General features: G+C 43.4%; 2 protein-coding genes across 2 annotated transcripts; one reads left to right on the forward strand and one right to left on the reverse strand.

The window, feature by feature from the left end:
- Positions 1 to 1,326: 1,326 nt before the first annotated feature.
- Positions 1,327 to 16,449, forward strand: LOC128068827 (organic anion transporter 7-like). Its single transcript, XM_052662052.1, has 11 exons — positions 1,327 to 1,728; positions 2,350 to 2,453; positions 3,382 to 3,536; positions 3,635 to 3,803; positions 5,208 to 5,331; positions 9,215 to 9,330; positions 10,543 to 10,757; positions 14,813 to 14,921; positions 15,375 to 15,578; positions 15,993 to 16,001; positions 16,398 to 16,449. The coding sequence occupies exons 1-11, from the start codon at positions 1,327 to 1,329 to the stop codon at positions 16,447 to 16,449; spliced, it is 1,659 nt and encodes a 552-aa protein (XP_052518012.1).
- Positions 16,450 to 37,467: 21,018 nt separating this feature from the next.
- LOC128069037 (phospholipase A and acyltransferase 5-like) lies at positions 37,468 to 63,145 on the reverse strand. Its single transcript, XM_052662330.1, has 6 exons — positions 62,893 to 63,145; positions 61,327 to 61,420; positions 59,901 to 60,009; positions 40,879 to 40,987; positions 38,096 to 38,358; positions 37,468 to 37,560 (listed from the first exon to the last, which is right to left on the reverse strand). The coding sequence occupies exons 1-6, from the start codon at positions 63,143 to 63,145 to the stop codon at positions 37,468 to 37,470; spliced, it is 921 nt and encodes a 306-aa protein (XP_052518290.1).
- Positions 63,146 to 64,122: the final 977 nt, after the last annotated feature.

A 64,122-nucleotide genomic window follows, 5' to 3' on the forward strand; every position in this document is an offset into this window, starting at 1 on the left:
TTTTAGTTGGTAGCTTCTATTAATTTGCTAGAGTGGCTTACTTAACATAAAAAAGAGAGCTTTGTTGCTCTCAACACAGGAAATTCCAAGGTTTTAAGAGCTCTGTGCCAGGAACTAAGATGAAGACCAGATATATATTTCTAATCATATCACAATATTACAGTGAAGGAAAAAATAAGCACACTAGATAAAACTGAGATTTCTATCACCTTTAGCTACAGTTGGGCTTTTGTGGTGGTGATAGAGATGTTCTATAGAGATAATAGTGATGGTTGCACAAATTCTGTGATAACTATAACTCAGTGAGATGTACACTTTAAATAGATGATTTAGATGGCATGTAAAAGCTATCTCAATAAAACCATAAACAGAGAAATTTTAACAGATAATTTAGTGCTAATCAATAGTGTTATGACATTTTATCCTGTATTTTCTCTGCAATTCTTCCCCAGAACATTGTTCATGTGCCATATGAATTTTATGATATCAGAGTATAATTATTTATTTCTCCTTTACTCACCAGACTTTAAGAGCTGTGACGATGTTGTTTGACATAATGTTGTATTTCTAAAACTAGAACAGAAAAAGATCCTCACAAATGTTATCTGAAATGATCAATAAACCAGTAAAAATAAGCCTCCATATGAGCTGACACAAACTAACCTCTCTGGCCTCCATTACTGCCCACTCTGCCTCGATTTTGAGTAACTTATTTTCAGAGTGAATTTATGGTATGATTTGAACTGAAACAGAATGCCACTTACCAAAATGGGAAGGGTTGCATCATATTTCACTTGTTTAACTTGATAGAGTTTTAATTAACACTTTAATTAAAGTTCAATACTAAACAAGTAATACACTTTCTGTTCTTTTAAAAACAATCAAAAGCATTTCACTCTTGTGTCTCACAAATTACATTTTCTGGGAAGAACTGTAAATCGTTTAGCAGATTTATTACAGTTCTTTTAGCAAAGTCCAAAGCCCAATATTGTAATTCAGAGTCCAACACGGACTTCGTGGTATTGCTCAGTACAAAACTTTCACAAAGTACACTTTTAACAGATTTAACTGTCAACTGCTAAAGTTACCTCAGCAAAATATTTCCCTCCATGAGTTAATGAAACCAGCTACCTTCCTGACCCTCCAACAACTTGGAGAAGCAGCTTCTATGGCCCAGCTTTAGAGGTGAGACAGAGCCAATTGAGGAGAAAGTGTAGTCAGGATCAACACACACTTAGTGTGACATTGCAGCTGGAAATATTTTTCCTTTTGAACTTTTCTGGATAGTCATTTTGCCTCTTCTTAGGGGTCACCTGCTCAGCCTTGATGGCCTTTCAGGACCTCCTGGATCAAGTTGGAGGCCTGGGGAGATTCCAGATCCTTCAGATGGTTTTCCTCTGTATCTCCAGCCTCATAGTCAGCCCTCACATCCTACTGGAGAACTTCACTGCAGCCATCCCTGGTCATCGCTGCTGGGTCCACATCTTGGACAATGACACTGGCTCTGCTAATGACACTGGGACCCTCAGTCAAGATGCCCTCCTGAGAATCTCCATCCCACTGGACTCAAACCTAAGGCCAGAGAAGTGTCGTCGCTTCAGCCACCCCCAGTGGCAGCTCCTCCACCTCAATGGGACCTTCACCAACATGAGTGAGCTGGACACAGAACCCTGTGTGGATGGCTGGGTATATGACCGAAGTACCTTCTCCTCCACCATCGTGACTGAGGTAAAAGTCTTCATTTACCTCCTGTGAGTACATGGTCTGAGTGTTTAGTGGTAACAGAGGAATGAACATGCTTCTCTCCTTTAGTCACTAGGTAGGAGTTCGTTCTTTGTTGTTCTGGCAAACATTACTTACATCTCTATTAAATGATGGATTCAGAAATAGCCATGAACCCTGCTTTCACAGTGCTTTTATTCTTAGGAAGATCAGGTTTAAGCAAGTATTACACGATATTTGGTAGTGAGTTAGAAACATCTGGAAGTTTAACAAAAATCTCTATACCCAAGACTACCTCAGAACTATCATATAAGAACATCTGTGGCAAAATTCAGGCATCGATAAATTCTTAAAACTCAAATCGCTGCACTCTGTGGCCAACATTTAGAACCAATTAGTATGCAGTGAAACAGGGCATTAATAGAACTTACAGATTGAGAGGAAGCTTCCCCAAAAAATTAATGTTTAAACTGAAGTCTGAATGAGAAGATCAGCTAATGCAGAAAGGGAAGATTAAGAGGAAGGTAGAGGCCTGATATTAAATTTGCAAGTAATATTAAGGTGTTTCCACTGAGGACTTATAAGATGCTATAGAGCTCTCCTCTACTGGTTCTCCTTCTCTTCCAGTGGGACCTGGTTTGTGATTATCAGTCACTGAACTCAGTGGCTAAATTCCTACTCATGGCTGGAATGCTTGTTGGAAGTGTCATATATAACTATTTATCAGACAAGTGAGTATCTCTAGATAATAGCTCTTTTTATTCCTGGGTGTTTTCATCAATTCAAGAATCATTCTTTCATTAATGAATAAATATAGCAAATTTCACCATCCTAGAGCTACCCCGGTCTCCAATCTTTTAGAAACACAGAGAATTAATCAGTGTGGTGAATGCTATTTTTTCAACATTAAGTTTTGTACCCTAAACACAATAATGATATTTCCATCAGATCCGGAAGCACAGCAGGACAGGATGTGGAAAGGAGGTGCTGTAACATGCAGTTTAGGAGCATGAGAAAGAGTTATCTATGGAAACAGAGAAGAAGATGCTTCATGGCATGAGACTCAGCCTGTTTGAAGACACAGATATGGAAAATGACTTTGTTGGGCCTTGGTTAGGGCTGCCACGTTCAGTCCTTCCTGGACTCTATGGGATGAATGACTGTGGCTTCTTAGAAAATAAGTCTTAGAAAATTTAGAACATTAAAATCATAACAAGAATCTTTTCTGACCACAGTATGAAACTAGAAATTAAAAAACAGGAGGAGATCTTTCACATCAGGCTAGCCTTAGCCTGCAGAGTCTTAGAGTCCCTAAATCCACTGTTCTAGACGCTAAAAAAACTTCTTACTATGCTAAATATATCTGTTGGCACAAGAAATATTTATGGTGTGTGAAAATTTCTAATATTGCAGCCTGTCTTATTTGGTTTCAATTGGTGTTGAAGATTCACTGGTAACAGAGTAGAGAAGACACTTTGTCATGCTCAGGTTATGAACAAGAAGGCTGCTTCTGAGATCTGTTGTTGATTCTTTTAGGTTTCAAGTGTGAAGTTTCACTTGTTAAAACATTCCCTAAGGTTTCACAATGTGCCCTTTCTTCACGTATGATTATAATATATTGCTATCGGTTCCATATTCTGACCTGTACTTGTTTCTCAGGTTTGGGCGAAAGATGACTCTCGGGTGGTGTTTGCTCCAGCTCACCATTGCTGACACCTGTGCAGCCATTGCTCCCACCTTCCTCGTTTACTGCTCACTGCGCTTCTTGGCTGGGCTTCCTGTCCCAGCCATAATAGCAAACACTACTATACTTGGCAAGTCAACACTTTGGATATTGTACATTTTGACTTGACTGTGATGGTGACATTCCACCTTGGCTGGAGGTCAAAGTTCTGTTTGTATTTTCTTTCAGTTTTAGAGTGGACGGTGCCCCAATTCCAAACCGTGGGAACGGCACTAGTAATCTGTGCCAGTGGTGCTGCGCAAATGCTCTTAGGAGGTCTGGCTTTTGCCATTCGAGACTGGTGCACCCTTCAACTGGTGTTCTCTGTGCCATTATTTGTCAGCTTTCTGTTTTCAAGGTATAAGCTCTCCCTGAGTATTAGAAGGTCCTAGAATGAAAGAAGCATGGGAATTCCCCAGCAGTCTAGTAGTTAAGACCCCCACCTTCCAATGCAGGGAGTGCAGGTTCAATCCCTGGTCAGGGAACTAAGATACCACATGCTGCAGGGTGTGGCCAAACATTAAAATAAATAAATAAAACTTGTGAAAAGTAAAAGAAAGAAAGAAGCATGGAATCAGGACAGTTGAATTCTGTTTGGTCTTTGCTCAACCCTTGAGCATGTACTCTACTAATCTGTACAATTCAATAGGCTAAATAGACAGAGTTGCCAAATAATATTATGGACATTAAATTTGAATTTCAAATAGGCAACAAATATTGTTGTATAATAATATGCCAAATGTTACATGACATATAGTTACAATGAAAAGTATTCATTGTTTGTGTGAAATTTCCATTTATCTGAGAGTTCTGTATTTTTACGTGCTAACTGGGTGAAATGTAGGCTATCTCATCAAATTCAAACTTCAGATAAATAACAAATAAAATTCTAGTATAAGTATGTCCAAAATATTTCTTGGAGTTATTCAGTTTGTTTGATTAAAAATTTAACTAAGCACAGTATACTTTTATTTGGTAAAATTGCCACATCTCCTGAATAAGAGGGGAGCCAATAAACCTCCTGTCTGTGTCATCCTTACACTTTCTTTGTTATGGTACAAGAGGAATAATTTTATATTTTCTGGTATAATCTATCAATGATGAGTATTAGATGGAAGGAAAAAGGTATCTACAGGGGAGGAAAAACTTCCTTCTACCTTCTTACATTCTGTGGGTAGCCTTGGACACAAGAGAGATTAGCAGGAGAAATGCACACAAATGTATTTAATATTTTTACATGTATAAATGAGTCTCCAGAAGGAAAATTAAAACCCAAAGAAGCCATTAAGCCCTAAAGCTTATATGCCTTTTTGCATTAAAAGCAATCAACTGTGAGTATGTGACAAGACAAAGAGGAAAGGGCAGTAATTTATGGAATAGTGACTAGAAAGCTTATGGAAAAACTAAGGAAAAGGAAGAGTGGTTTCAGCAAGTTTGTTTGTACAGGTCTGTTTTGGCGTCACTTCCCAGTCTTTGGTGATAAGACTGTTCTTCCCTTCCCGACACAGAAAGGGCATCTTTCTCAGGGGAAAGTTTATGACCTACTTTTAGGTAGAAAGGGGAGGTCAGAGAGTTCTCTTCCTGGATCTTCCACTTCTCAAGTGCAGTGCCTTCAGCTCAAAATTATCAATATAACAAAGCATCTTTTTTTTTTTTTTTTTTTTTTTTTGTATAGCACATTCCAAACCCCTTCATGTTTCTGGACAAAAGTTATGAAAAACAGGAAAATGTGAGTTAGTTGTACTCTGTCCTCTTTGATTAGGTGGCTGGCAGAGTCTGCTCGGTGGCTGATTATCACCAACAGACCCGAGGAGGGCTTAAAGGAGCTTAAAAAAGTTGCGCACAGGAATGGAAGGAAGAATGCTGGAGATACCCTAACCATGGAGGTGAGGAGGCTGAGAGGTGGTTATGGAATATAGGGAAGATATAACCTAACATCTATAGGTAGTTAGTATCTATAAGAATGGCAGGTAAGATCACAGGTGTGGTTGTAGGTCTTCTGACCTTATCATCCTGGTTTTCGAAGAGTGTTAACATCATCTGAGCTAAAATTAGAGAATGATATGCAGTTGCTAAAGGACTGGACACACATCTTAGTCAACGGAAGCAGAAAGCACTGAGCAATAATAATCATGAAGATTGTGTATTGGTCTCACTCTGCGTATGAGAAAGTAATTTTTTTTATTTTTTTATTTTTTTTTTACTTTATTTTACTTTACAATACTGTATTGGTTTTGCCATACATCAACATAAATCCGCCATGGGTGTACACGTGTTCCCAATCCTGAACCCCCCTCCCACCTCCCACCCAACACCATCTCTCTGGGTCATCCCAGTGCACCACCCCCAAGCATCCCATATCCTGCATCAAACCTAGACTGGTGATTCGTTTCTTATATGATATTATACATGTTTCAATGCCATTCTCCCAAATCATCCCACCCTCCCCTTCTCCCACAGAGTCCAAAAGACTGTTCTATACATCTGTGTCTCTTTTGCTGTCTCGCATAGAGGGTTATCGTTACCATCTTTCTAAATTCCATATATATGTGTTAGTATACTGTATTGGTGTTTTTCTTTCTGGCTTACTTCACTCTGTATAATAGGCTCCAGTTTCATCCACCTCATTAGAACTGATTCAAATGTATTCTTTTTAATGGCCGAGTAATACTCCATTGTGTATATGTACCACTGCTTTCTTATCCATTCATCTGCTGATGGACATCTAGGTTGCTTCCATGTCCTGGCTATTATAAACAGTGCTGCGATAAACATTGGAGTACATGTGTCTCTTTCAATTCTGGTTTCCTTGGTGTGTATGCCCAGCAGTGGGATTGCTGGGTCATAAGGCAGTTCTATTTCCAGTTTTCTAAGGAATCTCCACACTGTTCTCCATAGTGGCTGTACTAGTTTGCATTCCCACCAACAGGGTAAGAGGGTTCCCTTTTCTCCACACCCTCTCCAGCATTTATTGCTTGTAGACTTTTGGATTGCAGCCATTCTGACTGGTGTGAAATGGTACCTCATTGTGGTTTTGATTTGCATTTCTCTGATAATGAGTGATGTTGAGCATCTTTTCATGTGTTTGTTAGCCATCCATATGTCTTCTTTGGAGAAATGTCTGTTTAGTTCTTTGGCCCATTTTTTGATTGGGTCATTTATTTTTCTGGACTTGATCTGCAGGAATTGCTTGTATATTTTTGAGATGAGTTGTTTGTCAGTTGCTTCATTTGCTATTATTTTCTCCCATTCTGAAGGCTGTCTTTTCACCTTGCTTATAGTTTCCTTTGTTGTGCAGAAGCTTTTAATTTTAATTAGATCCCATTTGTTTATTATTGCTTTTATTTCCAGTATTCCGGGAGGTGGGTCATAGAAGATCCTGCTGTGATTTATGTCGGAGAGTGTTTTGCCTATTTTCCTCTAGGAGTTTTATAGTTTCTGGTCTTACATTTAGATCTTTAATCCATTTTGAGTTTCCTTTTGTGTATGGTGTTAGAAAGTGTTCTAGTTTCATTCTTTTGCAAGTGGTTGACCAGTTTTCCCAGCACCGCTTGTTAAAGAGACTATCTTTAATCCATTGTATATTCTTGCCTTCTTTGTTGAAGATAACGTGTCCATAGGTGTGTGGATTTATCTCTGGGCTTTCTATTTTGTTCCATTGATCTATATTTCTGTCTTTGTACCAGTACCATACTGTCTTGATGACTGTGGCTTTGTAGTAGAGCCTGAAGTCAGGCAGGTTGATGCCTCCAGTTCCATTCTTCTTTCTCAGGATTGCTTGGGCTATTTGAGGTTTTTTGTCTTTCCATACAAATTGTGAAATTATTTGTTCTAGCTCTGTGAAAAAATGCTGCTGGTAGCTTGATAGGGATTGCATTGAATCTGTAGATTGCTTTGGGTAGTATGCTCATGTTCACTATATTGATTCTTCTGATCCATGAACACAGTATATTTTTCCATCTATTAGTGTCCTCTTTGATTTCTTTCACCAGTGTTTTCTAGTTTTCTATATATAGGTCTTTATTTTCTTTAGGTAGATATATTCCTAAGTATTTTATTCTTTTCATTGTAATGGTGAATGGAATTGTTTCCTTAATTTCTCTTTCTACTTTCTCATTATTAGTGTATAGGGAATTTTGGCCACAGCAATCAGAGCAGAAAAAGAAATAAAAGGAATCCAAATTGGAAAAGAAGAAGCAAAACTCTCCCTGTTTGCAGATGACATGATCCTCTACATAGAAAACCCTAAAGACTCCACCAGAATATTCCTAGAGCTAATCAATGAATATAGTAAGGTAGTTCTCTTTTTAATTTTTTATGAACCTCTACACTAATTTACATTCCGACCAATAGTATTTAAGAGTTCCCTTTTCTCCACATTCTTGCCAATACGTGACATTTCTTATCTTTTAGATGATAGCCATTACAACAGAATATATATCACTGTTATTTTTATTTTCATTTCCCTAATGATTAGGGAGGGGCTTCCCTGGGAGCTCAGCTGGTAGAAAATCTGCCTGCAATGTGGGAGACCTGGGTTCCATCCCTGGGTTGGGAAGATCGCCTGGAGAAGGGAACAGCTACCCACTCCACTATTCTGGCCTGGAGAATTCATGGACTGTATAGAGTCGGACGTGACTAACTTTTCACTTTCACTTTCAGTGATTAGGGATGTTGGACACTTTTTCACGAATCTATTAGCCATCTGTATATCTTCCTTGAAAAAAAAAATGTCTATTCAGACACTCTTCTCATTTTTTAATTGGATTGTTTGGCTTTTTGCTATTGAGTTGAATGAGTCCTTTACATCTTTCAGATTTTAATCCTTTATCAGATACATAATTTGCAAATATTTTTTCACATTGTGTAGGTTGTCACATTTTGGGGGGTTTTCCTGGTGACTCAGTGGTAAAGAATTCACCTGCAGTGCAGGAGATGCAGCAGTAGCAGCAGGTTCAATCCCTGGGTGGGGAAGATCCCCTGGAAAAGGAAATGGAAACCCACTCCAGTATTCTTACCTAGGAAATCCTATGGACAGAGGAGCCTGATGGGCTAAGTCCATGGAATTGCAAAGAGTCAGACACAACTCAGCAACTAAGTGCACACATTTTTTTATTCCTAGTCATCTTTTTAATGAGAAAGAAATCGAGGCTTAGAGATGACCTATTACCTTCATTAAAGTGTATATTTAGCATTTAGCAAAGCCATTGCATAATGACAGGTAATAAAGTCTGGGTGTAAATCATACTACTCCAATATCGCCCCTGATTTTTGTCCTCAGATTTAATTCTAGGCATCTCATTCATGGAGGCAAAACATGCTAGGGTTTCCCTGAAAGAGGTTGACCCAAGAGCCAAAATTAAGTCTCTCAAGGAAATTATTCTCCTCCTCCCTGGAAAAAAAATTCTGCCAACAGTCACCTGAGAAGCAAGCTTAGTGCCAGACCTTCATGCCCCTCTGGTACAAGTGAAGCTTTGGGCCTAAATCTAATAACTATTCCTTTAGTCCCTTCCTGACCTAAATCTATAACCTCGACTTCCCTTTTGATGCCCAGTAGGCAATTTGAGTCTCTTATTGAAATTTCCTTGTCACTGCACAATTTCCCTTTATCTCCCTGATTCTCCGTTCACAGCACTTTACATCTTCATTACTCATCATTACATCTTCAGTGGCTATATTTTCTAGTAGAAACAAAGGGGAGTCATCTGTTGGGGGCCTCATACTGCCTACCATTGCATGACAACTGAATAGCTTGTTGCTGTTTCAAAGGTCCTGAGATCTGCCATGCAGGAGGAGCTGGAGGCAGCACAGACCAAACTTTCTGTGTTTGACTTGTTCCGCACACCCAACCTGCGTAAAAGGATCTGTCTCCTGTCCTTTGTGAGGTGGGCTTCACACACTGCATGAGGGATGTTAAAATAGCGGAGACATGATTGTATTTGTTATTTCAGCATCTATAACATGCTAGAGAGACAGATTTGAGATAAAGCATGAGGAAGTCAAGAACATGGTTGCTATGTTTGGAGAAAGTAAAAGGGTTTTGAAAAGACAAACACAGAACCAATTATACAATGAGGAGTTCTATTTATCACATCACCCTAAAGGCTTATCACTAGAGATGTTGCAGAGAATGTCAATCATGGCACAGATCTTGGCTATAAGTTTCTTCACTTGTTTTCATGTTAATTGAAGTAAAAATATAAACAAAAGTAAAGTGCTCAGATGCATGCAGTTCAATGAATAGTTCCATATGTAAATATATAACCATCACCCAGATCAAGGTTTAGAAAAAAAGCTAAAATTCTGGAAGGCCCCATTATGTCTCCTCCATAACAAAACTCCCTGCATTCCCCCCAAAAGTGTAATAAGAATTATGACTTCCATCATTATATAATTATTTTGTGATAATTTCTAAACTGTCACCTCACAAGGAAATGGTTTTTATAAAGTCCTCAAGATTTGTTTTAACAAGATATGTTAACACAGGCAAACTTGGAAATGACCGTCATGAAGGAACTTTTATTCACAAATCCCTAGAAAGAGGAAGTATGTGACAAGCCAGATGGGGCCATGCAGGGAAGCACCTGGCTGGGTCAATCAGAAGATGGCCCCAAACCTTTATTGGGGTTTTGTGGGAGGGAATGAGAGGAGATTATATGCTGAGGGTTGGACTGTTTGAATAATTTCAGCAGAATCTGTGATATAGAGATGGCTCTGAGTTGTTCAATGCCTGACCCTGGAGTTATTTAGGACAATGAGAATATTGGCTTGGTGTGAGAGTTTGATAAAGGGGATGCTAGGGGGTATGGGCCCTGGATTGGTGGTTTGTATATCAAAGGTGCACTCACAGGGGAGCAGTTTGCCAACTTATCAGTGAGCGCTGGAAGAGGCAGACTCTCCACGATCAAGGCCCCATCTGCCAGAGAATCAAAAATACAGAAAATTTTACAGCATAATCAAAATTGAAATATTCTACAAATCAGACCATGTCTGAATACTCTAAAACCAAGCCTTAGCTTCCTGGCAAAATATCACTATTTGTATGATTGGAGAATCTAAACTCATGACATCTGTCTTTCCTTTTTGTCCACCCACAGACTTCTAACCACCACAACAGTTTTTGGCCTGTCCCTCCACCTCCAGTTTGTGGGGGAAAACATTTTCCTACTCCAAATTCTCTTTGGCGTAGTCCAACTTCCAGGCAATTATGCTGCAGTTTTAGCACTGAATCACCTGGGTCGCAGAGTAAGCCAGATGGTCTTCATATTTCTGCTGGCTGCTTCCATTCTCTTCCTGATCTTCATACCCCAAGGTGAGAAAATAGCTCAGCATGAAAAATAGGTTTCTCAGCATCCTCCCCTCAGGGACTATATGGATCACACCTAACTAAAGCCGGAAGGAAAGGCAGCATTGTGTTCTAAGGATTCCCTGAAACCAATCTAGGGGGTTAGTAAAGCTTCTGCACTTATGTTGCTGGGAAAAGAAGTATCAGAAGGAAGTAATTTTCCTCTGCCCTTTTAAGTTCTTCTGTCTGGACTAAGAATTAAATTGACATGAGATGAACTAACAGGAGAAAATCAAAAGTTTAATAATGTGTATAAACATGGGAAAGTGAAAGTGTTAATCACGCGGGAGGATCTGCGACCCCACGGACTGAAGCCTCTGTCCCTGGAATTCTCCAGGCAAGAATACTGGAGTGAGTAGCCATTCCCTTCTCCAGGGGATCTTCCCGACCTAGGGATCGAACCCAGGTCTCCCATATTGGTGGCAGATTCTTTACTGACTGAGTCACGAGGGAAGCATAGACCCAGGCAAAACTGAGTAACCTATGAAAATAGCCAAAGCCCCACCTTCAATACCATCTTCAGCTAAAAGCAAAAGAGAAAAATAGCATATTGAAGGGTAGTGGTTTGGAACTTCAAAGGGGAGGAAGGTGATTCGCCTGGAGATGGAAAAGATGTCTGGTAAACAAATGTTCGTTTGGCCATGTAGAAACAGTGGGACATAGAGTGGATGCAGGTCTCTAGGCCCCACCGAGTTTCCCCCACCATACCTAGCCCATGTTGTCTGCAGACATTTCTAGTGTTAGGTCTATTCCAAGACTAAGCCCTTTGCCTAAATTCTTTCATCAGCTAAGGAGGAGGTAAAAAAAAAGACTTCCTGAGTCTTCTATTTCTCAAAACTAACCAACCTAAATTAACCTTCAGGCCAAAGACATGCATTTTGGGGTGGTGAGTTTTGCTCCCTTACAGAATCAAACATAATTAAAGTCAGCACAGACATGCGATTGTATTCATAACATCTGAGAAATATCTGGAAACTGGTGCCATCTGTGACTGGCAGTTTCTCTAGGACAGCAATTAATCACTTAGTGGTGGTGGTTTACTGACTAAGTTGTGTCCAACTGTTTACGACTTCATGGACTGTAGCCCCATAGACTGCAGCCCACCAGGTTCCTCTGTCCATGGGATATCCCAGGCAAGAATACTGGAGTAGGTTGCCATTTCCTTCTCCACGGGATCTTCCCATCCCAGGGATTGAACCTGTGTCTTCTGCATGGCAGGCAAATCCTTTATCCCTGAGCCACCTTTGGCCAATCATACTTTACACAGTAAGCAAGGAGGGTCTAGACCTTGTAATAGTCTCTCATGTGAAGACATAGTACTGTCACTTCCTCTGGCTGGGCTCTTTCTTGGTTCTATCGCTTCACTGAATAGAGATCAGTATCCTCTGATCTCTATGTAACTACTTATATGTCTCAAGTCTGGTCACCATTAGGGCAACTCTAGTTTAGGGGTGTCATCTTAACGTCAAGAAAATAAAATTCCCTGTCTTCAAGCAGTGAAGAGAACAGTAGGAACAAGGCAGAAAGCACTCAAGAGCCTGTCTTATGATCTATTTTACTAAACTGAACGATCACATGTAATGAAGAGGGAAACCCAGGTGTTCACATGCTTCACCTGACTCCCAGTGCAGGGATGCACTTTATGGGATCCCAGATTGTTGGGGTTCCACTGCTCACCTTGAATATTAGCAGTGATGCAAGTTTGCTACCTAATGACAGAGCCCACTCCCAGTATTGTAGCACTCATAATGGAGCACTACTCATAATGGAGGACAGGTAGGCATAGAAAACAGACTCTCTGAAATTTCCCTTCTGTTGTTTCCAAAATCAGGCTATTTTTCCCAATAGAGATTCTTATATTTGATTAGTGAAACATTCCTAGATAAAGACACTCTCCAGATTATCCATTAATACAGGAATCCTGTCCTTGTATTGAAGGACCTAAGCTACTCCATTTTGTTAACAGAAAAACTCCATTTTGTAAGGTTCCAGGAAAAGAGCCTTTGAAAATCCAAGAGCCTTTGGAAATCCCCTGACCTCTCCCCACCACCCTCGAGCCAATCAGACCCCAGACCAAAATCTCCTGACCTAATGTAGTCTACCTAGGTAATGGGAACCAATCAGAACCCGTGGCCAGCCTGGGAAAATAAAAACCAATCAGAAACCAACACCTAACCCTTCCACAGAAGGTAACCAATTAGATGTCTCCAAACCCGGAAACTCCCGTTTTTCAAATTTCTCATGGGAGAATACCCTATATAAGCAATGTAACCCAGAACGCATCGGGTGGGAGCCCCAGCTCGAGCTTGGTAATAAAAACTCTCTTGCTTTTGCATTGGATATCGGCTCCCTGGTGGTCACTGGGAGATTTCGCGACTTGGGCACAACAGTATTCATCTCTTTTGCCAATACTAGTCCATGTCAATATTGTGAAAGCTCCTAGGTTTTAATCTGTTGAGAGATGGATGAATCCTACACCCCTCAGTTATTGCTCACATGACCATCCTGAAAGGTTGTTGTTGAATTACGACGACGGGATTCTTGGCCTCTGGAGGAGAAGAATTCAATCTGGGGCCAGAGATGAGGCTTGATTGCTCAGAGCTTTTGTGTAACAAAGTTTAAAATATAAAGGAGATCGAGAAAGCTTCTGACATAGGCATCAGAAGGGGGCAGAAAGAGTACCCCCCTGCTAGTCTTCAGCTGGATGTTATATAGTCACCAGCAGTCTGTTAATGAAAGAAAGGAATGTCTCAAAACTTAGAATGGCACCAGACCCCTCACCCATAGGATGTATTTTGGGATAATCTTTGCTCCAAATGGTTCATCTTGGGCCAGAAAAGGATTAACTTGAATCTTGAAGAAGGGTAGAGCACCATACAAATAGTGTTATTTACATAGATTAGAGGAACAATATCAGAGTATAACATACTGGTTTATCAAGGAGGTTCTGAGCCCAAAAGGCAAACAGACTTGAAGACAGAGTTTGTGGTAAATGCATAGTACATTAGCATAGCTTAAGATAAACATTTCCGTAAGAAAAAGGCAATGGTTAACTTCAAGTGAAACCAGGTGTCATTATGGCAACACAGAATTTTAAGAGAAACCTCCTTTTAAATTTGTATAGAAAAGGAAAAATTATCTCGAGTTTGTTTCCTCCAGCCTCTTACGAGAGATAAAATGTCTGACACTTGCAGGCTATTTCCTCCGTTTGGAGACCCCTGGCCTTCCTGCCTGTTACCCTCTCAATCCTACATTCTGCCTGAAGGGCAGAGGAGACACTGGAGAAAATAAATGAAATCAAGTTCTGCTGGTCTCACCTTCCCTCTCCTTTTCTGGCAAATCTCAGAGAGGCAGGGACAGTTGATAAAATAATTCAGAGCCTTTTATTGACCAGAAGCCATACATTTCTCAGCCTATTAGACACCGCACATTTTCAGCCTCTGTGTAGTTTCTCTTCTATGTATTTTACACTTGAGAACAGCTCCAATAGGGTTCCCTGGTGGCTCAGAGGTTAAAGCATCTGCTTGGAATGAGGGAGACCCGGGTTCAGTCCCCCGGGTTGGGAAGATCCCTTGGAGAAAGAAATGGCAACCCACTCCAGTACTCTTGCCTGGAGAATCCCATGGAGGGAGGAGCCTGGTAGGCTACAGTCCATGGGTTCGCAAAGAGTCAGACACCACTGAGCGACTTCACTCTCACTTTCACTTTCATTTGATCGGGCTTCCCAGTTGTGCAGTGGTAAAGTCTCTGCCCGCCAAGGCAGGAGACCCAGTTTCCATCCCTGGGCTGGGAAGATCCCATAGAGTAGGAAACATCAACCCACTCCAATGTTCTTTGTCTGGAAAACTCCACGGATAGAGGAGCCTGACAGGCTACAGCCCATGGGGTTGCAAAGAGTCAGACATGATTGATCACAGATGAACAGTGTGTTACAGGCTCTATCTCTATCTCATTTGTAATTATGGGGATGCTGATTCCTTCAGCTCAGATTGCCTGAGCCTCACTGGTTTTCTTCTCTCCAGAAATGCAGACCCTGCGTGTGGTCACAGCAACTTTGGCAGTAGGAGTTTCTTGTGCCGCATTGTCCAGTTGTCTTTCTCATGCATTTGAACTGACTCCTACTGTACTCAGGTATGAAAATTCATAGATACCCTTTCAAAAACAGACCTCTGCCAGCTAACTGACACTTACTGGAGGAGGAAAACTAAGATTGGTTAGTTATGAGAAGTAACCAAGTGTAATAACAAAAACCTAACAATTTTTACCCAAAGTTTATTTAAAGTTTTTGCCAGACACTGGGTGAAGTCCTTATGTGTGACATCTCATGTGATCTTCTGAACTACAGGAAGGGAAGATGTCATGAGTAACGGTAATTCTTAATAATCAAACTGGGTGCACTTAATTGCACTTGAACTTGAAAAAAAAATTGCTAGCAAAGTAAAGAGAAAATTTCAAAAGGAAGCATATGTGGTCAACCTTCTGCACTGCTATGCTGTCTCCCATAATCAGAGTAAAGTAATACATCACAAAATTACATGTGTAGGTTTTTCCCTGACTTTCTTGGATTATTGTTTACACCCCAAGGGTAACAGCTCTGGGAATCATAGGATTTGCTTCTGCTACCGGGACGGCCCTGGCTCCCCTCTTGATGATCCTAAGTGTGTATTCCCCACACCTGCCCTGGATCATCTACGGAGTCTGCTCCATCCTCGGTGGCTTTGTTGTCCGACTCCTTCCTGAAACCAGGAATAAGCCTCTGCCCGACTCCATCCAGGATGTGGAAAATGAGTGAGTAAACCCTCAGGGTCTGTGACGAGGAGGGCAAAACATGAGTTGAGACACTGTCCCCCACACAAGCTAAGATCTAAGCTATTTCCAGGTGATCCGTGCCTTTGGTTTTGCTACAGTTTCATCCCTCCCCACAGTGACCTCAGACTCCCCCAAGCGTCCCTGGATCACCCAGACCAACATCAGTGTGCACCAGTAGGTTTAGTGCTGAAGAAGCCAAAATCAGATGCCCTGGTGTGACATACACACCCCTGAAGGTGTTTCACAAACAGGCACTGATCCAAACACCAGATTCTCATCCCTCAGACCCTGGCAGACCTCAGCCCAGTGAGGGCAGTAAGCTCTCTGAGACTGTTGGTGTCTGGAGGTCTGTGACCTGCCCAGGTCACTGAAGACCTGAGGGAGACCAAGGAGAAGAAAAGAGCCTCCCCTCCCCCCTCGACCCCCCCCCCCCACCCTCCCCACACACACAGTATATCTCGGGGAAAGAGTCTTATTGTGCTGCCTATGAGATTTGGACCATCTGACTTTCCCTGGAAATGAAATGTTACAAAAAGAGAGAAGAGTAGTAAATATTGGAATTTTAAGTGATGAAGATTGGGAAATGATTCTATGACTTTCTGTGTACCATTTGCCTTTACCAAAAACTCCTTTGACCAATGCAAAGATGTCCAAACTCCAACACTTGGGGCAGGGCTCATGGTTTATAACCAAAACTGTATGGCAAAGGATAAGCTTGCTCTAAAGAATACAAGACATATATGTTTATTTGATATTTTTCCGTTGTTGGTTTCATTGTACTTTTTCCATGGGAAAATGTTCAAGGGAAGCAAAGCAGGAAGAAACCTTCATGCAAGTGACACAGTTTTAAGGAATTCCATTAACTAATTGCTGATTCTAGAGCATAATAAAAGGGGAAAATGAGGTAATGTTTACATGCTGGAAATTTTTGTAAAATAAATAAATATGTAATAGAAAAAATTGATTTTTACAATTATGGAACTAAATTATGAAATATAAAATACCTCTGATTAACCACAATAAGAAATGTGGAGAAAACCATAATATTTTTAAAAGATTTTGCATATTTGTATGATTGTAGATAATTAGCATGTCTCTGAATAAGAAGGCAGAATGGAACTGAAAATAACTTAGTCTTCCCCTAATTAATCAGTAGAATAATTGATGTAGTAATTACAATGATGAAAGTGAAAGAGGAGAGTGAAAAAGTTGGCTTAAAGCTCAACATTCAGAAAACGAAGATCATGGCATCCAGTACCATCACTCACATGGGAAATAGATGGGGAAACAGTGGAAACCGTGTCAGACTTTATTTTGGGGGGCTTCAAAATCACTGCAGATGGTGACTGCAGCCATGAAATTAAAAGACGCTTACTCTTTGGAAGGAAAGTTATGACCAACCTAGATAGCATATTCAAAAGCAGAGACATTACTTTGCCAACAGAAGTCCATCTAGTCAAGACTATGGTTTTTCCAATGGTCATGTATGGATGTGAGAGTTGGACTGTGAAGAAAGCTTGCACCAAAGAACTGATGCTTTTGAACTGTGGTGTTGGAGAAGACTCTTGAGAGTCCCTTGGACTGCAAGGAGATCCAACCAGTCCATCCTAAAAGAGATCAGTCCTGGGTGTTCATTGGAAGGACTGATCCTGAGACTGAAACTCCAATACTTTGGCCACCTCATGCAAAGAGTTGACTCATTGGAAAAGACCCTGATGCTGGGAGGGATTGGTGGCAGGAGGAGAAGGGGACGACAGAGGATGAGATGGCTGGATGGCATTACCGACTTGATGGACATGAGTTTGAGTGAACTCTGGGAGTTGGTGATGGACAGGGAGGCCTGACATGCTGTGATTCATGGGGTCGCAAAGAGTCGGACATGACTAAGCAACTGAACTGAACTGGTCTGGGGGCTGCCTGAAATATTGGTCTCTGATTCACCAAAGATCTTGAGGCAGGAAAAGGAGTATAACTCAGATCTCAGACAGAGAAAAAAAGAAACTAAAAGTGATGGGCAATGGTTATAGAAGCTCAGGGGGCCTATAGATCTATAGATGCATGAGGCAGAGATCACTGGTGGAGAAATACAATAAGCCAGCCCAAAGTTCTGAGGGGAAGCTGCGGTGAGACTCTTGGCAAAATTAAATAATTTAAAAGCAGCAGTGTATAGGGGAGATTGATAAAGCCATATGAAGACCCACACAGGATACATTCTCAGGAATGACCTGAACTTAAGCTTAAGCTTCCCCTTGAGCTGGTTTTAAGGCTCAAAACACACACTCTGCTAACTAGTGAAGAACATCCCAAGCAGAAAGCCAGTGCATAAAGATTTAGAGAGGTGGCTGTTTCTTCAAATGCCCAATTATCAACAAAACAAGTTCTACAAAGTAACAGAAAAACATGGCACAATCAAAGGAAGAAAATGGTAGCAGAAATTACCCCCTGTAAACACAGGCATCAGACATACCAGACAAGGACTTTTAAACGACTGCCTTAAAAATGCTAAAAGAGCTAAAGGAAAACATGGAGAAAGAGCTAAACGCTATCAGGAAAACTGCATATGAACAAGTTAAGGACAGGAGATCAGTTCAGTTCAGTTCAGTCGCTCAGTCGTGTCCAACTCTTTGCGACCCCCTGAATCGCAGCATGCCAGGCCTGCCTGTCCATCACCAACTCCCGGAGTTCACTCAGACACGCGTCCATCAAGTCAGTGATGCCATCCAGCCATCTCATCCTCTGTCGTCCCCTTCTCCTCCTGCCCCCAATCCCTCCCAGCATGAGAGTCTTTTCCAATGAGTCAACTCTTCACATGAGGCGGCCAAAGTACTGGAGTTTCAGCTTTAGCATCATTCCTTCCAAAGAAATCCCAGGGTTGATCTCCTTCAGAATGGACTGGTTGGATCTCCTTGCAGTCCAAGGGACTCTCAAGAGTGTTCCCCAACACCACAGTTCCAAAGCATCAATTCTTCGGCGCTCAGCCTTCTTCACAGTCCAACTCTCACATCCATACATGACTACTGGAAAAACCATAGCCTTGACTAGCCGGACCTTAGTCGGCAAAGTAATGTCTCTGCTTTTGAATATGCTATCTAGGTTGGTCATAACTTTCCTTCCAAGGAGTAAGCATCTTTTAATTTCATGGCTGCAATTACCATCTGCAGTGATTTTGGAGCCCAAAAAATGAAGTCTGACACTGTTTCCACTGTTTCCCCATCTATTTCCCATGGAGTGATGGGACCGGATGCCATGATCTTCGCTTTCTGAATGTTGAGCTTTAAGCCAACTTTTTCACTCTTCTCTTTCACTTTCATCAAGAGGTTTTTTAGTTCCTCTTCACTTTCTGCCACAAGGGTGGTGTCATCTACATATCTGAGGTGATTGATATTTCTCCCGCCAATCTTGATTCCAGCTTGTGTTTCTTCCAGCCCAGTGTTTCTCATGATGTACTCTGCATATAAGTTAAATAAGCAGGGCGACAATATACAGCCTTGATGTACTCCTTTTCCTATTTGGAACCAGTCTGTTGTTCCATGTCCAGTTCTAACTGTTGCTTCCTGACCTGCATACAGGTTTCTCAAGAGGCAGGTCAGGTGCTCTGGTATTCCCATCTCTCTCAGAATTTTCCAGTTTATTGTGATCCACACAGTCAAAGGCTTTGGCATAGTCAATGAGCAGAAATAGATGTTTTTCTGGAACTCTCTTGCTTTTTCCATGATCCAGCAGATGTTGGCAATTTGATCTCTGGTTCCTCTGCCTTTTCTAAAACCAGCTTGAACATCAGGAAGTTCACGGTTCACGTATTGCTGAAGCCTGGCTTGGAGAATTTTGAGCATTACATAGAAATTATGAAAGGGAACCAAGCATAAAATCTGGAGCTGAAAAATACAGCAACCACATTGAAAATGTGAGGATTTTGTGCAACCAATAATATTTAAAACAAAAAAAAATCCAAATTAAAAATGTGCAAAGGGGGTTTTCCTAGTGGTCCAGTCGTTAAGAATCTGCCTGCCAACGCAGGGGTCACAGGTTCACTCCGTGGTCCAGGAGGATTCCACTTGCCATGGGGCAACTAAGCCTGTGCACCACAACCACTAAAGCCCACTTGCTGTAGAGTCCATGTACCACAACCACTATCGTGCTCTAAGCCTGAGTACCACAACCACCAAGCCTGTGTGCCCTAGAACCCATGCCCTGCAACAAGAGAAGCCACAGTGATGAAAAGCTCTTGCTCAGCTAGATAGTAACCCCTGCTCACCAAAATTAGAGAAAGCCCACGTGCAGCAATGAAGATCCAGTGCTGCCAAAAGTAAAATAATTTAAAATGTGCAAACGATCTGAAAAGACATTCTTCCAAAGAAGGCACACAAATGGCTAGTAGGCACACATATGAAAACATGCTCAACATCACTAATCATCAGGGAGCTGCAAATAGAAATCACACCTGTTAGGGTGACTGTTACCAAAAAGAAAAAGGATGTATTGGTAGAGATGTGAAGTTATCTATTGCTGCAAAACTATCACTCCAGTATTTAGCAGCTTAAAACAAGAAACATTTGTCTTACACAGTTTCTGAGGATCAAGAATTCTGAAGAAAAGGACAAGCACAGAGACAGAGGACACATATAAGTTATGTTAGAAGTGTGGTTCAAAGCCCCAGTCATCTACCAATTATTACACTTCATTTCCCTTCACACCAGGCACCCCAAGCCCACCCCCACCCCAGGTATCTGTCATGACTGGAAGACAGTGGAAGAAGATTATTGGGCTAGGTTCACATGAGGAATGACTCAAATATGTGTACAAACCACAGACTGTTACTGAACTATTGGCCCACACTGGGTGACCTCAAGGAAATTCTCTAAATGGGCAGAGATTCAGGCATGACATCTGATCATCCACTTTGTGTGGAAAGAAAAGTAGCCTGCGTAAGATATATTGTATACGAAATACAGAGGTTTTCAAATGGCTTAGCTTGTTGGTGATTTAGTCAGTAAGTCATGTCCGACTCTTGTGACCCCATGGACAGCAGCCTGCCAGGCTCTTCTGTCCATGGGTTTCTCCAGACAAGAATACTGAAGCGGGTTGCCATTTGCTTCTCCAGGGGATCTTCCCAACCAAGGGATTGAACCCAGTCTCCTGCATTGCAGGCAGATTCCTTCCCAACTGAGCTGTTAGTCTGGGCCTAAACACAGAAAGAATGGATGATAGATGAATAGGAGGACTGGGCAGGAGGCACTTATGGGAGTGGCATGAGTTGTGAAGGTCTTTGTATCACTTTTATCACCCACTAGCTAGACACCAAACAGGATAGATGAGGCACTAAACAATGAAGTAACCAAATGACTTAGAGTTAATGCCCACCATTCTCTGTCACCAGCCTCTCCAAGGTAAGCAAAATTGGCTTCCAACTAGAGGCAGGGATTGAGACTAGGTACAACCTCTGAACTAGCTGTCATTGCTGCCAAATGTCTAAACTGCAAGCAATAGAGTGTCACCAACATGGCACTTTTCCTCAAGGAGACCAACCAGTACTTTGATGACAAATTGATTAGATTAGATCCCTTTCATTTCTAGAGGAGTAGGGGACACCTTGAATAAAGTTAACTTGCATTCTGGGTTTAAGGATTTCTCTTTTTTGCTTTCATGCCCTCAACCAACCCTCAACTATCCGAAGGCATTGAGAATGGATGGTCAGCCAAATATTGGATTTTTTTAAATATAAATTTATTTATTTTAATTGGAGGTTACTTACTTTATAATATACATTTCACTGAACCAGGAGACACACATGGAAAGAAAAGAAGCCTAGCAGTGAATTCATGACCATGGGATGCCCTAGGTCTATCACCCACTCTGCTACCCAGAAGGTGCCAGTCCCAAGGGCAGTGGAACAGCTTTGTGAAACTGCAGTTGAGATGATATTCTGCCAAAATGGGAAGCTTTTCTCAGGATGTAGTATATATTCCAAATCAATGACCAGTATATGGTGCTTTGTTCGCCCACAGGTATTTACCCTGAGGACAAAACGCCAGAAGTTGAAATGGCTCAATTTATCAAACTCTCAGTTCCCCATATGGGAACTCTGTTCTTTCTCTCACTTCAAATCAAGTATCTGTGAGTATATAGGTCCTGAGAGTCCCTTGGACTGCAAGGAGATCCAACCAGTCCATTCTGAAGGAGATCAGCCCTGGGACTTCTTTGGAAGGAATGATGCTAAAGCTGAAACTCCAGTACTTTGGCCACCTCATGCGAAGAGTTGACTCATTGGAAAAGACTCTCATGCTGGGAGGAATTGGGGGCAGGAAGAGAAGGGGACGACAGAGGATGAGATGGCTGGATGGCATCACTGACTCGATGGACGTGAGTGTGAGTGAACTCCAGGAGTTGGTGATGGACAGGGAGGCCTGCCGTGCTGCGATTCATGGGGTCGCAAAGAGTCGGACATGACTGAGCGACTGAACTGAACTGAACTGATACAGAATGGAAACATTTCCATCAGGAGACACCGGGAGAAACTCAAACATAAAGTTATGCCTACCCCTAACTCACATCAGATTTCTGGACTAAGAGGCTAGTAGGTAGGGAAGGTAGTCACCAATCGAGATTAATAGACCCTGATAAGCAGCAGGAGGTAGAGCTGATCTTTCCAGTGTGCTTACGTCATTTTTCTCTGCTATCTGTGTTCCGTTGGGACATCTCTTAGTATTGCCCTGTGTAATTTTGACTATAGAGGGACATGAAAATTTGCCAGGACCTGAAAAGAGCATGGTGAGTAGGACCTCTGATGCCTCAGGGATTGGGTCTGTATCATTCCTCCTCATATGCAGCCCAGACCAGAAGGTTGAGAGATGCCTAGAATGAATTGTGCAGGAGAGAGATGGTGAGTAACATTTGCCAACCTGATACCAGCTACAATGGTGATATCTGCGTGTAGATCATCACTCTAAATCTCTCTTATAACTTCTCCCTAAAGGAGCTGTTCCCTGATAGAGGAATTCTTACAAATCAAGTGGATCTGTGTGGCACAAGTTGTGGGCTGTAATGGAAGCTCTGATAGGTGTGATGTATCACCTAGACCTCCCTTTCAGGGCCAAAATAGCAATTCCCTAATGCTGTGAGTTTGGGCAAGTGATAGCTTATAGCCTCCATTAGAATTGATCTAGGTCAAGGGGAACTATTGATAGCTCAGTTGGTAAAGAATCCACCTGCAGTGCAGGAGACCCTGGCTCAATTCCTGGGTCAGGAAGATCCACGGGAGACGGGAAGGCTACCCACTCCAGCATTCTTGGGCTTCCCTTGTGGCTCAGCTGGTAAAGAATCTGCCTGCAATGCGGGAGACCTGGGTTCAATGCTTGGGTTTGGAGGATCCCCTGGAGAAGGGAAAGGCTACCCACTCCAGTATTCTGACCTGGAGAATTCCATGGAGAGTCGCAAAGAGTTGAACACAACTGAGTCAATTTCACTTCACTTCACTTCACAAGGGGAAATATATCCCCAAGGTTACATCCATCTAGTGAGGGGAAACCTGTATCTATTGACTAATCAATGTGTAGTTACAAAGTTTCCCACTATGGTTTAATTCCAGACATTTCTGAAGAGCCATTCCATCTGCCCATGAAATCACTTAAGAGCTATCTATTGTGATTCAACATGAACCTCTCAACAATCAAGCTTCTGTTGCACACTTATGGAATGTAGGTCTAAAAGAATGCTGCAATAAACCTGTGTGCACATTTGTACCTTGGAACTTCTTTCTCAAGAAACCAGCCTGTGGAGTCCTGGCCCAAGGCCACAGGTGTGAGGCCTTTCACCAAGGCCACTGAGGCAAAGCCAAGAAACAAGTGTCACCTCCAGCACTGACTGAGCCCCTTGTAAGCATTGCCAAAGGTCCCCCTGATCATCACCAGCAGGTTTCCTGGCCCCAAAGTAGGCAAAACTGCCCATCCCAATAGTCACCCTATAGTACCCTAACCAATCACCTAATGCCAACCTTGAAGCAGGAATTTTCTTTGCCTTGTGGCTATAAAAATTGGCTACTAACTCACAAAAGGACTTCCTCTGTAGCTCAGTTGGTAAAGAATCTGCCTGCAATGCAGGAGAACTGGGTTCGATTCTTGGGTCGGGAAGATCCCCTGGAGAAGGAAATGGCCACCCACTCCAGTATACTTGCCTGGAGAATCCCACGGACAGAGGAGCCTGGCAGACTACAGTCCATGGGGTTGCAAGAGTCGGACATGACTAAGCAACTAATACACCACCAACCACAACCCGCAAAACTATCACTTCTCCCTGGTCTGTCAGAAGGTTGGGCCACTGCATTGGCAGTGTCTTCATTATCTCTGCTCATTGCTCTAAATAAATTCACCCCTTCTGAAATATTCTGTGTCTGGAAATTCTTTTTCAGAAAATCTGAGTCTTTCTGACTCAGACTGCCACAACACAACCCAAGGCAAATGTTAATAATAATGTATTCATGCGTATGCAATGAAGCAGCCCAAGTTAGCAGGAACATGATTACTTCAGTTTGGGCTGGAACCATATTAAGTCAAGTAACACTAAAATTTTCTCTCTGATCTTATTATGATGATAGGAAGATGTTTGGTAAGTAGAATTCACTGGATTTGGAACTGACTGAGCCTTGACTGAGCATAAAGGTATTGTAAAGACTTTTGACTTGGGTAACTGGGTGGAAGGGAGTACTATTTACAGAGATAACCAAGAGGAGCAAGTGATAGCAAGAGGTGGCACATCAGAAGGAGATAGTAGTGAGGAATGAAATATTCCTGCCATATCAGTAAATAAGACAGTCACAGCTATCAGCAATTGAGCCGGTGAGCCCTGAGGGAATTCAGGAAGAAAAGAACACCTGCCATCTAGCAGCCATCAGACTGTAGCCACTCCCTACTGTGAGCCCTGAGAAAAGGAAGCTCAAGAGTTGAAAACAGGATCAGTTCAGTTCAGTTCAGTTGTTCAGTTGAGTCTGACTCTTTGCAACCCCATGGACTGCAGCATGCCAGGCTTCCCTGTCCATCGCCAATTTCCGGAGCTCACTCAAACTCATGTCCACTGAGTCAGTGATGCCATCCAACCATCTCATCCTCTGTCATCCCCTTCTTCTCCCGCCTTCAAACTTTTCCAAAATCAAGATCTTTTCCAATGGGTCAGTTCTTCACATCAGGTGGCCAAAGTATTGGAGTTTCAGCTTCAACATCAGTCCTTCCAATGAATGTCCAGGACTGATTTCCTTTAGGATGGACTGGTTGAATCTCCTTGCAGTCCAAGGAACTCTCAAGAGTCTTCAACACCACAGTTCAAAAGCGTCAATTCTTCAGTGCTCAGCTTTCTTTATAATCCAACTCTCACATCCATACATGACTACTGAAAAAACTTAACTTTGACTAGATGGACCTTTGTTAGCAAAGTAATGTCTCTGCTTTTTAATATGCTATCTAGGTTGGTCATAACTTCCCTTCCAAGGAGCAAGCATCTTTTAATTTCATGGCTGCAGTCACCATTTGCAGTGATTTTGGAACCCAAGAAAATAAAGTCTGTCGCTGTTTCCATTGTTTCCCCATCTATTTGCCATGAAGCGATGGGACCAAATACCATGATCTTCGCTTTCTGAATGTTGAATTTTAAGCCAAATTTTTCACTCTCTTCTTTCATTTTCATCAAGAGGCTCTTTAGTTCTTTTTCACTTTCTGCCATAAGGGTGGTGTCATCTGCATATCTGAGGTTATTGATATTTCTCCCGGCAATCTTGATTCCAGTTTGTGCTTCATCCAGCCTGGCATTTCTCATGATGTACTCTGCATACAAGTTAAATAAGCAGGGTGACAATATAGCTTTGACATACTCTTACCCCATTTTGGAACAAGTCTGTTGCTCTATTTCCAGTTCTAACTGTTGATTCTTGACCTGCATACAGATTTCTCAAGAGGAGTCGATGTCTTTCTGGAACTCTCTTGCTTTTTCAATGAGCCAATGGGTGTTGGAAATTTGATCTCTGGTTCCTCTGCCTTTTCTAATTCCAGTTTGAACATCTGGGAGTTCACGGTTCACATACTGTTGAAGCCTGGCTTGGAGAATTTTGAGCATTACTTTGCTCATCTGTGTTCAGATGAGTGCAATTGTGCGATAGTTTGAACATTCTTTGGCATTGCCATTCTTTGGGATTGGAATGAAAACTGACCTTTTCCAGTCCTGTGACCACTGCCGAGTTTTCCAAATTTGCTGGCATATTGAGTGCAGCACTTTCACAGCATCATCTTTTAGCATTTGAAATAGCTCAACTGGAATTCCATCACCTCCACTAGCTTTGTTCATAGTGATACTTCCTAAGGCCCACTTGATTTCACATTCCAGGATGTCTGGCTCTAGGTGAGTGATCACATCATCGTGGTTATCTGGGTTATGAAGGTCTTTTTAATATAGTTCTTCTGTGCATTCTTGCCACCTCTCCTTAATATCTTTTGCTTCTGTTAGGTCCATACCATTTCTGTCCTTTGTTGTGTCCATCTTTGCATGAAATATTCCCTTGGCATCTCTAATTCTCTTGAAGAGATCTCTAGCCTTTCCCATTCTATTGTTTTCCTGTATTTCTTTGCATTGATCATTGAGGAAGGCTTTTTTTATCTCTCCTTGCTATTCTTTGGAACTCTGCATTCATATGGGTATATCTTTCCTTTTCTCCTTTGACTTTTGCTTCTCTTTTCTCAGCTATTTGTAAGGCCTCCTCAAACAATCATTTTGCCTTTTTGCATTTTTTTCTTAGGGTTGGTCTGGATCACTGCCTCCTGTACAGTGTCACAAAACTTGGTCCATAGTTCTTCAGGCACTCTATCAGATCTAGTCCTTTGAATCTATTTGTCACTATAATTGTAAGGGATTTGATTTAGGTCATACCTGAATGGTCTAATGGTTTTCCATACTTTCTTCAATTTAAGTTTGAATTTGGCAATAAGGAGTTCATGATCTGAGCCACAGTCAGCTCCTGGTTTTGTTTTTGCTGACTGTATAGAGCTTCTCCATCTTTGGCTGCAAAGAATATAATCATTCTGATTACAGTATTGACCATCTGGTGATGGTCAATTTCTACACATGATGTCCATGTGTAGAGTCATCTCTCGTGTTGTTGGAAAAGGAGTTGCAGGATACTGGCCTCAGATAGCTGAGGTGCATATCAAAGGAATGATTTCAGTGAACTCAGATCGTTGCATATCTGGTTTTCTTTAATTTACAAAAACTTTTGACATTTGAACTACCTGCCCTTGGTTGCAAAACTTCTACATAACCTGGCTCCTCCCCTCAGCTCCTCAGAGCAGTTCTCTCAGAGTTACTTGAAGTGTTGTCTCCCGGGCTTGCAGTCCTAAAAACTCCCACCGAATAAAACATAACTCTCAACTTGTGGGTTGTGAGTTTTTTTAATAATTTTGCTTGTTTGTTGTGCTGGGTCTTCAATGCTGTGTGGCCTTTCCTCTAGTTACGGCAAGTGGGGTCTACTCTCTAGCTGCTGTGCACAGGCTTCTCATTGGAATGGCTTCTCCTGTTTTGGAGCATGGGCTCTAGGGCACGTGGGCTTCAGGAGTTGCAGCTCCCAGGCTCTAGAGCACAGGCTCAATGGTTGTGGCGCACAGGCTTAGCTGCTCTGTGTCATGTGGGATCCTCCTGGATCAGGAATCGAAACTGTGTCTCCTGCACTGACAGGTGGATTCTTTATCCCTAGTCACCAGGGAAGTTTCATGAGCATTTTTTAAAGTCTACAGTAGGCAGATACATTTCTATTTCTCCTATTAGTTTGTCTAGCCATTCCTGATATCTTCTTTGCTGGCTCTATCTTCTCAATGCTCTACTTAAAATCAGAGTTCTAAAAGCTCACCCTTAGCCTTCTTCTCTTTTCATTTTGTATGATCTTCTCTGATGCTCCTGATACTGATAGGTACTTAGTATGTGCCTATACCGGCTATATAAATGGAAACAGTGACAGACATTTATTATCTTGGTCTCCAAAATCACTGCAGGATGGTGGCTGCAGCCATGCTATTAAAAGATACCTGCCCCTTGCAAGAAAAGCTATGATGACCTTAGACAGTGTTTTAAAAAGCAGAGACATCACTTTGCCAACAAAGGTCCATATAGTCAAAGCTATTGTTTTTCCACCATTCCTGTACCTATGTGAGAATTGGACCATAAAGAAGCCTGGTGTGCTGCAGTCCATGGGGTCACAAAAAGTCAGATATGACTGAGTGACTGAACAATTATACCTGCTAAGTCTATGGCTTAGACTCACTATTTTGTCTAAAGAAGTATTTCAAATCCCAAGTAGAAAACCCTACATAGATGTCCAAAAAAAAAAAATAATAGAAGGAAAGCAAAATTTTGCCCTTCCTGTATTCTGAATTTAGACAATGTCAGTCCAATGCACAAAAAAGAAACTGAGGAGTCAGTTTGATTTCTTCCCTTTTCCTATTCCTAAATTCAATATTCAATGATTTGGCAGGTGACCAAGATGGTGGAGGAGGAAGACCCAAAACTCACCTCCTACATGGACACACCAAAATTACTACTACTAGAACAAATATCTATGCGAACACTCTGAAGACTAGCAGAAAAGACTGTCCACAACTAAAGACATAAAGAAGGAACTACAGTGAGCCAGGAGGAGGGCCAGAGATATAATATTGTCAGGATGCAGACCCCCCAGATCAGTGAGGGCCTAGGGAGGACTGTCACAAATGGGAGGACTGTCACAATTGTAGAGCTCTTCCTCAAGGAGTGAGGGGTCCAAGCCCCGCATCAGGCTCCCTAGCCCAACGGTCCTGCACCAGGAAAACAAGACCCCAAAAACATCTCATTTGAAAACCAGTAGGATTATATATTCCAGAGAAGGCAATGGCACCCCACTCCAGTACTCTTGCCTGGAAAATCCCATGGATGGAGGAGCCTGGTAGGTTGCAGTCCATGGGGTCGCTAAGAGTCGGATACAACTGAGCGACTTCACTTTCACTTTTCACTTTCATGCATTGGAGAAGGAAATGGCAACCCACTCTAGTGTTCTTGCCTGGAGAATCCCAGGGATGGGGGAGCCTGGTGGGCTGCGGTCTATGGGGTCGCACAGAGTCAGACACAACTGAAGTGACTTAGCTTAGCTTAGGATTATATTCAAGAGAACCAGAGAGCTGTAGGAGACAGACTCTGCTTTTAAATTGTGCATGCAACATCTCACAAGCCCCAAGTCCTATCACAGAAGCACAGAGGCAATAGTTTGAAAAGAGCCTGGCTGATCTTGAAGAGCCTCCTGGAGAGGCAAAGGGAACTGGGACTCCCTCCTGGAGACACTGGCAGCTGTCAGTTTGGGGAGCTTGTTCTATCTCAGTAACACTGGAACTGGTACAATCAAAGAATTTTGAAATCCTTCCTCTAGCCCATTGGCACTGGTGACCTGGCCCCACTCTCCAGCAAGAAGAGGACCAGCAACGGACAAAGAGGAGCTCTATTTCTCCCACACTATCTCCCTGGGCCCCGGGCACTTAGAAAATCAAAAGAAGATTTGAAGAAGCAAGTCTCAGAAAGGCAGGGGTGGGGATCCCTCTGGAGCCCCAAAAGCAGGAATTTGGAATTTTTATGCTGAACCCTTTAAAATGACTCAGACCAACAATTTACCTTCTGCACATCTCTTCAGCCAAGTTTCAAATTCCCAGGAGAGAAATGGTTGCTCAGAATGATTCTCTGGCAACCTCATACATGTTTCCTATCCGGTTGACCCTAGCTGTGAATGATAAATCCAAGGGCAGGGATACCCCATTTAAGATAAGTCAGTTTAGTTCAAATGTATTCATCCATGGCCAGGAATACACAGCTCTTTTATAAGCAGCCAGGGGATAAGCTCTTTTTTCTCTGAATAAATGTCCTTCCCTCAATTCCTCCTTTTGTTGCTGTTCAGTCACTATATCGTATCCAAATCTTTGTGACCCCATGGACTGCAGCACACCAGGCTCTTCTGTCTTCCACTATCTCCCAGAGTTTGCTCAAATTCCTGTCCATTGAGTCGGTGATGCTATCTAACAAACATCCTCTGCCACCTCCTTTTTTTGCCTTCAATCTTTCCCAGCATCAGGGTTTTTCCCAATGAGTCGGCACTTTGCATCAAGTGGCCAAAATATTGGAGCTTCAACTTCAGCATCAGTCTTTCCAATGAATATTCAGGGTTGATTTCCTTTAGGATTGGCTCGTTTGATCTCCTCACAGTCCAAGGAACTCTCAAGAGTCTTCTCCAGCACCACAAATTGAAAGCATCAACTCTTTGGCACTTCCTCCTATTGGAAGGACTAATTTATTTCTGGGTAGTTATTATGATGCTGTATTGACAGGGCAGGAACAGCTTCATTTTCCATGCATATGAGTTTCATACAATCTTAATCTTTATGTATTAGAACATTAAAATTCACCTTTGATAGACTGCTCTTTATACACCAATGGTTAAGCATCTGGCACTACCGAGCAACTATTATGAGATGAGATGGTTGGATAGCATCACCTACTCAGTGGACATGAACCTGGGCAAATTCTGGGAGACAGTGAGGGACAGGAAGGCCTGGCATGCTGTAGTCCAAGGGGTGGACTTATAAGTGCGCAAACTCTGCTGTAGAGTCAAAGATGGTGGTGGTGCTGCCAAAATGGAATTGCTAGTCTGGCAGGCAATATAATAGTTGCTGTTGTTCAGTCGCTGAGTTCTGTCTGGTTCTTTGCCACCTCACTGGCAAACTCCAGCAGACAGTGAGGGACAGGAAGGCAGGGTGTACTGTAGTCCATAGGGTGGTAAAGATTGACTGGTCTGATTTTCTTGCTGTCCAAGGGACTCTCAAGAGTCTTCTCCCCAGTTCAAAAGCATCAATTCTTCAGCACTCAGCTTTCTTTATGGTCCAACTTTCACATCCATATATGACTAATGGAAAAAACATAGCCTTGACGCTATGGACCTTTGTCAGCAAAATGATGTCTCTGCTTTTTAACATGCTGTCTAGGTTGGTCAAAGCTTTTCTTCCAAGGCGCAAGCATCTTTTAATTTCATGGCTGTAGTCCACCTGCAGTGATTTTGGAGTCCAAGAAAATAAAGTCTGTCACTGTTTCCATTGTTTCCCCATCTATTTGCCATGAAGTAATGGAACCAAATGCCATGATCTTAGTTTTTTGAATGTTGAGTTTTAAGCCAGGTTTTTCACTCTCCTCTTTCACCTTCATCATGAGGCTCTTTAGTTCCTGTGTCCTTTCTGCCATTAGGGTGGTATCATCTTCGTATCTGAGGTTATTGATAATTCTCCCTGCAATCTTCACCCCAGTTTGTGCTTCATCCAGCCCAGCATTTCTCATGATTTACTCAATATAGGTTAAATAAGGAAGGTGACAATATACAGCCTTGACGTACTCCTATCCCAATTTGGAATAAGTCTGTTGTTCCATGTCCAGTTCTAACAGTTGCTTCTTGACCTGCATACAGATTTCTCAGGAGGCAGGTAAGATGGTCTGGTATTCCCACCGTTTTAAGAATTTTCCACAGTTTGTTATGATCCACACAGTCAAAGGCTTTAGCGTAGTCAATGAAGCAGATTTTTTTCTGGAATTCTCTTGCTTTTTCTATGATCCAATAGATGTTGGCAATTTGATCTCTGGTTCTCTTGCCTTTTCTAAATCCAGCTTGTACATCTGGAAGTTCTCAGTTCAGGGGCTGTGGAAACCTAGCTTGAAGGATTTTGAACATAACCTTGCTAGCATGTGAAATGAATGCAATTGTGTGGTAGTCTGAACATTCTTTGGTATTGCCCTTCTTTAGGATTGGAATGAAAACGGACCTTTTCCAGTCCTGTGGCCACTGCTGAGTTTTCTAATTTTGCTGGCATATTGAGTGCAGCACTTTCACAGCATCGTCATTTAGGATCTGAAATAGCTCAGCTGGAATTCCATCACCTCCGCTAGCTTTGTTTGTAGTAACGCTTCCTAAGGCCCACTTGACTTCACACTCCAGGATTACTTACCTGTGTTTGGAAGATGATAGCTCAACCACACCAAATATCCTTTCCACACTTTTCTTAATATTAGTATCTGGCTGGGTCCTCCTGTTTGGTGTCTGGGTAATGCTCTTAGACAAGCTCCACCCCAGCCCCACCCTTCCAGAGACCAGCCTTGCAGATTAGAAATCCTGAGTGTGAGCCCCTAAAAGGTAATTTCTTCACTGTTAGAGCACTGTTTTCCTATTGCCCTGTGAAGTCCCAGGGCTGCCCTGGACAGCCACCCACCAAGCACAGACATATGGAAGAACAGAACCCTCAGTGTCTGCATGTGAGCAAGATATACTGAAACTTCTTGCTTTATCCCTGAGCCTAGATGGCAGTGAAACCTGCTCCTGATACAGTGTGCCAGAATGGGCTCCCTGAGACTCGAGAGCACCCAGGCAAGCTCTGCCGCAGCCACAGGGAGTCAGGCGAGGGGCAAGGGGCGGTGGGTGGTGGGCGGTGGGGGGGCGGGGTGGCATGTGACTCTGCGCAGCATCAATCCTGGATTTGCATCAAAGAGGTACAAAAAGAAAAGATTAACTTTTCTCCCACCACTTCCCAGTAGAGAGGACACACTTTGTTGCTTCAGCCCTGAGACAGATACTGTCCGTCTCCGTATCCTGCAGGGACTTCCTGTCCAAAGGTATCATGCCTGTGTACTTAGTCACTCAGTCACGTCCTACTCTTTGCGACGCTATGGACTGTGGCCTTCCAGGCTCCTCTGTCCATGGGATTCTCCAGGCAAGAATACTGGAGTGGATAACCATTCCCTTCTCCAAGGCATCTTCCCAACCCAGGAATCTAACCTACGTCTCCTGCATTGCAGGTGGATTCTTTGCAGGCTGAGCCACCAAGGAAGCCCAAAGTTACCATAGATCAGCTCAAAAATGTATCCTACTCATGAATATCCGTTAATATTCATCCAACAGCCAAAGTCTGATATAAAGATTATGTGCAATTGATTTTGCCTTCGCAGTGGATGAGGAACCCTTTGTCCCTGCCCCACATAGGCTTTTTCATTATGCATCTTCTGGCCTTAATTACCCTCTTCCCGCATTTCATTATAATGCAGCTCTTGATCTCAAAGTCCTTATTTTGCCAAGTGGAGACATTACTGCTATAAACATTTACCCACGTAAAGGACTGGGCAAAGCTGGGTGAGTGGGTGCAACCTGTTCACGGTGGGCACAGAGTCTGTGACGGAGATAATGAACACGTAGAGCCACGGGGTCACTGATGGTCATCAGGAGGCCGGGATTAACAGATACACAGCACTCTATATAAAATAACAAGTACTTACTATACAGCACAGGGGAACTCTACTCGATATTCTGTAATAACCTATATGGGAAAAGAAGCTGAAAAAGAATGTGTGTATTAACTCACATCAGTCACGTCTGACTCTTTGCAACCCTATAGACGGTAACCTGCCAGGCTCCTCTGTCCATAGGATTCTCCAGGCAAGAATACTGCAGTGAATTGCCATGCCTTCCTCCAGGGGATCTTCCCAACCCAGGGATCGAACCCGAGTCTCATGTCACCTGCATTGGCAGGCAGGTTCTTTACCACTAGTGCCACCTGGGAAGCCCCGAAAAAGAACAGATGCATGTATTTTATATAAGGGAATCACGGTGCTGTGCACCTGAAATGCAACATTGGAAATCAACTATACCCCAAAATTAAATAAAAATTAAAATTAAATGAAATTCACTCTAATTAAAAAAAAAAAAAAAAAACAGTGCCTGGAACAGGGTGAGCACTCTGCTGTCACTATTATTACTTTACTCCCATGAACTGTTGGGAGCCTGTCCCTAAAGGCTTCGGGTCTAGCATACGCCCTCCCCCAAGGCTAGCCGGTCGTGAAGTTTTAGACTCTGCTTCACCCACAGCTGCTCCATTTTTCCTGTTTCTGGCATTGGGCAGTTTCATGATATTCTGCCTGCAGGGAGGGTTCCGCTGCTCAGGCAAAGCTTGGAAAGCACTCCTCTGGAAAATCCCCTGAAGACAGACCTCCCTTGTCTTTCCAACTCAGACTGTCTCCCCACCACCTTGGTCACAGCTCACAGGCTCCCGCGAAGGTCGGGCCCTCCTGCATCGATATGGAAAGGCCAGGAACCTGTGGCTTCGGTCGAGTTTTTTTTTTTTTTCTCAGTCGATTGTCTTTTTCAAACACCCTTCTTTTGAAACACAACTGGAAGAATCCAAAATTACTCATTTACAAGGCATCCCCCCACACTGCTACAAACTCACACAGGCTTTACCTTTTAAGTTGAACTTGAAGCAATTTTTCTGAAAACATAAAAATTATCTTTTTTATATTTAACCTAGAAAACTGAATGTCTTTTAATATCCACCACCATAATTTAACAAATTTTTAAAAATGAACCACTTTCTCTGCACCAAGAAACATCACCGGCACGGTCAACAAATAGCTGCCTTCTCATTAAATCGTCTGCTCGGCTGGCTGACAACCGGCTGGCTGGCTTCAAAAGCACAGGGAACAGACCCTTCCAGAGAACAGAACTTTGAGTTTGAACTCAGCCTTTTTAGAGTTTGTTTAACCGTGTATTGTTTTGCTACAGCGTTAACAGAAGTTTCAGTAGGAATAGCCTGGGGTCAGACTGTATCCAGCACCCCTTCTCCTTATGTTGTGCTTGACTATGTGTGATATAAAAATCCAAAATAAATAGCTAAAAATCCCAGTCCTGCAGAATTGAGTCAACTTTCCCTTTAAAATCTTTACTTTTTTGAATGAGCTCCCCTCCTGCAGGCCGGCAGGAAATCCGGTTCTGTCCCACAGTATTCCAGAGGACCCCCACGGAATCTCTGGTCAGCTTGCTTCTGATGCACTCCCTCTGGGGGTCCCTGAGACTCTTCTTCCGTTAGCTGCAGCCCTCTCAGGTGCTACAAACCATGCACACCGGCGCCTTCCTGTATGTGCCACACCCAGCAAAGACAAGGCTTGTGGATAACAATAAGTGATTATAGGCATAAGACAAAAACTTAAAACCAGGAACCTGGGAGCAGCTTATCTCTATTCCCACTATCAGTCGGGGGGTCCCTTCCATTTCTCCCCTCAGGCTCTGGCCTGCTGCCCCAGTGGTGGGGATTCATTCCCATTGTGTCAGTTTGCATGCCTGACTGGCATATTTCCCCTCCTATCTCCCAATGCCTGGCCAGCAAAACCAGATTCCTCTGTTGTCACAGTAATCTCTGCAGAGGTTATTTGGGGTTTCCCAAAGTCCGTCTTTCCTCCGTCATCAAGCAAAATATCTGGGTTGTGCCTAGGAGCTGCCAGCCTATGAGTCGCTTAGAATGGGCCTCCCCACCATTAACAACACAGCACATTCGTGTTTTTTGTTCCATGTGATAGGCCAAACGAACCAATGCCATCACTGTTCCCACTTGCCCGCAGCTGCCAAAGCAAAAAAGAACAGACACTAAAAAAAAAAAAAAAAAGAACACAAACCAATAGTTAACATCTCAGAAATATCTGCTTTCATATGGCTTTCCCTTGGGATCTCCTCTCCAATTGTGGGTATGTGTTTTACATCTACAAGACTAAACAGGCTCACCCAAGTGCTTTCCAGGTGGTACTAGTAGTAAATAATCCACCTGCCAAGGCAGGAGACGCCAGAGATGCAGGTTCGATCCCTGGGTTGGGAAGATGCCTAGAGAAGGAAATGGTAACCCACTCCAGTATTCTTGCCTGGAGAATACCATGGACAGAAGAGCCTACCAGGCTATAGTCAAATGGGGTTGCAAAGAGTTGGACACAACTGAGTGCTCACACACGCGCACACACACACACACACACATACACACACACATACACACACACACAGGGGGGAGGGGTCCCACTCAAAGCAGAGTTCTTTTTACCCTAGAATGCAGGAACTGCTACAAGTTTTTAATGACACTTTAAGAAACCCTCCCCTCCTCATCTGCAAAGTGTGAGGAGTGCCTCCTAGAGCTCACGACTTTATGGACAGCTTGGAAGCAGGGGGAGCCCACTGACCAGTAGGTGGTCTCTAACCCATGCTCCACTGTGTCTTGCATCCCTCCAACCATCTCAGAACTACTCACTGCCATCCCAGACCACCACTCCTGGGTTCAGACAAAGGTGGGCAGAGCCAGGGCTTGACACATGGCAGACATTCCAACATGTTTGTTGGATGAACTGAGGAACATAAGCCCTGAAGATACTTCTGAGGGTCTCTGCCCCACCTAGTACAAACCAGAAAGGACCCAGGGAAGTGTCTTTCTGTTCCAAACGTAAGCAAGAAATAGATAAGTGCCTTATTTCAAAGTTACTAAATACATCCTGGCGTGAGAGAGTTGTTTGTTAATCAAACAACACCCTGTTCCCTCGATTAATGATTAATATGGTCTGTGAGTTCAAAGTGACCTTCAGATCAAAAGGTTTACTAATCTATCACTGAGTTCATTCAAAGCTAAAATCTATAAAGTATAACCCTGACAGTTGGGTTCTCCTCTAAAGGAAGTCTCCAGCCTCGACCATATCATGAATAAAGAGACTGAAGGGAGGGATACTGGGAACTCCAGTGATGCTGGGGAGCAGGGAGGAGGAGATGGCAGCCGGGGCAACAACTTTATCCTAGTCATGATTCACAGAGATGGGGTGAGCTCCACTCACCAGCACCTGAAACTGTTGTGCCAAGCAGAGAGAGAGGCCCTTCAGGCAAGGCAGAGGGGAATCAATCAAAGACACACATCCAGACTCCAAAATCTAGGAGACAGGAAGAGTCAGTGAAGCTTGGATGGCTAAGAACAAAACAGAGCAGGGGAAACTGAATGGTTTCACCGCAGGTCTATTTCTTCCAAACGAGAGAAAGACTCACAGAAGATCTTAACGGACCTGATCTGAGATGCTCTGGGGGCTCCATTCCCCTCTCTTCCAAACTCTCATGCTTCCTAGGCATTTTCAGAGTCCTTCTCTGGCTTTCTGGGGTGGCTTCAACTCTCTGCTAGCACTGACGATCTCCAGCCATCATTTTAGCTTTACAGGCATGGCCGCATTCTTCAAAGCACAAAAATCACTCCTTTCTCTCCCTCATTCACACCAAAGTCCATTGATTAAATTATTTTAAATATTCCTCTGAAATTGGTGAAGATGGAGATTTCTAAATTTTCTGGTGCTTATGAGGCAGAAAAAGCAAGATAAAGGGTCTCGTCAAATTAAACTTTACATTGGGACACTTTTTAGACAATAAAGAATAAAGATGATGTATAATTTTTAAAAGAAAATATTTCTTGGGATATTTCTGTGGCTTCTGGATGAAGGCACAGTTGGCCCTGAGCAACAAGTTACAGGTTTCCTTAAAGGCTTTCTCCCCTGAACCGCTCTGGCAGTGGGGGGAGGGGGGGGTGCGGGGAGGGTGTCTGAAAAGGGCATTAAAGAGAACTTCTGAAAAGAGTTCTTTGTTCCTAGGAACATTCAGCAGATCTTCCAGGATGTTAAAAAGCATCACAGACTAGGTTCATCCTAAGAAGTAACTAAGTTCCCTTTCCTACAAAAAAAAAGTTAAGATGAGTATGTGAAATGCTTAGCTCAGTGCCTGGTGTCTAATAGATACATAACAAATATTAGGTTCTTCCCACCCTGAGAGTCCAGGGGCCTATGACCACATATATTGGATGTATTTCTGGAGGGGCAGTTGGGTACATTCTAGATTCTTCCAGAAGCTCACAATTTTCTTATAAGGGGCCATGGAGAGAGGAAGGCAGGGGAGAGAAGGAGGCCCGGGTTCTCTCTGCCAGCTCGGCCGCTCTTCCTCTGCCTGGGGTTTTCAGCACCTTCAGGCTGTCGCTGGTTTGGGTCTTATGCTGTCCATCACGGCTGAGAGCACCGCCCCTGCCGCCTTTGCTCCCTCCATCAGCACATGCTCCACCTGCAAAGGAGACCAGCTCACAGGACCCTCAGTGAGGCTCCTAGGACCCCGCCCTGCCACACCCCTACCTCACCACCCTCTTCAGGAACTGGCCTGCCTAGGAGGAAGCAGCCCAAAGATGCTAGAGCCGCGAGAGACCTGGACAAGCCAGGATTGTCCGAGATGGACATCAGAGGCAGGAGGCAACCTGGGCTCCTAGTTCTCTTGTCCCCCAGAGCCATTCAGCCCAGGGTCTGCCTGTAGTGTGGCAGTCAGAAGGGCACAGCCACTGAGTCCCTTATTCTACGTACAGGGAGTCTGAGACGTGGGGAGGGGAGCTCCCTAGGACACGGTCACACAGGGAGCAGTTTCACACAGACCTGGGCTTAGGTCTCCTGAACGCTCAACCCAGGCTCCTTGGGAGGACCTCCTATCACCCCCTTGCTCCCCGGCATCTTCTTTTCACATGCAAGTGCTCGTGAGACGGGAGACCCCTCACACCAGGGCCTGAGCCTGAAGCACTGGAGCAAGGACTCCCGAGAGTGGAATGCCACACCTGCTGGCTCCTGGGCACGCCGTATCTCAGGTCGTTGACAAAGTGCTCGCAGTTCCCCTCGATCAGGCTGTACTGCACAATCTTGTTGATCATCTTCTTTGTCCGCTGGATGATCTTGTCCACAGGCAGGGGCAGGTACGTCCCATCCAGCTTGTTGTTGACCTTCCAGGAGCAGCCGTGCAGCACGTCCTCCAGACGACTGTATTTCACCACTGCCCGGTTGCTGAAGACAGAAGTGATGCTGCCAGCCTCAAATTCCTCACCTGGCAGCCAAAGACAAGCCAGAGTTGGGAGCTGCAAGGGGCCACGGTACAGAGCCCCCGGCTCACTCCAGGGGCTGGGTGAATGGCTTCTCTTAGGGCCCCAGTTTCACTGTCTCTAACAGGCGCAACAGAGAATGGGAGTGGGGCTAAATGAGACGCAAAGGGCCAGCTTCCCCAAGAAACCTTCTGCCCTGTTTTCTGCACTCCCCACTTTCAACCCTCACAGCAATCTCTTTCTCACCAAGCTCTGGAAGCACCTTATAGTGTGGTCCCAGATTCTATTCTGTGTACTGACTCGACCAAGTCCTAGGACTTGCTTTCCTTACCAGAACCCAGGGTGACAAGCACCCTTACATGTAAGAGTCATTGGCTCCTGGGGGAAGGATTATGGCTTCCTGCCAGGCCTCCCCCTGCCGCCCCTGCAGGGGCGCAGGCAAAGCCAAGAGGCCATGCCTCAAGAAGCCAAGAGGACTCTAGATGGGACCCATTCCAACTAGCTTCCATGAAAGCCATTCTCCCTTTCCACTCAAGCATTAGGATTCTCCTTGAGAGTTTATTTTAAAACAGGGTTCCACAGCTTTGAAGAAAGAAACATTTGACGCTGCTGTATTATCATACCCAGTCCTTAGAGGAGAGCCTCAGAGAGGGTCAGAAACCCACTCAAGGCCAGGTAAGTGGCAGTTTAATACAGGACTGTCTTCCTGCTACAACCATATGGATATTTAAACATGGGAACCCTCCCCGCTGTAAGTTATGTGAGTGCAAGAAATGTCCCGTTTTCTTTGCGAAGCATTTGAAGTCTATCTGCTGATTTCACAAAAGCTGGCAGTAGGCAATTCAGCTTCAGGGAACAAAAATGGCAGAATTCATTTTTAGAGGAAGATCTGACGGGGAGGGTAGGGACATAACTGTTAACATATCCCTATAACAACTCTGGTTGTACCAGAAGAAGTTTCCTGGATTTAGCCTGGAAAGAAGAGGGGAGATGAATGCGATGTGAAATGATTTTCCATTTTTCACATAGGCATCCAGACAGGAAGTGGGACAGGCAGTCGGATGAGTGGGGAAGCAAAGCAGGAGAGAGGGACTCTGCTCTGCGGGAAGGTCCCAGCCAGGTGAGAGGCTGGGCCAACCGAAGGGGACAGGACACGGGCAGGAGAGCCAGTAGCTCAGTCATGTCCGACTCTTTGCGACCTCATGGACTGCAGCACACCACGACTCCCTGTCCATCACCAACTCCTGGAATCCACTCAAACTCATGTCCATTGAGTCGGTATGATCAAGGTGTGCCCATAGGCATTTGGTATCAGTGCCCTTCTGTAATCTCAACTTGAACAGGCAGTACTTGCGCAGGAGGCAAAATGCCAGAGGTGTCAAAGATTACACAGTGGAGCCCCATGCCTCTCCGTCTCCAGCTCCCCCAGGGACCATCTCCTGAGGACACCATGTGACAAATGGTTCTAGATGTCCAGTTTTAAGCTGTTTCACATTCCGTGCTGTAATCTTCTACTATTACCATTTCCACCCCCATCAAACCTCAACTAAAATTTAATTAGTCACCTGTTTAATCTCAGCCCTGTGCTCATGCTGAAATGAAAGGAGAACAGTGTCCACACTGAGGGTGAAGCCACCTGGGATGGGTCGGAAAAGCAGGGAGATCCAGTGAGGGTGGAGCTGCCAAAGGTGACCAGGAAGCCGGAAGCGGCATTTGGGGACAACGGGAAGGAAGTGGGCAATCAGAAGGCATAAATATCTGCACCCCTCCCAGGGAATCCTCAGAAATAGAGGAAGATCTTGAACTAAGCTGTGTCTGACTTTGCGACCCCATGGACTAGAAGCCCCCAGGCTCCTCTGTCCATGAGATTTTTCAGGCAAGAATACTGGAGTGGGGTGCTATTTCCTTCTCTGAGGGATCTTCCTTGCATCTCCTGCTGGGCATACGGGCTCTTTACTACTGAGCCACCTGACATCTCTATTTTAAAAGAAAAGGTGGTCTAGGTGGTCAGGGAACTTAGGGATGTTCTTCACACTTGCATCTGTCTTAGGGCTGGACACTCAGTGGTTTTTGATGGACAGAGACCAAGCTCAATCACACAGTAAATTAAGGTCCAGTCATGCTTCTGGTGTTTTATTGCTGAAGTAAGGTAGCAGCTGAGGGACACCATAATTAACTGTCCCTCTTATGCTGCTAACTTCAATATCAATATTTCAATAGAGCAGTGGACCCCAGCCTTTTTGGTACCAGGGACCATTCTCATGGAAGACAACTTTTCCATGGGTCAGGACAGGATGGTTTCGGGATGATTCAAGCACATTAAATTTATTGTGCACTTTTTTTCTGTTATTATCACATTGTGACAATTTGGAAATGTGAGCGATGGGGAGCCACTGTAGATACAGATGAAGCTTTACTCATTGGCCCCCACTCACCTCCTACCGTACTGCCCAGTTCCTAACAGGCCACGGACCTGAATCGGTCCATGACCCAGGGGATCACTGCAATAGAGTATCCGCTCTTACTTGGGGGAGCCAGATGAACCACACAATCGTCTTCCACATAGATGGCCCAGTGCTCATAGCCAATCCGAAAAATTTCAATCAGGTCTCCAGGTCTGGGTTTTGGTTTATCCTATGATGGAAAAACAAAATAAAATGAGACTTCATGTGCCCAGGGAACTGCAGAGATCCTGTTTGGGGATCAGCTACAACTCCGTGTGAAGACACTGCCTTTCATCACATTACAGAAACCCAGGCTGTAAGAGGATCTCTCCACACGAATGACTGAAGGACCCACCCACTCCTGCCACCATCTTAAAGCCACAGAGGCTGACAGTGCCAGCTCCAAATGCACAGCTCCATATGCACGCACGGCCTTCAGTACGTGATGGAACTCCTGTGCACTTTCTCCTTGACGCTGAGCATCATGCAAACTTTTTCAGTAGAGGGCGCTAGAGAGACACTGCAAGAGGAAGGAGATCTCCCGCAGGTTCTGGCTTTGTTAGTGCTGCTGCTGCTAAGTCGCTTCAGTCGTGTCCGACTCTGTGCGACCCCATAGACGGCAAGTCACCAGGCTCCCCCGTCCCTGGGATTCTCCAGGAAAGAACACTGGAATAGGTTGCCATTTCCTTCCCCAGTGCATGAAAGTGAAAAGTGAAAGTGGAGTCGCTCAATTGTGTCCGACCCTTAGCGACCCCATGACTGCAGCCTACCAGGCTCCTCCATCCATAGGATTTTCTTTTTTTTTTTTTTTTCTTTTCAAAGAGCTGGTCCTTTTTTTTTTTTTAATTTTTTTAATTTTAAAATCTTTAATTCTTACATGCGTTCCCAAACATGAACCCCCCTCCCACCTCCCTCCCCATAACATCTCTCTGGGTCATCCCCATGCACCAGCCCCAAGCATGCTGTATCCTGCGTCAGACATAGACTGGCGATTCGATTCTTACATGATAGTATACACGTCAGAATGTCATTCTCCCAAATCATCCCACCCTCTCCCTCTCCCTCTGAGTCCAAAAGTCCGTTATACACATCTGTGTCTTTTTTGCTGTCTTGCATACAGGGTCGTCATTGCCATCTTTCTAAATTCCATATATATGTGTTAGTATACTGTATTGGTGTTTTTCTTTCTGGCTTACTTCACTCTGGATAATCGGCTCCAGTTTCATCCATCTCATCAGAACTGATTCAAATGAATTCTTTTTAATGGCTGAGTAATACTCCATTGTGTATATGTACCACAGCTTTCTTATCCATTCATCTGCTGATGGACATCTAAGTTGTTTCCATGTCCTGGCTATTATAAACAGTGCTGCGATGAACATTGGGGTACATGTGTCTCTTTCAATTCTGGTTTCCTCGGTGTGTATGCCCAGCAGTGGGATTGCTGGGTCATAAGGTAGTTCTATTTGCAATTTTTGAAGGAATCTCCACACTGTTCTCCATAGTGGCTGTACTAGTTTGCATTCCCACCAACAGTGTAGGAGGGTTCCCTTTTCTCCACACCCTCTCCAGCATTTATTGCTTGCAGACTTTTGGATCGCAGCCATTCTGACTGGTGTGAAGTGGTACCTCATTGTGGTTTTGATTTGCATTTCTCTAATAATGAGTGATGTTGAGCTTCTTTTCATGTGTTTGTTAGCCATCCGTATGTCTTCTTTGGAGAAATGTCTGTTTAGTTCTTTGGCCCATTTTTTGATTGGGTCGTTTATTTTTCTGGAATTGAGCTGCATAAGTTGCTTGTATATTTTTGAGATGAGTTGTTTGTCAGTTGCTTCATTTGCTATTATTTTCTCCCATTCAGAAGGCTGTCTTTTCACCTTGCTTATATTTTCCTTTGTTGTGCAGAAGCTTTTAATTTTAATTAGATCCCATTTGTTTATTTTTGCTTTTATTTCCAGAATTCTGGGAGGTGGATCATAGAGGATCCTGCTGTGATTTATGTCAGAGAGTGTTTTGCCTATGTTCTCCTCTAGGAGTTTTATAGTTTCTGGTCTTACATTTAGATCTTTAATCCATTTTGAGTTTATTTTTGTGTGCGGTGTTAGAAAGTGATCTAGTTTCATTCTTTTACAAGTGGTTGACCAGTTTTCCCAGCACCACTTGTTAAAGAGATTCTCTTTACTCCATTGTATATTCTTGCCTCCTTTGTCAAAGATAAGGTGTCCATAGGTGTGTGGATTTATCTCTGGGCTTTCTATTTTGTTCCATTGATCTATATGTCTGTCTTTGTGCCAGTACCATACTGTTTTGATGACTGTGGCTTTGTAGTAGAGCCTGAAGTCAGGCAGGTTGATGCCTCCAGTTCCATTCTTCTTTCTCAAGATTGCTTTGGCAATTCGCGGTTTTTTGTATTTCCATACAAATCTTGAAATTATTTGTTCTAATTCTGTGAAAAATATGGCTGGTAGCTTGATAGGGATTGCATTGAATTTGTAAATTGCTTTGGGTAGTATACTCATTTTCACTATATTGATTCTTCCGATCCATGAACATGGTATATTTCTCCATCTATTAGTGTCCTCTTTGATTTCTTTCATCAGTGTTTTAAAATTTTCTGTATATAGGTCTTTAGTTTCTTTGGGTAGATATATTCTTAAGTATTTTATTCTTTTCGTTGCAATGGTGAATGGAATTGTTTCCTTAATTTCTTTTTCTACTTTCTCATTATTAGTGTATAGGAATGCAAGGGATTTCTGTGTGTTGATTTTATATCCTGCAACTTTACTATATTCATTGATTAGCTCTAGTAATTTTCTGGTGGAGTCTTTAGGGTTTTCCATGTAGAGGATCATGTCATCTACAAACAGTGAGAGTTTTACTTCTTCTTTTCCAATTTGGATTCCTTTTATTTCTTTTTCTGCACTGATTGCTGTGGCCAAAACTTCCAGAACTATGTTGAATAGTAGCGGTGAAAGTGGGCACCCTTGTCTTGTTCCTGACGTTAGGGGAAATGCTTTCAATTTTTCACCATTGAGGATAATGTTTGCTGTGGGTTTGTCATATATAGCTTTTATTATGTTGAGGTATGTTCCTTCTATTCCTGCTTTCTGGAGAGTTTTTATCATAAATGGATGTTGACTTTTGTCAAAGGCCTTCTCTGCATCTATTGAGATAATCATATGGTTTTTATTTTTCAATTTGTTAATGTGGTGAATTACATTGATTGATTTGTGGATATTGAAGAATCCTTGCATCCCTGGGATAAAGGCCACTTGGTCATGGTGTATGATCTTTTTAATGTGTTGTTGGATTCTGATTGCTAGAATTTTGTTGAGGATTTTTGCATCTATGTTCATCAGTGATATTGGCCTGTAGTTTTCTTTCTTTGTGGCATCTTTGTCAGGTTTTGGTATTAGGGTGATGGTGGCCTCATAGAATGAATTTGGAAGTTTACCTTCCTCTGCAATTTTCTGGAAGAGTTTGAGTAGGATAGGTGTTAGCTCTTCTCGAAATTTTGGGTAGAATTCAGCTGTGAAGCCGTCTGGACCTGGGCTTTTGTTTGCTGGAAGATTTCTGATTACAGTTTCAATTTCCATGCTTGTGATGGGTCTGTTAAGATTTTCTATTTCTTCCTGGTTCAGTTTTGGAAAATTGTACTTTTCTAAGAATTTGTCCATTTCTTCCACGTTGTCCATTTTATTGGCATACAACTGCTGATAGTAGTCTTTTATGATCCTTTGTATTTCTGTGTTGTCTGTTGTGATGTCTCCATTTTCATTTCTAATTTTATTGATTTGATTTTTCTCTCTTTGCTTCTTGATGAGTCTGGCTAATGGTTTGTCAATTTTATTTATCCTTTCAAAGAACCAGCTTTTGGCTTTGTTGATTTTTGCTATGGTCTCTTTTGTTTCTTTTGCATTTATTTCTGCCCTAATTTTTAAGATTTCTTTCCTTCTACTAACTCTGGGGTTCTCCAATTCTTCCTTTTCTAGTTGCTTTAGTTGTAGAGTTAGGTTATTTATTTGACTTTTTTCTTGTTTCTTGAGGTATGCCTGTATTGCTATGAATTTTCCTCTTAGCACTGCTTTTATAGTGTCCCACAGGTTTTGGGTTGTTGTGTTTTCATTAGTTTCTATGCATATTTTGATTTCTTTTTTGATTTCTTCTGTGATTTGTTGGTTATTCAGAAGTGTGTTGTTCAACCTCCATATGTTGGAATTTTTAATAGTTTTTCTCCTGTAATTGAGATCTAATCTTAATGCATTATGGTCAGAAAAGATGCTTGGAATGATTTCGATTTTTTTGAATTTATCAAGTTTAGATTTATGGCCCAGGATGTGATCTATCCTGGAGAAGTTTCCATGAGCACTTGAGAAAAAGGTGAAATTCATTGTTTTGGGGTGAAATGTCCTATAGATATCAGTTAGGTCTAACTGATCTAATGTATCATTTAAAGTTTGCGTTTCTTTGTTAATTTTCTGTTTAATTGATCTGTCCATAGGTGTGAGTGGGGTATTAAAGTCTCCCACTATTACTGTGTTATTGTTGATTTCCCCTTTCATACCTGTTAGCATTTGTCTTACATATTGCGGTGCTCCTATATTGGGTGCATATATATTTATAATTGGTATATCTTCTTCTTGGATTGATCCTTTGATCATTATGTAGTGGCCTTCTTTGTCTCTTTTCACAGCCTTTGTTTTAAAGTCTATTTTATCGGATATGAGTATTGCCACTCCTGCTTTCTTTTGGTCTCTATTTGAGTGGTATATCTTTTTCCAGCCCTTCACTTTCAGTCTGTATGTGTCCCTTGTTTTGAGGTGGGTCTCTTGTAAGCAGCATATAGAGGGGTCTTGTTTTTGTATCCATTCGGCCAGTCTTTGCCTTTTGGTTGGGGCGTTCAACCCATTTACGTTTAAGGTAATTATTGATAAGTATGATCCCGTTACCATTTACTTTATTGTTTTGGGTTCAGGTTTATACACCCTTTTCGTGTTTCCTGTCTAGAGAATATCCTTTAGAATTTGTTGGAGAGCTGGTTTGGTGGTGCTGAATTCTCTCAGCTTTTGCTTGTCTGTAAAGCTTTTGATTTCTCCTTCGTATTTGAATGAGATCCTTGCTGGGTACAGTAATATGGGCTGTAGGTTATTGTCTTTCATCACTTTAATTATGTCCTGCCATTCCCTCCTGGCCTGAAGAGTTTCTATTGAAAGATCAGCTGTTATCCTTATGGGATTCCCCTTGTGTGTTATTTGTTGTTTTTCCCTTGCTGCTTTTAATATTTGTTCTTTGTGTTTGATCTTTGTTAATTTGATTAATATGTGTCTTGGGGTGTTTCGCCTTGGGTTTATCCTGTTTGGAACTCTCTGTGTTTCTTGGACTTGGGTGATTATTTCCTTCCCCATTTTAGGGAAGTTTTCAACTATTATCTCCTCAAGGATTTTCTCATGATCTTTCTTTCTGTCTTCTTCTTCTGGGACTCCTATAATTCGAATGTTGGAGCATTTCATATTGTCCTGGAGGTCTCTGAGATTGTCCTCATTTCTTTTAATTCGTTTTTCTTGTTTCCTCTCTGATTCATTTATTGCTACCATTCTATCTTCTATTTCACTAATCCTATCTTCTGCCTCCGTTATTCTGCTATTTGTTGCTTCCAGAGTGTTTCTGATCTCATTTATTGCGTTATTCATTATATTTTGACTCTTTTTTATTTCTTCTAGGTCCTTGTTAAACCTTTCTTGCATCTTCTCAATCCTTGTCTATAGGCTATTTATCTGTGATTCCATTTTGATTTCAAGATTTTGGATCATTTTCACTATCAATATTCGGAATTCTTTCTCAGGTAGATTCCCTACCTCTTCCTCTTTTGTTTGGTTTGGTGGGCAACTCTCCTGTTCCTTTACCTGCTGAGTATTCCTCTGTCTCTTCATCTTGGTTATATTGCTGCATTTGGGGTGGCCTTTTTATATTCTGGTAATTTGTGGAGTTCTCTTTATTATGGAGCTTCCTCACTGTGGGTGGGGTTCTATCAGTGGCTTGTCAAGGTTTCCTGGTTAGGGAGGCTTGTGTTGGAGTTCTGGTGGGTGGAGCTGGGTTTCTTCTCTCTGGAGTGCAGTGGAGTGACCAGTAATGGGTTATGAGACATCCAAGGTTTTGGAATAATTTTGAGCTGCCTGTATATTGAAGCTCAGGAGTGTGTTCCTGTGTTGCTGGAGAATTTGCGTGGTATGTCTTGCTCTGGAACTTGTTGGCCCTTGGGTGGAGCTTGGTTTCAGTGTAGGTATGAAGGCATTTGATGAGCTGCTATTGCTTAATGTTCCCTGAATTCAAGAGTTCTCTAATGTTTTCAAGCTTTGGATTTAAGCCTCCTGCTTCTGGTTTTCAGTTTTATTTTTACAGTAGCCTCTAGACTTCTCCATCTATACAGCACCGATGATAAAACATCTAGGTTAAAGATGAAAAGTTTCTCCACATTGAGGGACACTCAGAGAGGTTCACTGAGTTACAAGGAGAAGAGAAGAGGGAGGGGGTAGTTAGAGGTAACTGGTATGAGATGCGGTGCGATCAAAAGAGGAGAGAGCAAGCTAGCCAGTAGTCACTTCCTTATGTGCGCTCTATAGTCTGGACCACTCAGAGGTATTTACGGAGTTATACGGGGAAGAGGAGAGGGAGGAAGTAGACAGAGGTGGCCAGGAGGATAAGAGAGAGGAATGAGAAGGAGAGAGACAAATCCTGCCAGTAACCAGTTCCTTAGGTGTTCTCCACCGTCTGGAACACACAGAGATTCACAGCGTTGGATAGAGAAGAGATGGGGGAGAAAAGAGACAGAGGCCACCTGGTGGAGAAAAAGGAGAGTCCAAAGGAGGAGAGAGTGGTCAAGCCAGTAATCTCGCTCTCAGGTAAACTTGGGTAGTGAAGTTTGGGTTTTTAAATGTACAAAATTGACAACAAAAACCTAAGAGCAAAGATTAAAAATCTAGAGTAGAGGTTGGATTTTCAAAAATACAATATTAAAGAAAAGAAGCAGAAGGAAAAAGGAAGAAAGAAAAAAAAAAAACAAGAATTATTAAAAAAAAAAAAAAACCACCAACAACCATCCAAAGACTATATATGGTGTTTGCCTTAAAAAAAAAAAAAAAAAGTCTTTTTTTTTTAAAATAGTAATAGTAGGTTCTAGAAATAAAAAATTAGAGGAGAAATAGAAGACTTAACAATTTTAAAAAGTTAGGGGGAAAAAAAAAAAAAAAAAGAGGAATGATTTTAAAAATAGTAAAAATATACCTGGCCCTTCTCTGATGTTGTGGGCCATGTGGGATCACTTCCAAGGTGGTTCCCTCTGTTTAACTTCTTCTGTTTGCTGGTTTTTTAGGCTCACTAGTTCAGTCGTGCTGTGGGGAGGGGGGATGCTGCAAACAAATAGCACTGTCGTGTGCACACAGTGTCTCAGCCCCGCTTGACCTGTCCCTTCTCGCGGCACACAAACCGCTCCAGCTCTACGATGCTCAGCCAGGAACCGTCTGGGGCCGGCCCTAGGCTGCGTGCACTTCCCCAGTCCAAGCCGCTCAGGTTCGGCGCTCAGGCAGCCCTCAAAGGCACAGATTCAGCTGGGACTGCGCTTTGTGCCCTTCCCAGGTCCGAGTAGCTCAGGAGTTTGGCGAGCGCAATCGCCGCGGCTTGTCACCTTTTCTGCCGCTGCTGCTCAGCTTTCTGGGTGGACCACTGGCGCCCCCCGTGAGGCAGATCGTGACTGTCCAGCACCCCCAGAAGTCTTAGCAAAGAAGCCTGCTTGCAGTTAGGTAAGTAAAGTCTCTCTGGGTCTGCAATTGCCCCTTTCCAGTCCTTACGGCTCTGGCTGCCTGTCCCCAGCGGGGGATGGTCTGCAGCCAGCTTTTTCCGTTCCGTCCTTTGTTCTGTGCTCGGTCCTGGCGGTGTCTTATGTTCGAGCTTTTCGGGCGGTAGCTATCCCACAGTCTGGTTTGCTAGCCCAAGTTAGATCGTTCTGGTTGCGCGTGGGGCGTTCCTGCCCGATTCTTACAAAGCACTGCAGCCCGCGCCTCCCGCGCGTCCCTGCCCTGCCCCCACTTGCTTGTGGCAGATGCAGGCGTCTGTGCTGCTTTTCCGCTGGGGGAGTTACTGTTGGGCTCGTAATCTCTTGGTTTTAATTATTTATTTATTTTTCCTTCCTGTTATGTTGCCCTCTGTGTTTCCAAGGCTCGCCACAGACTCGGCAGGGAGAGTGTTTCCTGGTGTTTGGAAACCTCTCTTCTTAAAATTCCCTTCCCGGGACGGGCTTCCCTTCCCGGGACGGGCTTCCCTCCCCACCTCCTTTGTCTCCTTTTTCGTCTTTTATATTTTTTCCCTACCTGTTTTTGAAGACAATGGTCTGCTTTTCTGGTTGCCTGATGTCCTCTGCCAGCCTACAGAAGTTGTTTTGTGGAGTTTGCTCGGCGTTGAAATGTTCTTTTGAGGAATTTGTGAGGGAGAAAGTGGTCTTCCCGTCCTATTCCTCCGCCATCTTTACAGTTTCTCCGTCCATAGGATTTTCCAGGCAAGAGTACTGGAGTGGGGTGCCATCGCCTTCTCCCAAACTCTTAATTCTTGGGATAAATCTCACTTAGTAATGATGTATAATCCTTGGCATCACTGACTCGATGCACATAAGTTTGGGTGAACTTCGGGAGTTGGTGATGGACAGGGAGGCCTGGCGTGCTGCTATTCATGGGGTCGCAAAGAGTCCAACAGGACTGAGTGACTGAACTGAACTGAACTGAACTTTTCTTTGCCTCATTTTAGTATCAGGGTACTTTCGTACTGGATAACACTGACCTCAGAATGAGTTGGGAAGCATTTCCTCCTCTATTTTTTAGAGTTTATGAGGCATTGGTAACTTTTCTTTTTTAGAGGTATAGTAGAATTCTCAAGTCAAGCCATCTGGGCCTGAGTTTTTCCTTGTGAAAAGATCTTTTATTTACAAATTCAATTTACTTGTAGGTCTGTTCAGATTTTCGAGTTATTCCTGAGCTAGTTTTGTAATCTGTGTCTTTCTAGGAGTTTGTTCATTTCATGTATGTTTTCTAATTTGTTAGTATAAAGTTGTCCATAATATTCCTTTACTATCCTTTTAATTTCTGCAAAATTGGTAACAAGCTCCCTCTTTGTTTTGATTTTGGTAATTTGAGCTTTCTCTCTTTTTTTCTTGGTCAATGAATGTAGCAAAAGTTTTGTCCATTTTGTTTATCATCTCAGAGAACCAACATATGGCTTCCTTCTACTTGCTTTGAGTTTAGCTTGCTTTCCTTTTTCTAGTTTATCAAGGTAAGAACTTGGATTCTTGATCTGATATCTCTGTTCTTTTTTAATATAGGCATTTATAGCTTATATAAAGCACTGCTTTAACTGCATCTAATAAAATTTGATAGGCTGCTTTCATTTTTATTCAACTGAAAATATCTTCTAATTTGTATATTTTTATTTCACCCATGGATTATTTAGAAGTATGTTTTTTAGTTTCCAAATGCATATTTCCCAAATTTCATTGTTATTGATTTCTAGTTTAATTTCAGGTGAACAAAGAAATATTTTGTATGATATCAATCCCTTTAAATTTGCTGAGACTTGCTTTATGGCCTAGAATATGATCTCTCTGGGGGAATATTCAAGTCTGCTTAAGAAGAATATGTGTTCTATTTTGAGCAGACTATTCCGTAAAAGTCAGTTAGGTAAAGTTGATTAATATCATTGTTCAAATCTTCTATATGTTCACTGATTTTCTGTCCAGTTATTCTATCCAGTATCAAGAGTAGAGTATCTAAGTCCCCAAATATTATTTCTGAATTGCCTATTTCTCTCTTCAACTCTGTTAGCTTTTCTTCATGAATTCGGGGCTTATATTGTTAAATGCATATGTGTTTACAATTGTTATATCTTCCTGATGAATTAATCTTTTATCATCAAAACTGTTCCTCTCCTTAATAAAATTTCTTAAAAGTCTGTTTTTTTATATTAGTATAACCACTCCAGCTGTGGTTCTGCTTGCATCTTTCTACATCCAACCTATTTATGATCTTGAATCTAAAGAGTGCCTCCTGGGAATTCCCTGGTGGTCCACTGGTTAGGACTCAGCACTTTCACTGCCATGGCCCCAGGTGTAATTCCCCATCAGGGAACTAAGATCCTGTAAGCCATGCAGCCAAAATAATAAATAAATAGTTTGTCTCCTGTAGGTGGCCTGTAACTGGATCTTGTATTGGCAAGTCAGACGATCCTTTTTGGGACTGTTTGAGTCACAAACTGCTGTGAAACTGTGGATTCAAATTCCCATCTGGAGTCCTTGATCCAATATAAGCTCCATGACTTTAAAATTAGTTAGACTAAAAGCTAAAATATATATTTATATTCCTTTACAATAATAACCTATGTAATTACCTTTACTGGTGCTTTGTATTTCTTCATGTAGATTAGTTACTGTCTGGTGTGACTTCCTTTCAGCCTGAAGAACTTTCTTTGCTACTCCCTTTCAGGTAAGTCCTCTAGCAACACTTTCTACCAGTCTTCACTTATCTGAGACTTCACTTTATTCCAGCTTTATTTTTGCAAGATAGTTTATCAGACATAGGATTTCTGGTCGACAGCTTTCTTTTTTCCTTTTGTCAGTTTTCATACGCCATCCCACTGCTTTCTGGCCACCGTCATTTCTGACCAAAACAACAGCTATCAGTTTTATTGTGGTTCCTTTGTACACGATGAGTTTTTTTTCTCTCTCTCTCTTGTGGCTTCAAGACGTTTCCACTGTTTGGATTCTGATTCCCCCAGAGCTGGCGGTTGCTGCTACTTGTTTGTTTGTTTAGAGGCCTGCCTGGGTTAATTCTGCAAAGTCTGTTTCCCTCACAGTATTCAACCCCTGGTGCACCTGCTCCAGTTTTGTTTTGTTTTCTTGCTTTTATTTTTAAGTCTGACATGGGCAGTAACTGGTCAGAGGCTGACACACCTCTTGGGCCAATAGGGCATCACGTTTTTTCCTATGGAGCTTGGTGTGGTTTGGAGAATTCATTCAAAGTTCTAAAGTTGAAAAGTCTGTGAGCTGTTATGTAACACTTTCTGCATTCACAAGGCCTCATGCTCCTCCAGGAATGGAAGGACAGGCCCCTCCAGTGTCTGCTGACTGTATGTGCAGCCTATGCACCCCTTCCAGACCAGCAGCTTTTCTAGGCCCTCTTTAACTGTCTCAGTACCTGCATGTCTGTATTAAATTTCTGGCTGGTCTGTTAATCTATCACTTGTCCCAACAAACACTGCAACCTCAAGCTAGCTGCAATTTTGGCCTTCCATGATGTTTGTCACTTAGGTAACTATTGTTTTCAACAACATCCCTGGGCATGGAATTTTCCGCATTCTGTTTCAAATAAAGTTTCCCTCTGTGGCCACTGCCAGTCCTCCTGGCGTGTCCCACCCACTTTCCCACCACAGAGCCGGGGAAGGTAGGGGATGGAGGGCATACAAAGACACTACGGATCTCCATTGCTCTGAGATTCCAGGATTCAGTAGACTTTCTGGATTTAATGTGTATCAACTTACTGTATGCTCTTGGTCAAATTCCAGAATTTTATTATTTATTGGTTGTGCTGGGTCTTTGTTGCTGCACAGGCTTTTCTCTAGTTGCAGCAAGCAGGGGCCACTCCTCCTTGCGGTGTGCAGGCTTCTCATTGTGGTGGCTTCTCTTGTTGCTGAGCATGGGCTCTATGGAGTGTGGCTTCAGTAGTTGCTGTTCCCAGGCTCTGGAGCACAGGCTCAACAGCTGTAGCACACGGGCTTAGATGCTCCGTAGCATGTGGGATCCTCCTGGACCAGGGATTGAGCACGTGTCTCCTGCATTGGCAGGCGGGTTCTTTACCACTGGGCCACCAGGGAAGCCTCAGAGTCTTTAAATCATTGCATTTGACAGTTTCATCCAGCTTTATTTTTGCTATTTGGGGAGATTTTCTGAGATCCTCAGCCATTTCAGAAGTCCTGCCCACTTGAGGGAATAAATTTTTATGGGCACAAACCAGACCATTGACTCAGCAATACTACATGGAAGAAATTGTGGCGAAGAAAGATAAAGTGCTTTGCCAAAGTCCTTTGCAAGCCAGCTGGCAGAGCTAGGACCAAAACCAGGTTTCTACCCCCTGACCAAACCAACTGAAAGAGAAAATACAATAGCAACTGAGTTCCCACTAGAGGGCGCCCCAAACCAGCCCTCCCGTGTGGACCATGAAATCACTATCCTTGCTGAATTTTCCTGGAATAACTGCCATTAAGAAGACAGAACAATTTATTCTGATGCTAGTCTAAGCCAGAAAAAAAAATCAAAAGAAATCCACATGCTGGCCATCAAGGATGTTTAACAAGCTTGGTACAAGAAACAGAAAGTTTCAGCACTGAGGGAAGTGGATTTTAGAATTTTAACCCACCTGCAACATTGCCACTGGATAAAGGTTGTTGTTGTTCAGTTGCTAATTCGTGTCTGACTCTTTGCCACCCCATGGACTGCAGCACTCCAGGCTTCCCTGTCCTTTCCTATTTCCCTGAGTTTGCTCAAACTCATGTCCATTGAATTAGTGACGCCATTCAACTAATTCATCCTCTGTCACCCCCTTCACCTCCTGCCCTCAATCTTCCCCAGGGTCAGGTCTTGTCTCCAGCATCAGGTAGCCAAAGGATTGTATCAGATGGCCAAAGGATTGTAGTTTCAGCTTCAGCACCAGTCCTTCCAATGAATATTCAGGGTTGAATATTCTGAATGAATTGACTAGTTTGATTTCCTTGCAGTCCAAGGGACTCTCAAGAGTCTTCTCCAGCACCACAGTTCAGAAGCATCAATTCTTTGGCACTCAGCCTTCTTTACAGTTCAACTCTCATATCTGTCCATGACTACTGGAAAAACTATAGCTTTGACCATACAGACCTTTGTTGGCAAAATGATGCCTCTGCTTCTTAATATGCTGTCTAGGTTTGTCATAGCTTTTCTTCCAATCAGTAAGTGTCTTTTAATTTCATGGCTACAGTCACTGTCCACAGTGATTTTGGAGCCCAGGAAAATTAAATGTCACTGTTTCCACATTTTCCCCATCTATTTGCCACGAAGTGATGGGACTGTATGCCATAATCTTTGGTTTTTTGAATGTTGAGTTTTAATAGGGGTAGGAAGGTGAAAACTTGAATGGAATTTACAACAGACTTAATAGTCACCTAGAGTCACCTGCTTAATAGTCATCTGCTCTCTTGCTGAAGTTTCTCCCACTATAAACTGATTGTATTGAGCTTTGGGTCTCACCTTTGGCTGCACATGGAAATCCCTTGCAGAGCTCTTAAATATTAAGACTGATCTGGAGTATGGCCTGAGAACCAGAGTTTTAAGAGCTCCTTGGGTGATTCTAATGGCAACCAAGGTTGTAGCCATACTGGAAGCTTTTCCAGAGTCTCATCCTCCCTTTATCCTTGACTTTACCCAGTCCCCAGCACTTCATGAACCTCAGGGAACCAGTCTATGGAGGTTGACCTCCAGTCCCAGCTGGTGCTCCAGTCGTCAAATCCAGATTAAGCTTTCTCTGCCCTTTTACTCTCTTTGAAATAAGCTGTCACTTCAAAATCTTCCATCCATCTTGTTATATATTTCCTTTGCACAGGCTGGCAGCCCAGCCCTGGCCCTTCTCCCAGAGATAGGCACCTGTTTAGAAAAACCAGTCTTTCATAAGGCCCCTAGATGATAAAAGTTTCTGAAAGTCTTATAACTCTGAGGGGTGATACAAGGAAGTGGGTGGAGGGCTTATTTCTGCCTACAGCAGAGGCGAGGGTTCCCTGAGGCAGGCCCTTATGTATGGACAGTCTCTTTTTAGTGACCAAAAGCAATGGGAAACACAAGTTAAAGTCAAAGAAACAGATCCAATAGGAGTCAAAATTGGCTCTTTCCTGTAACAATCTGTACACATGTGTTCATAAGCAGCTTTATTTGCAACAGCCAAACACTAGAAACAACCCAAATGCCCATCAATGGGTGACTGAATGAACAAATAGTGGTCTATCCATATAATGAAATACTACTTAGTAATAAAAAGAAATAAACTATTGATAACATGCAGCAACATAGATATAACTTAGAATAATTAAATGAAATTATGCGAAAGGAGAGAGACACAAAAAAGCCCATACAATATGATTCCATTTATGCAATCCTCTAGAAAATGCTGACTAATGCATAGCAACAGAAAGCACATCAGTTGTTGCATGGGGATGTGAGTGGAAGAGGGAGGGGTTTACAGAGGAGGACAAAGAAAGCTGTGGGAGTGATGCAGATGTCTGTGCCCCTACCAGGGATTGAACCTGCACCCTTAGCAGTGAAAGCACAGAGTCCTATCCATTGGCCTGCCAGGCAATTCCTGGTTATTCGTTTTCTTGATGGTGGTGATGATTTCATGGGCGAATACACATGTCAAATCATACCCAATTGTATACTCTGAATATATGCAGTTTATCGTATGTTGGTTATACCTCAACAATGCTCAGTAAACAGATCCATAAAGCTGTTTCTAAACAATTTAAACGCATCAGTTCAGTTCAGTCGCTCAGTCGTGTCCAACTCTTTGTGACCCCATGAATCACAGCAAACCAGGCCTCCCTGTCCACCACCAACTCTCAGAGTTCACCCAAACTAATGTGCATCGAATCAGTGATGCCATTCAGCCATCTCATCCTCTGTCGTCCCCTTACCTTCCTTCCCCCAATCCCTCCCCCCATCAGGGTCTTTTCCAATGAGTCAACTCTTCGCATGAGGTGGCCAAAGTATTGGAGTTTCAGTCTCAGCATCAGTCCTTCCAATGAACACCCCGGACTGGTCTCCTTTAGGATGGACTGGTTGGATCTCCTAGCAGTCCAAGGGACTCTCAAGAGTCTTCTCCAGTACCACAGTTCAAAAGCATCAATTCTTCGGCATTCAGCTTTCCTCACAGTCCAACTCTCACATCCATACATGACCACTGGAAAAACCATAGCCTTGACTAGAAGGACCTTTGTTGGCAAAGTAATGTCTCTGCTTTTGAATATGCTATGTAGGTTGTTCATAACTTTCCTTCCAAGGAGTAAGCATCTTAATTTCATGGCTGCAATCACCATCTGCAGTGATTTGGGAGCGCAAAAAAATAAAGTCAGCCACTGTTTCCACTGTTTCCCGATCTATTTTCCATGAAGTGATGGGACCAGATGCCATGATCTTCATTTTCTGAATGCTGAGCTTTAGGGCAACTTTTTCACTCTCCACTTTCACTTTCATCAAGAGGCTTTTTAGTTCCTCTTCACTTTCTGCCATAAGGGTGGTGTCATCTGCATATCTGAGGTGACTGATATTTCTGCCGGCAATCTTGAGATTCCAGCTTGGGCTTCTTCCAGCCCAGAGTTTCTCATGATGTACTCTGTATATAAGTTAAATAAGCAGGGTGACAATATATAGCCTTGACATACTCCTTTTCCTATTTGAAACCAGTCTGTTGTTCCATGTCCAGCTCTAACTGTTGCTTCCTGACCTGCATACAGATTTCTCAAGAGGCAGGTCAGGTGGTCTGGTATTCCCATCTCCTTCAGAAATTTCCACAGTTATTGTGATCCATACAGTCAAAGGCTTTGGCATAGTCAATGAAGCAGAAATAGATGTTTTTCTGGAACTCTCTTGCTTTTTCCATGATCCAGCAGATGTTGGCAATTTGATCTCTGGTTCCTCTGCCTTTTCTAAAACCAGCTTGAACATCAGGAAGTTCACGGTTCATGTACTGCTGAAGCCTGGCGTGGAGAATTTTGAGCATTACTTTACTAGCGTGTGAGATGAGTGCAATTGTGCGGTAGTTTGAGCATTCTTTTGCATTGCCTTTCTTTGGGATTGGAGTGAAAACTGACCTTTTCCAGTCCTGTGGCCACTGCTGAGTTTTCCAAATTTGCTGGCACATTAAAAGTGGTCAAACAGGAGATGGTAAGAGTGAACGTCAACATTCTAGGAATCAGCGAACTAAAATGGACTGGAATCAGTGAATTTGGCTCACATGACCATTATATCTACTACTGTGGGCAAGAATCCCTTAGAAGAATTGGAGTAACCATCAAAGTCAACAAAAGAGTCCAAAATGCAGTACTTGGATACAGTCTCAAAAACGACAGAATAACCTCTGCTCGTTTCCAAGGCAAACTATTCAATATCACAGTAATCTAAGTCTATCCCCCAACCAGTAACACTGAAGAAGCGGAAGTTTAATGGTTCTGTGAAGACCTACAAGACCTTTTAGAATTAACACCCAAAAAAGATGTCCTTTTCATTATAGGGGACTAGAATGCAAAAGAAGGAAGTCAAGAAACACCTGGAGTAATGGGCAAATTTGGCCTTGGACTACAGAATGAAGCAGGGCAAAGGCAGGAGAACGCACTAGTAATAGCAAACACCCTCTTCCAACAACACAAGAGAAGACTCTACACATGGACATCACCAGATGGTCAACACCGAAATCAGATTGATTATATTTTTTGCAGCCAAAGATGGAGAAGCTCTATACAGTCAGTAAAAACAAGACCAGGAGCTGACTGTGGCTCAGATCATGAACTCTTTATTGCCAAATTCAGACTTAAATTGAAGAGAGTACAGAAAACCACTAGACCATTCAGGTATGACCTAAATCAAATCCTTATGATTATACAGTGGAAGTGAGAAATAGATTTAGGGGACTAGATCTGATGGACAGAGTGCCTGATGAACTATGGATGCAGGTTTATGACATTGTGCAGCAGACAGGGATCAAGACCATTCCCAAGAAAAAGAAATGCAAAAAAGCAAAATGGCTGTCTGAGGAGGCCTTACAAATAGCTGTGAAAAGGGAAGCAAAAAGCAAAGGAGAAAAGGAAAGATATAAGCATCTGAATGCAGAGTTCCAAAGAATAGCAAGGAGAGATAAGAAAGTCTTCCTCAGCAATCAATGCAAAGAAATAGAGGAAAACAACAGAATGGGAAAGACTAGAGATCTCTTCAAGAAAATTAGAGACACCAAGGGAACATTTTATGCAAAGATGGGCTCAATAAAGGACAGAAATGGAATGAACCTAACAGAAGCGGAAGATATTAAGAAGAGGTGGCAAGAATATACAGAAGAACTATATAAAAAGATCGTCATGACCCAGATAACCACAATGGTGTGATCACTCACATAGAGCCAGACATCTGGAATGTGAAGTCAAGTGGGCCATAGGAAGCATCACTACGAACAAAGCTAGTGGAGCTGATGGAATTCCAGTTGAGTTATTTCAAATCCTAAAAGATGATGTTGTGAAAGTGCTGCACTCAATATGCCAGCAAATTTGGAAAACAGTTTTCATTCCAATCCCAAAGAAAGGCAATGACAAAGAATGCTCAAATTACTACACAATTGCACTCATCTCACATGCTAGTAAAGTAATGCTCAAAATTCTCCATGCCAGGCTTCAACAATACATGAACCGTGAACTTCCAGATGTTCAAGTTCTATTTAGAAAAGGCAGAGGAACCAGAGATGAAATTTCCAACATCTCCTGGATCATTGAAAAAGCAAGAGAGTTCCAGAAAAACATCTATTTCTGCTTTATTGACTATGCCAAAACCTTTGACTGTGTGGATCACAATAAATTGTGGAAAGTTCTGAAAGAGATGGGAATACCAGACCACCTGACCTGCCTCTTGAGAAATCTGTATGCAGGTCAGGAAGCAACAGTTAGAGCTGGACATGGAACAACAGACTGGTTTCAAATAGGAAAAGGAGTATGTCAAGGCTGTATATTGTCACCCTGCTTATTTAACTTATATGCAGAATACATCATGAGAAACGCTGGGCTGGAAGAAGCCCAAGCTGGAATCAAGATTGCTGGCAGAAATATCAATCACCTCAGATATGCAGATGACACCACCCTTATGGCAGAAAGTGAAGAGGAACTAAAAAGCCTCTTGATGAAAGTGAAAGAGGAAAGTGAAAAAGTTGGCTTAAAGCTCAACATTCAGAAAACTAAGATCATGGCATCTGGTCCCATCACTTCATGGGAAACAGATGGAGAAACAGTGGAAACAGTGGCTGACTTTATCTTTTTGAGCTCCAAAATTACTGCAGATGGTGATTGTAGCCATGAAATTAAGATGCTTGCTCCTTGGAACGGAGAAGGCAATGGCATCCCACTCCAGTACTCTTGCCTGGAAAATCCCATGGATGGAGGAGCCTGGTAGGCTGCAGTCCATGGGGTTGCTAAGAATCGGACACGACTGAGCGACTTCCCTTTCACTTTTCAGTTTCATGCATTGGAGAAGGAAATGGCAACCCACTCCAGTGTTCTTGCCTGGAGAATCCCAGGGACGGGGGAGCCTGGTGGGCTTCTGTCTATGGGGTCGCACAGAGTCGGACATGACTGAAGCGACTTAGCAGTAGCAGCAGCTCCTTGGAAGAAAAGTTATGACCAACCTAGATAGCATATTCAAAAGCAGAGACATTATTTTGCCCACTAAGGTTCATCTAGTCAAGGCTATTGTGTTTTTCAGTCATGTATGATGTGAGAGTTGGACTATAAAGAAAGCTGAGTGCCGAAGAATTGGTGCTTTTGAACTGTGGTGTTGGAGAAGACTCTTGAGAGTTCCTTGGACTGCAAGGAGATCCAACCAGTCCATCCTAAAGGAGACCAGTCCTGAGTGTTCATTGGAAGGACTGATGTTGAAGCTGAAACTCCAATACTCTGGCCACCTGATGCGAAGAGCTGACTCATTTGAAAAGACCATGATGCTGGGAAACATTGAAGGGAGGAGGAGAAGGGGATGACAGAGGATGAGATGGTTGGATGGCATCACCGACTAATGGACGTGAGTTTGGGTGAACTCCGGGAGTTGGTGATGGACTGGCGTGCTGCAGTCCATGAGGCTGCAAAGAATTGGACACGACTGAGCAACTGAACTGAACTGAACTGAAAGCAACATCCCTAATCGGTGTGCAGTTCAACCTGCCACAATATAAATAAAGTAAAATAGCAGAGAAGTCTCTAGGAATTAAAGATATGCCTGGTCTGAGAATTCCCACAGTACCCACCTCCGCTGCATGCTTCGTTAACCTGCCCGCAGTCCCAGGCTTCAGGGCTGAATTCCGCTCTGCTCTCTTCTGCTTGGGTGTGGACGCCAGGCTGACTACGGGCTTCTCCCTAAATGAATTTTGTGATAGTATAGTTAATAGAAAAACCACTACTTCACAACTATTGGAAGTTCTGTATTACTTCAGAGTTACGACTTGAAGATATCTTTCAGTTTTGACATTCTAGGAAACATTCTGCCTACGAAATCTAGGAGCCATTCTGTCCTGCAAAATAATGGCTGTTTTCTGCTTTTCAGACAGTTGTTTAAAATGCTAACGACAGGAATGAGTAGCTTTCAGGGGTGTTTCCCTCCCTCTAATAATTTTTTTTGATGTTTTAAAATATTTAGACATAGCTTTTTAAAAATAGTACACAATGACTTCTAAGGAAATTCAACAGGCCTCTCCTCCTTCCCTTCCCTCCCAGTCCTCCAGGCCAGAAGGGCCTCTCAACTGTTGGACTGTTTCTTCCAATAATTAGCTCCATATTTCTGAGAAAGCCTGTTGACAACATTATAACTGCCAGTACTGTGACAGAAATCATTATATTTTGTCCCTTGAAGCAAAATGTTACAGGAGAGGACTGAAACTAAAGGCAGGGATATGATTTTGGGGTAGAACAGTAAAGTGAAATATATGGGGCCACAAAGACCTGAGTTTGAATCCTGGCTCTCATATTTGCTGTGCAACCTTGAGCTAGTAAACTAGTCTGTCTGAACCTCGGTTTGACTGTCTATAAACTAGAGATGCTAATATTGGTCTCACAGAGTTATCAAGAGGGTTAAATGGAAAAGCATATGTATACATCTGGCTTCCCTGGTGGCTCAGATGGTAAAGAATCTGCCTGCAGTGTAGGAGACCCAGGTTCGATCACTGGGTTTGGAATGACCACCCCCAAAATGGCTTTTTCCTTACCACCCCCAAATTTTAACTTTTCTCCAAAGGTATAGCGTATGGGAGTGATGGGGAGGAGGTGGGGTGTACTCCCCATTTTCAGTATTGTTCTCCAAACTTTCAGCTCTCAGAATCTTAAACAGAGACAAATGTCATGTTTCTCAAGAAAGTCAACTGCAGAAACTGGAAGATGGTTGCATCATTCATTAGTTACTGACACCAGCAGGCAATATTGTAAACATTCTTGGGAAGCAATATGGTTCTCAGGGGTCTGCAGAATGGCTAGAAACTACTACAAGGGGGCCTCCGGCCTGGCCTGCAGGTCCCAGGACTGCCCTCCCACTATTATCACCAGGAGCACACCAGGCTCCATTGCTGGCAGCCTGGTTCATGCAGACACCAGCTAAGGATTTGTATTACAGAAGTGTCATCAAAGTCAGTTCTTCAAAACCACCCAAAGACCCAGTCCTTCCACACAAAGAAAGAATCTTACCCCTGCTGGACACTGCTTCTGCCCTGTTCTATCGTGCCCTCCTGTGGCTTCTTGGGCAAAAGCTGGTCCAACGCCTGAGATTCCACAGATTCTTCTAATTCGAAGGAAAAAAAAAAATCATGTTACTGAATATTTAAGCCACAACTGCCTTCTATGGGGAGTGTAACCCATGAAAGGAGGGTTGGAGCCAGGCCTCGACAGCGATGCGAAGGTGGGAGCTCTAGTCTAGAACTGAGCCCAGCTCCCAGTTCAATTCAGTTCAGCTGCTCAGTCGTGTCCAACTCTTTGCGACCCCATCAATCGCAGCACGCCAGGCCTGCCTGTCCATCACCAACTCCCAGAGTTCACTCAAACTCATGTCCATCGAGTCGGTGATGCCATCCAGCCATCTCATCCTCTGTTGTCCACTTCTCCTCCTGCCCCAATCCCTCCCACCATCAGGGTCTTTTCCAATGAGTCAACTCTTCGCATGAGGTGGCCAAAGTATTGGAGTTTCAGTCTCAGCATCAGTCCTTCCAATGAACACCCAGGACTGGTCTCCTTTAGGATGGACTGGTTGGATCTCCTTGCAGTCCAAGGGACTCTCAAGAGTCCCAACACCACAGTTCAAAAGCATCAATTCTTCGGCGCTCAGCTTTCTTCACAGTCCAACTCTCACATCCATACATGACCACTGGAAAAACCACAGCCTTGACTAGATGGACTTTTTTTAGCAAAGTAATATCTCTGCTTTTTAATATGCTATCTAGGTTGGTCATAACTTTCCTTCCAAGGAGTAAGCATCTTTTAATTTCACGGCTGCAATCACCTTCTGCAGTGATTTGGGAGCCAAAAAAAATAAAGTCTGACACAGTTTCCACTGTTTCCCCATCTATTTTCCATTAAGTGATGGGACCAGATGCCATTTTTAGCCCTCAATAAATTTTGGTATAAAGGGGGCTGTGGGACCATCCTGAAAAGTGTTCCTCCTCCGGGAAAGAGAGATTTTGGAATTCCTGGGTATGGAATCGGGGAACGGTTGCCTCTGTCCCAGATGGCAGAAGCTTCTGTGGGGCTGGATTGGGGTTAAACCCAATGGCAGAAGCTTCTGTGGGGCTGGAGCCGTTCTGAACTCTACCTGCCGGGCAGCAGCCGCATTTGTTTACTCGGTAAATACTCGCGAGGGTCGCTGGAAGCCTGGCCCGCTTTGATTAAATTAATAGCCAACGACCATTCCTAACTATTCACTTATTTCGGTTAACAAGCATCTCTGCTGCTACTGCTAAGTCGCTTCAGTTGTGTTCGACTCTGTGTGACCCCACAGACGGCAGCCCACCAGGCTCCCCCGTCCCTGGGATTCTCCAGGCAAGAACACTGGAGTGGGCTGCCATTTCCTTCTCCAATGCATGAAAGTGAAAAGTCAAAGCGAAGTCCCTCAGACCTCATGGACTGCAGCCTACCAGGCTCCTTCGTCCATGGGATTTTCCAGGCATGAGTACTGGAGTGGGTTGCCATTGCCTTCTCCGAACAAGCATCTCTAACAGTGAACAAATATCTACGAGGAGAATTGAAGGAAACCACGGTGACCTTTCTGGAGGTCCGAGGGCCTGCTGGGACCTGGAGAACGACCTCGGAAGGCTCCAGGCCGGGTCGCGGCGGCTCGGTGGGGAGTCGCCCAACGCCCGCGGCGGCCTGACCGGGGCCCGGCTGGAAGTCCAGGAGTGGGCGCGGTGCCATTCGGCCCAGTACTCGCGGTTCTCAAGGCGGGCCGGACGCGGGACCGTGGGAACCTAGGGAGGCGGCGCCCGCCCTCGCCTCGGGCGGCGGGGCTCAGGCCCATCCCGCTGCTGCCGCCCCGCCGGTGCCCGGGCCTCGCAGGGGGCGACGCACCGGGCTAGTTCCCAGACGGCCCGGGGCCGGTCGGCGGCGCGCGGGGAGGGCGGAGGGGCGCGGAGCCGGCACGCGGGCGCGCAGCAAACGGCGGGGGCGCGCGGCCGGAGCGCGCGGGCGCGGCGAGCACGTGCCCGAACAGGGCGGTCACAGATCGCGCGCTCGGAGGCCCAGGAACTTGGAGGCCGAGGGATGTTGAGAGGAAAGGCCGGGAAAAGCAGCGTAGGCTATTGGGATGGAAAGTAACAACCGTTTGCATAGGACTCAGAGGTGGAATCTGATGTGGTTGGAGAAGCTGAAGGCCAACGGTACAGACAGGAGCAACAAATGGAGACAGGAGTTGAGGCCTGATTAGGAGGTCTTGGAGAAGCATCATCTTGTTGTTTAGGACTTAAAATCTTGGGAGATTCAGACTAGGTAGATGGGCAGATAATCTTTTATATGCACATGTTATATATATATGTACATATATGTATACACACAAAAAAATAATAATAATGGGATACGTATAGTTTTGAAACGATGACAAAGTTACCACCCATGAATGCACCATCCAGGGTTTCCCACCTGGCATCAGTGGTTAAAGAATCTGCCTGCCCATGCAGGAGATGCAAGAGATGCGGGTTCAGTCCTTGGGTTGGGAAGATCCCCTGGAGTAGGAAATGGCAACCCGCTCCAGTATTCTTGCCTGGAAAATTCCACGGACAGAGGATCCTGCCGGGTTACAATCCTCGGGGCTGCAGAGAGTCAGACACTGCTGAGCGACTAAGCGGCAGCAGCAATACACCATCGTTGGTAAGAACGCTGCAACACAGCGATGCCTGGCACAGATGCTCCTCCTGCCTGTGTGCTCTTCCCTATCTTGTCTCCCGGCCTTCTCCTCACCCCCGCCCCCCGCCCCAGAGGTTACCTCTCTCCTGTCTATCA

The sequence above is a fragment of the Budorcas taxicolor genome, chromosome 25, assembly GCF_023091745.1.
Source record: "Budorcas taxicolor isolate Tak-1 chromosome 25, Takin1.1, whole genome shotgun sequence".
In the NCBI taxonomy this organism is placed as follows: Eukaryota; Metazoa; Chordata; class Mammalia; order Artiodactyla; family Bovidae; genus Budorcas; species Budorcas taxicolor.

Coding starts and splice junctions, on each gene's coding strand:
- LOC128068827 (XM_052662052.1), top strand. CDS start 1,327: ATGGCCTTTCAGGACCTCCTGGATCAAGTTGGAGGCCTGGGGAGATTC. Junction 1,729..2,349: donor CCTCCACCATCGTGACTGAG/GTAAAAGTCTTC, acceptor CTTCTCTTCCAG/TGGGACCTGGTTTGTGATTA. Junction 10,758..14,812: donor CCTGATCTTCATACCCCAAG/GTGAGAAAATAG, acceptor TCTTCTCTCCAG/AAATGCAGACCCTGCGTGTG.
- LOC128069037 (XM_052662330.1), bottom strand. CDS start 63,145: ATGGGCCTGAGCCCCGCCGCCCGAGGCGAGGGCGGGCGCCGCCTCCCT. Junction 60,010..61,326: donor AGAAGCAGTGTCCAGCAGGG/GTAAGATTCTTT, acceptor AAATTCATTTAG/GGAGAAGCCCGTAGTCAGCC. Junction 38,359..40,878: donor GGTTCATCTGGCTCCCCCAA/GTAAGAGCGGAT, acceptor TTTGGCTGCCAG/GTGAGGAATTTGAGGCTGGC.